General features: G+C 36.3%; 4 protein-coding genes and 1 pseudogene across 4 annotated transcripts in view; all 5 read right to left on the bottom strand.

The window, feature by feature from the left end:
* Window positions 1-7530: 7530 nt before the first annotated feature.
* Window positions 7531-8445, bottom strand: LOC118344554. Its single transcript, XM_035685568.1, has one exon. It carries the CDS (start codon window positions 8443-8445, stop codon window positions 7531-7533), a length of 915 nt encoding a protein of 304 aa, XP_035541461.1.
* Window positions 8446-33654: 25209 nt separating this feature from the next.
* Window positions 33655-34595, bottom strand: LOC108994110 (annotated as a pseudogene).
* A 5476-nt stretch (window positions 34596-40071) lies between these two features.
* LOC109017081 (probable L-type lectin-domain containing receptor kinase I.5) lies at window positions 40072-42211 on the bottom strand. Its single transcript, XM_018999399.2, has one exon. The coding sequence runs from the start codon at window positions 42209-42211 to the stop codon at window positions 40208-40210; it is 2004 nt and encodes a 667-aa protein (XP_018854944.2). The 3' UTR covers window positions 40072-40207.
* A 16523-nt stretch (window positions 42212-58734) lies between these two features.
* Window positions 58735-61039, bottom strand: LOC108989224 (putative L-type lectin-domain containing receptor kinase II.2). The gene has a single exon (XM_018962762.2). The coding sequence runs from the start codon at window positions 60918-60920 to the stop codon at window positions 58929-58931; it is 1992 nt and encodes a 663-aa protein (XP_018818307.2). The 5' UTR covers window positions 60921-61039; the 3' UTR covers window positions 58735-58928.
* An 8927-nt stretch (window positions 61040-69966) lies between these two features.
* LOC108989223 (probable L-type lectin-domain containing receptor kinase I.6) overlaps window positions 69967-72089 on the bottom strand; it is a 2146-nt gene continuing 23 nt past the window's right edge. The window contains exon 1 of the mRNA XM_018962761.2: window positions 69967-72089. This exon is cut by the window's right edge and continues 23 nt beyond it. Within this exon, the coding sequence (XP_018818306.2) occupies window positions 70085-72082 (1998 nt within the window). The 5' untranslated portion in view covers window positions 72083-72089 and the 3' untranslated portion in view covers window positions 69967-70084.

A 72089-nucleotide genomic window follows, 5' to 3' on the forward strand; every position in this document is an offset into this window, starting at 1 on the left:
GAACGCGTCACTTCCCCATCGACCACATAGCTTTACCCATACGAGATTGTCGACCAAAGTTGTCCCAGACGCCAACGCTTCTTCATGGCTGCCATAAGCCATGTACTTCTTATGCAACTCATGGTGGAAGGCGTTAAACCTCTTTCGCAGCTGTTTTGTAACTGCCAATCGATGATTATCCAGCTCCCAATCTAATTCGAAGTCACCCTACATATTTATAACAAAAAATGTAGTTATAAATCCAGACATATATGCTAAGTTCACTTTTAGCATTGTCAGCGAAGTTTTGAGAAAATTACCTGGACCCGTTCAATCAGCTCATCCTTCTCTGCCTTCGGTACGTCACTCCATCTAGCATATGACATGTCCAAATGATGTTTTAATATCCATGTTATCCGTGTCGTAAACATTGACGCGTTCTCACAACAAGGTGCGATTTCTCCATCATTAATCTTCAAGTGAATTTTCCCATGCTTTCGCAATTTTTCAAACTCTGTGCACTTCGCTGGCCCCCGCTTCCGTTTATTCTGAACTTGGTTTACAATAGGCACCATCGTTGCCTCCATGTCTGTATGAAAGTATAAAGTAATATATAAATCTCACAATAATAAATGTCTATTATTGCCTATTGTACTACTACATGATTAAACTACATGATTAAAACTGTTAATCAGCATTAATCCAGTTATCAACAGTAGTTAACCTTACCAATCTCTTCTCTAGTAGGTTGCGGTTGTGGGATTGGATTGGCAGGTGAAGTCTCCCAAACGTGTGAGGGAGGTTGTGTTGAGTCATCTGAGTTGGACTCAGATGACTCAACAGGGCTGTGGTATGACGCGATGTGAACACCGCGTGGTCGGCGGGCTCGAGTTGACCACGGTGGCAAACGTCTTCTAGGACGGATCACTTGTCCTCTTCCTCTAAAATGGGCACTTGTCTCCATATTAGCACCTAAAAATATCACTCATTAAATCTTGTCAATTGTAGTTATTTAACAATTTATTAAAAAATAACTCCCGGATGCATACACCATGCCAAAGTACATTTAAATATGCTGGAACATAAACTAATGTCAGAGCATAAGCAGCAGAATATTCATATATACTCGCCCTGCGAGTGATTGCAGTGAATTGGGGGGGGGGGTAATTGCGACGGAAACTGGCGCTGAGACATCCATCTTTTCTTGTAGTGCGCAAAGCAACAAATCCTTTAGTATCGTGCTACGAAATGAATATATAGTACTCGATCAGTCCCTGTCTCGGCCCCACTTAAAGCATGCACGCTAGTGTGCATGCTTTTGATCTTTTGAAGCCAGACCAAATTTTCTATTTCAATTTGAATCTGGACATTGAGGTTTTTCATCAGTTTTTCTATCCCAGCCTTCCTCCATGCATGCATCTAATTATTATAAGAACTTCACCTAATATCTGTATTCTTTTTGAAATTATAATTGATCTAATATTTCATCAGTATATACCGATGTTTAATTTTATATATATATATATATATATATATATACGTTTTACTACACACTAGCTATATTCCCCATAAGTATCATTATAAGAAAAATTCTGAGCAGATGGTCAATTATATACGATGACAATGACTATTTTCTATCAATATCAGAATGGAGTAACAAATAAATATGTAGAAATATAAATATTTATGTATCCAACATAATGATCATGTGCATATATATATATATATATCAACTTCCATCGACATTTTTTTGCCTAACAAAAGAACTAGTTTCACAACTTTTGGCCTGTGCTGCTGAAAATAGCTTCCAGATAGGCATATCTAATATATTATATAGAGAGTATGGAACTTGATCTTATTAACAGCAGAATATTCAAAATCAACCAGACTTCATATATATATATATATATAACACACACAAGAAAACAGACAAAAGGATCACTGGGTTCAACCATTGTATACTAACCTTCTGTTTTAGAGATTTGGCAAGTGGGTGCAATACCATATTGATGTCTGAAAACAAATCTGGTTCCCGTTACAGAGAACCAGTAAGTAAACATGATTTCTTTGGCTTTTTACATCAACTCCACATATTTTATTGGATATAACTATGTTGTAAATAGCTACCCCCTCCCTACATGTTATTTTAACCCAACAAACCACCCCCCCCCCAGGACAATACCCAGAAATTGCAAAACACTATAGCTAAAACATGTTTCGGGGAATCCTCACACTTTTATGGACAAAGTGTGCTTAAGGGTCTTTAACAATACGTATAACTAATTTAGTGGGTGAAGCCTACCACACTATACCAGCCACATCTCTATATGACTTGCGTAAAAATGGCTCCAATGCAACCACTTACCAGGAAACAGCTTCTGTTATGGAACCTTTGTGGAGTAGATCAGCACTGGTCCAGTGCAGCTTCCAGGTATGGACGTGTGTTGGTGAAAAGCTGAAGCTTTTCTTCAGGTTGCAGCAGGGCAGCCAGAGGTGCATAAAGGCAGGAACATCTATATTCTTCAAGTGTTTTCTGGTTCTGCCGTGTGAAGGTATGAAGAGGTGCATGACTTATGCTGTCTTACCTCTCAGTCTAATCATGATGTCAGCAGCATGAGATTACTATTTTGCCCTCAATCTGTCTCAGCTTTTTGTAAAACTCCCGCCCATCTGGTCTTGGATGTTAGCACCAACTTTTTGGGATTTATCCTGAGATACATAAGTTTCGGATATTAGTAGTAGATAGGGACATTCTAATTGGCTTGTAACTCCCACGGTGACAGCTGTATATATACTTAGAGCTTATTATAACTATCATTTTGAAATACAGAGTGTAAGGGAGTGTAGTTCATGCTAAAATTAACTACTACACGTGAAAATCCTTGGCACCTCTCTACTTGGCCAGATTTCTTTGTTATTATCCCCCAGTCTGTAACATATGTAGTTGACACCATTTATATAGTTGTTCTTTATGTATATATATTTATAGAACATACGGGAATCACATTTTACTGGCAGCAGTATGGCACCAGTAAATCTAAGTCTTTAGCTGAAATTTGAGAGCTCCATATAACATATCAGTTATAAATCTGGGTAATGTAAAGGCCACTTTTTCTTTTTGTGCAGGATGTTTATTCATCATTCGTACCTCACTTCTCTCTAGGCCTTGAAGAAATGTCTTCCTTTCATGGTTGGGGGATTTTATTGTCAACCTGCTTATTATCCAACATGCAGCAAGCATCAATCCAAAATAGAAATTAACTATGTTTTGCATATACGTTTTACATGCAACCAGTTTTTCCATCCCAATTATAAAGTTACACCATGTGAATTGACCATCTTGCATTATTGTCAACCTGCTTATTATCCAACATGCAATTCCTTCTTATCCAAAATAGAAATTAACTATGTTGGTCATATACGTTTTGCATGCAACCAGTTTTTCCATCCCAATTATAAAGTTACACCATGTGAATTGACCATCTTGCATTATTGTCTACCTGCTTATTATCCAACATGCAATTCCTTCTTATCCAAAATAGAAATTAACTATGTTGCTCATATACGTTTTACATGCAACCAGGTTTTCCATCCCAATTAGAAAGTTACACCTGCTGAATTGACCATCTTGCATTATTGCCAACCTGATTATTATCCAACATGCAATTCCTTAAATCCAAAATAGAAATTAACTATGTTGCTCATATACGTTTTACATGCAACCAGTTTTTCCATCCCAATTATAAAGTTACACCATGTGAATTGACCAGCAAAACACTATTGTCAACCTGCTTATTATCCAACATGCAATTCCTTCAATCCATTGTATACTAACTAACTATGTTGCTTTAATCCAGTTACATGCAACCAGTTTTTCCAACTAATTATTATAAATGAGGACCCCTGATGAATTGAACATTTTCATGCATTAGATTTCTAACATTACAACATAACATATTAATTTAACACTCTGATCACCATCTACACTCTATTTGGCAAATGTTGCACCAAAGGGTGATGTCATTTGTACTGTCATATTCCATTTGACATACTTTTCCAGATTTTAAACAAAATCTACGTGCTATTCCAACGATGTAATATTTTAGCATTCGAAGCACCAGATTAAGCAGTCCATTAATCTGGCAATACCAGCTTAATTCTGTAAAATTTCATTTAGGGGGTGGGAGGTATACTTACGAAATGCTGCAGATTTGTTTAAAGATTATCATGGTTTATATAGATTTGTTGTACAATTAATGGACTGCTTTCTTTAGATTTAAGATGCCGCTAATGGCCATGCATATTGCTGGATTTTGGGAATTAGCCTTTATTTACATCTATATTGTAGTAATATTCATTTGAAGATCTCCCATCTTATTTCCCATGCCACGTCTTGCGAACATGTACACCAACCTTGCACCTGCATTAACAACACATGTGTATCGAATAAATGAGGTAGGTGGCATCTAACTCTTATATATCTTAGTGGGTGAACAAAATGTGTTGGAAGAATTAGATTACCAGCAATTCAAGAAGTTAACTTTAATTATTGATGAAATGTTGTGAGTTGGGCATCTCGCATCAATAGGGAGCATACACCTGTTAACAAAACTACAACAGTTGGGTTAGCTCAATAAGGACATGTAATTATTGAAAAACTATGTTGTAGTTGACTTGGAAACAAGCCTATGTCCAACATCCCAGGCTTTAGAGGTTTCAGAAATACAGAGTATTTACCTTCCAAGAAATATTGCCCACAAATTGTGTAATTTTACATGGACTCCTCATCTGTGGATAGGTCTTCCTCATCGGAATATTCTCCATCCCCATACCCATCATCTGAACCAGATAGGGCGAGTGGATCTTCCATGCTTGCTCTTGTAACTAAATCTATGCCTGCTGGACCCATCATCGCCACTTCATGTGCATCAATTTGCCTAGGTTCTATATCAATCCGAGTTAGTGGAGTCACCACAGGAACTTCATCACATTGCATGGGTACGTATTCATATGCAGATTCATTTTCTTGATAAGCATCATCGTCACTACATTGACCATCCAAATCTTCTAACACCCTCATGATGGGTGGAATGTCATATACATTCCTATTATTGAACTTCTGCACAACACACCAATTTCCCCTCATTCTTAGATCTCTAATGTAAAAACACTACGAAGCCTGGCATGCCAACACATATGGGTCGTCCTTATACCAAGTCCTGTCCATATTGACACTAGTCATGTGGTGGTCTACTCGTACACCCCGTTTCTTATCGCCAACATCAAACAAATCACAAGAGAACAAGTACACTCGACGCCCTCCCATGTAGTGTAACTCCACGACATCATTGATAACACCATAGAAGTCCACATTATTAGACTCTTGGTCCCCAGTTACCACCACACCCGAATTTTGTGTTCGTCGCCGAAGTTCACGCTGCTTTGTATGGAACCTTTTCCCATTTATTATGCAAGCAGTGTACGATCCCACCCAATTGTCAGGACCACAAGCCAACGCATATAGATCGGCAGAGACCCCAAGTGGGTTGCTAGATCGCTGGTCTTGAACCTACAAAATAGTTACACGTCCACGAAATCTAAGTAAGTCACACAGGACGGATAGAATGGTCTTATTGGTCATTCTAAGTAGACATGCATCAGTCAAACTTACACGTTTCTTGAACCACGCTGGAAACTCATGTTGATGTGTTCGATCAATGGAATTTTGGTTGTTCACCTGACATTTCGCGTAGTGCTCCCTGCACACAGGACATAAAGGGAATCTACCATGTTAGTACTACCGCTTGATCGAACATGCAACAATTTTTGCCACAAATGGGAAGGACTGAAAAACGTCGTCTGTGGGTAAGAAGAAATTAATAATGGTACATGGTATATCAAGGATGCTTACTCCAAGTAGGGGCCAATTTCTTGGCAATTGTTAAGCACGTACCAACGAGCTACGATAAAGAGGTTGTCTTCTAATCGCACGTCAGAAGCAATACCCAACGGACGAACTTTTTGGTTAAAGATTGAAAATCCATCTGAACTCGGCTCTTCTTGAACATCAACGTTTCGGTCCGGTCGATTAAATCTCGTCTCAACATCATTAAGATACATCGAGCAAAATGTCAGGCATTCGGTGTGAATGTATGCTTCCGCTATTGAACCTTCTGGGCGTGCTTTATTTTTTACGTACCGCTTGAATTTGCCCAAATACCTCTCAAATGGGTACATCCACCGGTATTGTACTGGACCCCCAAGTATGGCCTCATGGGGTAAATGGATAGCTAGGTGAACCATGACATCAAAAAATGATGGCGGGAATATCATCTCCAATTTGCACACGATGTAGGCAACATCAATTTCAAGCTGGGACAGGCGATTGATATCTAGTGTTCTCGCACACAACTCTGTGAAGAAAGTGCTTAGTTCAGTCAACGCTAAGGCGATATCACTCCTTAAGTACCCGCCGACAGCAATAGGCAGTAAGCGCTGCAAGAAAACATGGCAGTCATGGCTTTTGAAGCCAGAGATTTTGCAATCATGTACAGAAACACAGCGGGAGATATTGGATGCGAACCCATCTGGAAATTTAACATTGGTCATCCAAGAACAAAATGTCTTCCTTTCATCTCCGTGTAACGTGTACAATGCATGAGGCATGGTAATTTTCTGCCCTTCAACCTTCAAATGCAATTCCTTTCTTAACCCTAACAACTCAAGATCACGTCTAGAGTTTATATTATCCTTTGTTTTCCCAGGAATATTCAATAAAGTGCCGAAGATGTTATCACATATATTCTTCTCAGTATGCATGACATCTAAATTATGCCGAAGTAGTAGTGTTGACCAATAAGGTAACTTGAAAAATATGTTGTGCTTCATCCAGTTCAACTCTACGGCAGTCCATTTTCTCTTCCTAATAGATTTTCCAAATGGTACATCCCCAAGCATCTGTAGCTAACTTAAAATATCTGCTCCCCCTAACAGTCTTGGTGGAATGCAATGATCTTCATTACCATTAAACAACAACTTTTTCTTCCTCCAAATGTGGTTTTGCGGGAGGAAACGCCGATGTCCCATATAACAGTGTTTCCGGCCATATTTCAACCAATGGGAATCTGTATTTTCATTGCAACATGGACATGCAAATTTTCCTTTTGTTGACCAACCAGAAAGATTCCCATAGGCAGGAAAGTCATTGATTGTCCACAATAAAGTGGCATGCAGCATGAACGTTTCCTTGGTGGAGGAATCATACGTAGGTACCCCATGTTCCCAAAGTTCAAGCAATTCATCGAGCAACGGCTGCAAATAAACATCGATGTCATTCCTCGGTGATTTTGGGCCAGGAATAATGAGGGATGTCATAAAGAATTGGTCTTTCATGCATAACCACGGTGGCAAGTTATATGGTACAAGGATCACTGGCCATATGCTGTAAGGCTTAGCCATATTGTTGAATGGATTGAAACCATCACTTGCCAAACCAAGCCTAACATTGCGAGGATCGTTAGCGAACCAACTATGTGCCTCGTCAAAAGCCTTTCAAGACTTAGAGTCAGCAGGATGACGCAGAAAATTATCATCTGTCACTCGCTTCTCTTTATGCCATCTCATTTCAGCTGCTATCTTTGTAGACAGGAAAAGCCGCTGTAATCTTGGCTTTAAAGGAAAATGCCGCAACACCTTATGCGGGATCACCTGGGTCCCATTTGTAGTTGACATCCACCTTGAGGCCTTACATATAGGGCATGAATTTAGTTCTGAATATTCCTTCCAATATAAGATGCAGTCATTGGGGCAGGCATGAATTTTGTTGTACTTGAAGCCCAAACCTCGCTCCAATGAACGAGCATCTTCATATGAGAGTGGCAATTCAGCATCCGGAAAAGCAGACTTCAACAAGTTAAGGAGCATATCAAATGACTTGATTGACCAGCCACCAAGGGTTTTTATGTGTAACAATTTCACAATGAACGAAAGTTTAGAGAATTTTGTACAACCGCCGAAAAGTGGACGTCGAGCATCCTCTAATAGCTCGTCAAACGATGACACTGGTAATGCTTCAGGAAATGAATCCCGGCTCGGCAATGGAGTGCTACTTTGGGGAACATCGACGTTTGTCCCAGCCAATATGTCATCTAACATATTGTCCATATCATCGATGAATTCATCTTCATCACTAACAGCAACTTCTTCATCGTCCACATCGAAATTTCGGGTTTCCTCCTCACCATGGAAAATCCATTCAGTGTAGTTCAGATCGATCCCATTTATGAACAAGTGACTCTCTACGGTAAGTAAAGGCAGGAAGAGATTATTAGAACATATTCGACATGGACACCGAATGCGATGACTTCCCCTAGCATGGTTTTGCGCCATCTCAAGAAAATTGTTAACGCCTGCAGCATAAGCAGGTGATCGAAGTCTATTGGGCTCAGTCATCCAGCTTTTGTCCATCACTACAATAATGATACAACATTATTAGTAGAGTATTAGAACATTGTCGTTTGGAAGATATTCAAAATGAGAATATGGCAATATTAGCTCTCTGTTCTGAACACCCAATGGCAATCAGAACAGAGAGCTAATAAGGGTGGATGACAAATGTTGGGGTCTTTCTAAATAATTAGAAAGACCCCAACTACGTCATTATGCCAATATAGTTAGTGCATCTCTGTGGGAGAGCTAAATTAACTTGGTCTGCCAACCTCCAACGCCAAAAATGGATATATTTCTGGTGATATATATGGTGATAGAGGGGAAGTTGGCGGGGCTAGTTGGTTGAGATGAAATTATGGGTTGAGAGCGAAGACACATTTAAAACCAAATCGCCTTGGTCTGTTGTGAGGTGGGTCTTGAGTTTAAAGAATGCCAATCTAATTCTTTGTTCTCAATAAGCAAAGGTTTATTGATGGCTGCAATAGCTTTAAATCTCACATACCAGTAGGGTATGCAGTCAGCCTTCAAATGCTCGAAATATAATCGTTCATATTCCGAGCATAGGCCCTATGGATGAGAGCACTAGTCTGGCTAAATACAATAACAATTACGTACAGTTGATGAGAGCACAACTTCTTCACAAATTATCTACAGAGAGAGAGAGAGAGTTTGGCGTGTGAAAAAACAAAGGGCCAGGAGAAGTGCATAAAAAGAAATGAAACATCTAGGATAAACATTATTAGATCATATTGTAGACCATTGAGAGAAGAAAACATAGAGTAACACCCACATTGGATATGCATATCAGGAATATATAGGGTTGCAAATACATGAGGAATATATCATGTATTTTCCCAATTTCTTATGCAATGATGTAGGTAGAGCTCCACATGGTTAGAATGGAGTTTTACAGCCAAAATCAGGTTATAACATAACCTGCTAATTGCATTAAATTCCATCAAACTTTGCACAGTAGGGAAAACTTTTGTAACGTGACATTTATGAGAAATGTATTACTTTTATATTCGAAGGAAGGAAAAGTGAGTAGTTGAGTATTATACAAGGTAGAACTAATATTGTAGTTCTAATCCATTCACAATTTACAAAACCAATTGAGTCCCCCTTAGATCCCAGTCATTCCCCAAGTATGCACAAAACCATCAAACGCCGAACTAATATTTTAAATAGCAGTGTTAGATAGTCATTTGCTGGTTTTTGGTATAAAATGATTTTAAGGCATACATGATTGGGTTAAGTAAAGAGAACAGATCCTAACGTCTAAAAAACTATAACACTTCAAATTTGTTATTTGAGTTGTTGCATGGTAAGCATTTCACATTCACAATTTTCCACAATGGTATTAGACGTTAGGATCAGATTTGAACTCTTACCAAAGATTATTCAACCTTTTATCGGTAGACAATAATGGCCTAGAGGTGAATCCAATGTGGTGAGTATTCCATACCATTCATGTATCGCACATGAACATTACTACTATCATTTACCAGCAATTAGGAATTGAAGATAGTTTTCCATCTTCAAATTCAATTGTGTGAACGCTGCCATAAAGTTAGTAGCATTTCAACTTATTGATGCCGGCATCACTTGATCTATATTTGTGGGCTTCACAGGGGTACCCTTCAGCTATGTTGTACGCAAGTAGATGTGAAGCCTGAAATGCACAGCTTGAAGTCTAAAGCTTTTATCCCAATTATTAGTGTACTATGGGAGTTCCTCAAGTGGCAATGGCAGTTGTTTTCCAAGTGGTAATTTATGGTGGGAACGAGTTTTCTGTTAAAACTCTGTTTCTGGCTCAGCTAGCCATATCTGGAAGTTATGCAAACGTCTAGAGTTAATGTCGTGATCAGCAAAATCAGTGTTATGATCCACTAACGAGTCATAACACTGAATTGGCGCACTAGAAAAATAGTCCAAATGCGCCAATTAAACAAACTAGAGGGCTAAACGACAACCTCACACTAACAGAAAAATTCAGGTTTTTATCCTCTCATTGCTGAAACTAAGTTATAGAGAAAGAGGGAACACGAGTTGATGCAATTGAATATATATTATTCGCGGGGACGACGAAATAGTAAAATGTGCAGATCTGAATTGACAGGTAACAATTCAGATCTGCACAATAGCATGCACCAAGATAGGGTACCAAAATAGGTAGAGAACAAAAACTCCCCTTCTTGATGACACTTGTACAATGACAAGTCAAGTTGTTGCGTACATACCCCAAAATAATAAGCATCTTGTAGTAATTAGTTTTCATGTAATGACCACTGTCATAAAACAGAGAAGATATTATGTAGTGGCAGTTAGGAATGATTAGCCCTTCCAAGTAGTGGGAGGGATTCAGTCAAGTAAGATCCATTAACTAGGTAGCATGAATGGCTGCCAGCTATGATTTACGATGGCTATAGGAAAAATAAATAAAACAGCAAGTCAAGAAACCAAATGGTGCAATTGGTTGCACAGTTGAATAGGGAGAGAAATCCTTAACCTAGAAATTTTCCCCAATTGAATGTAGTATATCAATTGGTTGTTCATGAGAAACAGGTGAATTTTATATATTCAACAAATGCAGATTCTCTGTCCTAAATGCCACGGGGAAATTACAAAACAGTTCGGGATCCGCTTAACATTACCCAACAAGACTCTATATACTTTATGTCTTAAGTGTCGCTATAAACTTAATAATAGCCTGAATAAATGCAGGATATTTATTGACTTTAACATTAATTAAATTTTCGTTTGTTGATGACATATACGTAGTAGCTACAGTGATGAACGAATATTTGGAGGATTTAACCATCTATTAAACAAGAAAACAGGACTTATGAGAATTTGGCACAATACATGAACTAATATAATTAATAAACTCAATATAAAGATCTAAAGATATTTAATGAGTTTAATTGTAAGAAAGATACAATTTAATTACACTCAATATATATCGAAGAACATGTAACTTAATGGGGATTCAGGTGGGAGGTGTCAACCATTCTTCGTCAGTTTGATGGAGGTCTAAAGACTCAGGTGCGAGATGGTCCAACATGCATATATACCTCATTTAAGTCACTTTTACAGACATGCACCATTCCAGTGCAAAATCAGTGCATATGTGCTGTGTCAACTGCAGAATACTACCCAAGGAAAAATTCACCAGAAACTAGTTACCACATCATAAGAATGGCACACAGCAGACAAAAGGCAGATACCTAGAGGAATTTGTAAGTATGTACTAACCACTAAAGATTAACTAAACCACAGCAAAATAATGAGTAATGGAATATGGCAATGCAATATCGAGAATAGAAAGTACTGAAGGGGAGCGGAAATCCATAGAGGTATAGAGTTACCTCTAGAGTTGTAAAAAGTGGGGAGGCAATTTATGATTATTCAAGACAATAAACCTCCGATGTGGGTTGCCCAACAATCACTCGACGGCGACTTAGTAGAGTCAATTCAGGTCGAAATTGGTGCCAAGAACAATTCGGGTCCCCTGTCACAGGGAACCAGAATTTCCACTTTGTGGAGGGATCTTCTCTGCAAATAATCAGTAGATTTGGGTGTGGTGGAAGACGTTGAATGAGGAGGAGCTATCAATTCGGCGGATTTGCGACTTGACCCAACCTTTGGCCGAAAATCTTCTGCGAGTCCAGTGGATTCGAAATGCTAGGGGCCCCTCATTGTGGATGCGAATGCAAGGAAAACAGGGAGAAGGTGACTGAAGATTGCGACAATGGAGTGGAGAAGGTTGCTATGGAGAAGGGATTTATGTGTGAGCACGGCGGATTTCGTGGTAAATGGAAGAGGAAATATGAGAAGGGGTTCGTGTTTTCGTGTGTTTTGTGTTTTGGGTTTCGAGGGTTTGCGGAAGGAAATTTGGTGCGTACAAGACTGGCGCCCAATTGATCTTATCTTACCGTTGGAGCACGGTTTTTGCCGACGGAAAAACCGACGCAACAAGTTATGAGGAAGTTGCGACGAAAATTTCTGCCGCAGTAGACTATAATATCGCTGCAACAAGTAAGGCCATACCCAATAAGTGAAAACAGTTGAAGTTGACATTTTGTCATTGATGCAAAAACGTCCAGCGGCTTGTGATCAGGTATATCTAGTGAATTTTCCTTCATGTGATTCATGAATGAAAGTAATGTTTTTGGATGTTTATTTTAATGGAAAAATGATCCAACTTGCTTGTGCTATGGGTGAAAAAAAAAATGGAAAATCGGTTGAGTCGGACCAGATCAGACTACCATTTTTAAGTAATCCAGTGCGGTATCGATTCTTAAAAATAAAGCTGGTCTTAAACTGATGCGGTACCGAATTTTAAAATATTTTCAATTTAAACCGAACAGGACCGGTATATATATTTATAATTTTTTATATTATATTATACATTATATACTAAATTACTAATTAATATAACATAAAATTCTAATTTTATTATTCAAGTCTAATATAACATGTGATATAACATAAAATTAATCTTATGTTGTTTAATATAACATGATATAGTATATAAATTTTAATCTTATAATATAAAATTAATATACCATAAAATTTAAATCTTAAACATAAACATTAATATAAACTTACTTTTGATATATATCAATGATAAATATATTTTTGAAATAATAAATTATAGTATATATATTCTTTTTTTAAATACATTTTTACACATTTGATCATATATGCTCATATAAAGAATCTAGAACTTATGTAGACTATAGTTAAATTTAATACTATACTAATATGTGTTAATTATTATAAAATAATATACTTATACTATAATATAAATAGACTAATAATTTAGTATATGTAAATATTATATCATTACTAATATAGATAAGCCATAAAATGAAAAAATCAGACCTAACTGAAATCGAAAAAATCGAAAGTTTCGATTTCAATAATGAATCAGTCTGATTACACCTCTAGCATGTGGATTTTTTCACTGTGCCTTAAATCTCAGGGTGACGTTGAAACAATCTTACTCCAACCTTGGTCATATCCTTTTGGTCATATAACTCTTCACCTAATTGATATGATAATCAATGTGAATGACCCAAAAAAATGTGTATGAGCTTTGCTGAATCCCAAGAATCTTCAAGCAAATGGTAATACCGTACGTAGTTTTAGGAGATTGTTGAAAAATGAGATAAGATGAGAATTTTATGAAAAATATTAAGATAGAATGATATTTAAGAAGGAAATGAGATGGAATGATATGAGATGAGATGAGATTTGTTTCCAAACATCCCGTAGCATATTTGAAGGTGAGTGGCAAAGAAAAAAAATATATTTACTTTTTCTTATTATAAATCATAGATAAATGATATTTATAATCATAGAATACATAAACGTTGAAGCTTTGCTATGCACTCCTTCTAAAAGAGAATAAATATGAAACTTACATAAAAAAAAGATTTTTTTAATAGTGAGTCTCACTCTTTTTTTTAAAAAATGCGCGATACTTGTATAATTCATGACTGTATCTAACATTACTGTAAAGCATATATACGTGGACCTTGTATTATCATTCTGGTAAAGATGTTCATCGGAGAGCAGGGTTCGGGAGTAATAATATTGCCACTTTGTTTTCATGATTTTCTTTAATGAGCAGCGTTTTGATTAAATTTTCTCTCTAATTGTATATGTATATATATATATATATATATATATATTAAGAAATAAACTCATGGCATCATCTTTTGATTTATTACTACAAGGAAGAGACATACCAGTTAAATTATAATTCAACCGATTGTAGTGTAGATTGTTGAATTCCTTTTTATGTTTCCTATTTTTTTTTTCTTTTGTCTGTACAAATTGATAAAGTAATATATATAAATTTGATTTATCAATACATTGTTATTGATAATATTTTTTAAAATTACTTACCCAGAGAAAATTTGTATCATATATTTTCAACAGATCGACCTTTGGTATGAGTCTATCTCAATTAAAAAACAGGTCTAGTTATATCAAAAAGAAAATAAAATAAATGAATAAATTTTTATTATTTAGACCTCTGGACTTGGAATTGTAGGATATTAAAAAATCTTTAATTCAGCTTTCGCTTACTCTTAGAGATCAGAAATGTACTCATTAGGGATTAGATTTGACTCTTATATATAATTTTGCATGAGAGACCATCCTCCAATTATTAGAAAATTTGACATATTACATTATTATTTTATTTTTATTGACTGTTATGAGGTTGCATTATTAATCAATTTTCGAATTTTTATTTTTTTTAAAAAAATAAGATAATCCAAGAGTAATAAAAAATGTCGTAAAATAGTAGTGTAATATATAATATTACTCCAAATAGCAGTGCCTATAGCTTCTCGGTATCTAAGCCGTTTCTATTCGATTTTTAACCGGTAAGATGCTATTTTTGTCACGTCTAAACTGAGAAGTCACGTATGTTCTCCCTTATTATTTAGCAAAAAAATAAAAAGATTTTTATAATTATTATTCAAAAAAGAAAAGAACTTTCCTATGTGTAATTTCCTATCTTCTACATCATAACATTTAGATTCCTTATTTAAACTTACTTAAAACAAAGGCCAGGGTAACCTTACTTTGTCACACAGTCATTAAGAAATAAACTCCATTGCTCAATATGGGATATACTCTTTATCCCAAGGGCTTTTTATTTCTCAAGGGCTTTGGGTGGCATAAGGGGTCTTTATCTATATGATTGGTTTACAAGGTCTAGAATGGGGCCCCAAGCCGTCACATGCAGTCTGCATTCAACTATCTAAGCCGTCATATGATTGGTTTACATGGTCTAGAATGGGGCAAGCTGCCACATCACTCAACTATCTAAGCCCATGAAGGATTGCTGGTGCCACTCGTTGTTTGATTCAACTGATCCACCCTCGACGAGAAGATTCAACTGATCCACCCTCGACGAGAAGTGTTATAATTATAAGGAGAATTTATAAAAATAAATTTATTTATTTATATAATTTTATATGATTTATTATAATTATTTTATAATAAAAATAATTTTATTTTTATAATTTAACATATCACATTAAATTATATCAATTTGTAAATTTATTTTTATATATATTACCTCATGTTACGGTTGAAACCTTTCACTTCTAATGATACGTGTCATTGAAATCTCTTGACTTCACTTTTAAAAATATAAATACAATAATAGGAAAGGCTCACATGTCGTTGCATTGATTTCGACATTTTTGAATTTACAGATCTGTAGAAACAGTTTATTGGTAAACATATACAACTTTTTCAAACAGTACTGGAAATGATTTATGCAAACTACTTTTGGATTCCTAAAATTACTACACAGAAAAATTTATTTATGTATTAACAGTTGCATTTCTCTCCACTACAAGAAATAGGCCTTATAGCAGCGATTTTCTATCTACTGCAAAATAAATCGCCGCTATATGTAATTTTTGCCAGCGATTAAAAACTCGCCGCACGTTTTAAAATCCAATCCTCATTAAAAATACCGGGCCGGGCCAAATGCAACAATTGCAGCGATTTAATAGATTCTAGCTGCGAAAACAATCGCCGGGATATAAAATCACATGTTGTAGCGACATGAAATCGACGGGATAGCTCTGGGCGCGAAATCTAATTTATTTCCCCCTTTCCCTCCCGTCCCGAGCCTTACCCATTTCTAAAATCATCTCCGTTCTTCCTCGCTGCTTCCACGTTCTTCCCCAGTTCGGCTACCTGCAATTAAATCCACCAACTTCACACACACGACTTCATCTCCATTTTCAAATACGCCCCAAAGCTTCTGCGCCTCTGACCTCCACTTCATTTTTCTTCCCCACAGAAGCGAGGGTCGTAATTTTTGGAGTAGTTCTTATGGAATCAAGTATCAGAGGGCAAGCATATTCCACCAAGACTCTTGGAGTGAATTCCTTTAGTGAACAGAGGTATTGCTTGGGGTAATTTCTCTCTCTCCACCTTCATATGTAGACTGGTTGCTTTACAACAATCGGTGCATTTTTCTTGTAGACTAATTTCCATCTGTTTGAGTCAGGAAGCTTGATGCTTTTTGCACGAAAATGCCACCTTTAAATTTGCATTTTGTGTAGGTGTTGATGTGGGGCGTTAATAGTTAGTAATTTTTGGGTGATATTTTTAATTTGCACACCATAGATACATATATATATATATATTATATACATGTCCAACCAGGAAATAAATTAAATTGATTTTTGTTGGTCTGATAATTACACCCTCTAGCTAGGCTGCTAGTGTTATAAAGTCATGCAAGTTATTTTGGTGTCCAAAATAAGCTATCTCACAGCCCTGAAGTTTCTGTCTGTTAAAATTGTGCATGATGATGATATATTAGAAAGACTTCCATAAATATGTATTTAGAAAGTGTATATATATATATATATATATATATATCATTATAAGAATATATTTGATTACCGATGGAATTAAACAATAGTTTAGCAGCTTGGACTTTTCTGGACAAGTAAGAATACTGTATATGTGTAGGATTTGAAATTAGTGATCTTTCTTGATTTTAGATATGCTTTTCGAGAAAGTGGATGTAATGCGAAGGGAATGAATATTTCATATTTTGAATGTTACATTGATGTTTTCTTGAGATTTTATATGATGCGAAAAAGAAGACTAAATGTGATAGATGCTAAAATATTCACCTCTGGTTTCTGTTTTGTTCAAAGGCTATTTTTGTCTACGAATCAAATGTTTTATCATTCATGTTCTAAATATTAAAAAAATTTTATCAGTTGTATTTTCTCAAGACTTGAATGATGTGGATTTGATTTTTAAAAAAAGTTTTTGAACCAAACTAGTGTTGAGGCTTTTATTGAAATTATCATGTGTATGTTTCCTATTCTCTTATTTTTGAAATTAGTGATCTTTCATGCTATTTGTAAGATCTGAAATTAGTGATCTTTCTTGCTATTTGTGTATGCTTTTCATCAAAGTAGAGATAATGAGAAGGAAATGAAGGTTTGGCAGTTTGAATGCTGCATTGCTGTTTTCTTGGGGTTTAGTGTGATGAAAGAAAGAAAAATAAATGTGCTAGATGCTAAAATATTGAGTTCTAGCTTGTTTTTTGTTCAAAAAGTATTTTTGTCTGGAAATCAAATGTGGCATTATTTATGCTGTATGAAATACCGAAAAGTTTTTATTGGTTTTATTCTCTCCGAACTTAAATGATGTGGATTTCTTTTTTTAAAAAAATTTTCTGAACCAAACTAATTTTGAGGCATTCATTCAAAAGGCTCACTCAAAATTCATATCATATTTGTTCTCTTGTTGGAAGTACAAACTTAGTTATGGTAGGTTGAATAACTTTTGATTTTAATCTCAATCATTGTTCATTAGAAGCAAACAGACCGTTGTGACTCATTAGCATTTTCATTGCCTTTTCCTGGTTATTTTGCATTTATAAAGATTCTCATTGTTTGTTTTTTCCCTTATATATTTTCGGAAATCGAAGTTGTTACTGGCCGACAGGTGAGCCTGAGTACATGATCGGTATATTAATTATGGTCCAAAACTGTACGTTTACATATATATAGCAGTAGTTTATAAAATCAGGAACACAAAGCTGAAAGCTATATATTTATATACATGATATATATATATATATATATAGGTACTTACCGAGATGAAACCATGTCTCAAAGTGAGATAATCAACTTTTGCTACGGAATGGAAGAATTGTCTGAAGAACATTTCTGCATGCATGGACCACATGAATCAATTATATCCAAACTAGCTAGCACGCACTCAGACACAGACTATATAAAAGGAGCTAGCTTATAATAGTTGGGTATGCAACAACTCACAATCCAGAGCTGAAACGGTGTTCCCGTACAAGAACTCATGTGCCGCCTTCCAAATGTGGTTTGCCTTGTAAATCTGAATCGATTGGGATCTGATTTATAATATTAATGATATTAGTCATGCAATTGCATGCACGTACCATCGAGTAGTAGTACTACTACTTATTAATATATATATATATATATATATATAATTAATTAAAACTATATATATTCATTTGATAACTTTTACTACATTTTTTTTATATGAATTGGCTTTTTTAATTTAATCTTATTAATTACTTGATCTGATGATCCGTAGCTAGCTAGCTAGCTCATACAGACATTAATATCAGAAGTTAAAAAATAAAAAATAAAGCTAGCATTAAGTAGCCGAACTTTCATGATATTTATATACTACTAATTAACTACATGATGACTAGGTAGCTAGAACGTATATTTTGCATTTATCAAGATTCTCATTGTTTGTTTTTTCCCTTCTTTCCTCACACATAATGCTCTAGTTCACTCTCGCAAAAATTGAATTTGGAATTTTCTTTAGTTTTTGTATTTAGTTTTTGTTTTTTGAATGTTTCTTATTCTCTTATTTTTGGGGTCTAATCTGGCTATAGGATTTGAAATTAGTGAGTGTTTCTTGGTCATTATGTATGCTTTTCAAAAGACATTTTTGTCTAGAAATCAAATGTTTTATACAGCTATGTTTTGAATAACAAAATTTTTTACTTAGTTGTATTTCCTCAGGACTTGAATCATGTGGATTTTTTTGGGGAAAAAAAGTTTCTAAACCAATCTAATTTCGATGCATTATTGAAAAAGGATCACCCACATGCATATCATGTGTGTGTTCTATTATTGGAAGATTTACACGAACATATATATATATCGCATATATATATATACATATTATATATATATTAGTTTCTTCTCTAAAGTTCTGCTTGATATATATATTCTCAACCAAGGCATTAACTAAACATCTTGCAGCTATATACAGACCAAGGCATTAATAATCAGGCCCATAATTATTTTGCTTTTTTCTGATGCTCTCAACTTTATATATAGACCTTAGATCGATCTGGGCATGCAGCATCGTAGACTTTGTTCAAGGAGTTTGGTCCCTATAAGTATCCTGAATTATACTAAAAGGTTTGTGTATGGTTCCCTGGTGATTATGCCCCATGTGGTTTCAGGATTTAAAGGATTAAAAATTTTAGTGGATCATGCAAGCATGAACATGATCTTATATATATAGGCATCTTAGCCAGAATTAGCTATATATTGGTTGATGGCAGCTTAAGTATAATGAACTACTCCTCTAGCTAGCTAGCTAGGCTCCATATGGTTATAGTCCATATATATCCTCCATTTAAAGAACAAATAACGTATGTACACAACCTCAACCCACGTATTTAATGCAGTTTTTTGTTAGAGGTAATTAATGAGGAATCTGATCCCTAGCTATTGGACTAGGGCTTCTCAAAACAGTGTCATCTTTTACTCATGCATAAAAGTTAAATGTAGGCTTATTGAATATTGATATTTATTTCTACTCTTTTTAATATTGAGAAGATCTTCTGTTTTAAATATTGAGTTTGAATCATTTTGTGACTATGTTTAACCCTTTATCACTATGTGTTAAACTAGTGGAGATGAGAATGTATTATTTTTAACACTTTTCTTCAAGATAATAGCCTATGTAAGCAATCGATGATTTTATTCAAACTAGTAGGTTCGATTAGAATTTTCTGGTTTGTCAAGAGCTACTCTTGTATGGGTGTTCTATGCTTTCACACAAAAATGATGTGAATTCTCAGGTTTTCTTCAAATCTAGTATGCTTGGGTTGTGTAGTTGAGATTGTGGTTAAATGAGGGATGTTTAAGAGCATGAATGTACTAAAGCTGCTAGCTGTCCATTCTTTTTAGCCGAAAATTCTGCACTGCACTCTGTTTTGCTTGCATGCTGTCCATTTCATTCCCATTTTTCATTTGCATCTTTTGCTCAACCAAAGTTATTTCTTTGTATGAAAAACTGTTGAAAACAAGGGACAAAAACCAGCCATTTTGTAATCTTTAAGCTTTAACTTTTCTGTACTAAGTATTGAGGCAAATATTATTTCCTTGGGGAACTCGATGAAGTTCTTTTTGCATATAGAGATTAATTTATCTTACAATTTAAAAAGCTGATCATTTCATTGAATGATCACAGCAAACTATATAAATTTATATTAAGGGTGTATATATAAGTAGGTATGTATTTCAGTTTCTATGCAAAAAGAACTATTTGTAATTTCTGTTTGTGATCAACCAAACATTTATCTTTCTATGTGATCTATAAACATATACTTTTATTTGCAAAATGAAGTTGTACTAGGCTATTTGTGTTATTACTTTTAAGAATGACACAAATATATGAATCTTTTATCCCAACATATTTGTGTTATTACTTCTAATATTTAGTCTATAAAGCCACCACCCGGCCAATTTTGTAACTACTAATTAAATGAAAACTAAATAATATATAGCAAAGAGTTAAATTTATCAACTAAAATATAATACATCAAACAGAAATAAATATCTTGTTTAAAGTTAAAATTTATTAAAGGAAAAAAAATTAAGAGGAGCGTGACATCATCTAAGTTATAATGATATATATATATATATATATTATATATTATCTTCCATATTGGAGCTAATTGTCAAACAATATTGTATTAATGTTACGGAGATCATGATGATGATGGGATCTCGCACTATGTTCAATTACTCACATTGGTACTACATTATTTACATAGTACTAAACTTATACATTATAATATATATATATATATATTTATATATATATATATAGTCCATGCATTACGTATTTTTTGCGCAACTTATTATATATATATATATATACACATATATATATGAAGCAGTACTACTAGCTTATAAACAGAATCAACTATCACTGATTGATCAACTAATACCTAAAATTTTCCATTTCCATATTCTGCCTTATGAGCACATACGTGCCATCCATAATGCTTTAGTTCTAATATATTTTTTTATTTGTTTGAACCATAATTTGAGTATCAAAGGAGCTACACTTGACTGGGGATCAGTAATTGTTAAATGAGTCCCACGACTCCCACCTAAATATGATTTCTTCCATAGAGAAATACTTTAAATACAAAGTAACTTTATGCCAGTTCTGTGACTTAATCATGTATTACGCCAACTTTACATAGTTTTATATAATCATTTTCCATTATGTTACTAGCTGGTTTTGTCCAGTTGGGAGTTTCAACACTGAACAGCCAGCAAATGAAATTGATTGATAATTTGATTTTAGTTTTTATATATATGGAGGAGTAGTCCTATTTATGCCAGTTCTTTCCAGGTTATAGTGCAGACGTGAGTACTGCCATATATCCTAATACTTTCTATATATATATATAGAAAGTATATACTAGAAGATTAAAAGCACTAAGCAGAACTTTATGTATTTGTCAAATAGCACAGTTGAGTGTAGCTTCCCCTTGCATATGATCTAATATATAAGACCAGATTCAAAGTCCCTATGTGAGATGAGACAATCATCACTAGTAACCATATCATTTCAGCCAATCAAGAAGTCCTTTAATGGAGTTAAAATATTGTGAACTTGGGTTCTTCATTGGTGCTTCATTAAAATTCCTGAACACTTAAACTTCTCAGTTACATTTGCATAGTAACTTGGGATATTTAGCCATTTAATTGTTGGCCAGAAAATGCACCAACCCCACTCTGTCCTTCTCTCTTTTCCTGCTAGGGTAGAAAACTGTAAATAAATATATTTTCCACTGTTTTAACGATATTACTTTCTTTAGGGGTATTCATCATACAACTTTTTTTTACTACTCTTATTCCAGGACCATACTTAGTATGCCCCTTTTGCCTTCAACACCAGCCTCCCTTCAGCTTATCCCATCCTACTTTTTTTAAACCTTCATATGCAAAAATTAAAAACATCAAGTTTCCTTCATTTTATTTATGTGGCTTTTGCTTGTCTTGATTTTGAGGGCTAAAATGCAGAGAGCAATCATTTTATAATTGTAAGAGCCATATAATGCATAATCTCTGTATGAAGTTCAAATAAAAATTCATTTCCAGATATGCTTCAAAATTCTTGACTCGAGTTGAACCCTAAAATGCAAATATTCATTAATGGAAATGAATAGATACCATGCCCCAATACCTACAACAATTAGCTTCCCCTTGCATATATATGCTATTCATGTTTCTAATACCAACAAAGTGTATATCGCATACTAAATTGAAAGCAGTTTGTTGCAATTTCAGGGTTACTTTTAGTGTCATGTAGTTGAGATTTGCTAAAAGTAATTTTATTAATTGGAGTGATTTAGATCGAACTCAAGTATTGATTTGGTATTTTATTCATTAATTGAATAAAATATTCATTAAGCATTGAATGGATTGTTTAGCCCGTGGTATTAATATGTACGTTGTCTGAGCCGATCTCAAGCTTATAACTAGCTTTCCTACTTTGTGCACTAGTATACGGGACATCCTATTTCAAATTGCTATTTTTTAAAAAATGAAACTACACTTACTTAAATATTGAAAGTACAATACCATATGAAATACTATTGAACTTATAGGAACTCAACCCAATTGTTGCTTCCATCCATTTATCTTTCATGTACAAAACCCAACGGCCTTTATTGGACAGCAAACATGCAATTTGAATGATGCTCTAGTTATTTATTTAGGATGCTTGGAATAAGGACTTTTAAAGTTTGGCTTAGTGCTAAGTATGGATAGAAGTCAAATAGTTTGATGTCGTGCTTGTTAGTTGATTTTCCCTAAGTTGACAGGATGTAAGGAACGTGCTTTCTAGTTGAAATTATATAGTTGGAAGATGCAGTTAAGCTTGTGATTAAAATCATTACTCTTATATTTGTTTGCTTTTATTTGTATATTTTTCTTTTGTTTATTGATTTCGTTTGTGTTAGGCTCTTCTATATATTAAGATTTAATCTGACACTTTATGTTACATTTTTGGGTGCAGATTGTAGGACGGATGTGCTGTCATTTTGATTGAAAAGCACTTGGTTGAGCCCGACGGCCTTATTGGTGAGCCATTTCACCTAGGGGTGAGCTGAAACAATTTGTATTGGGGATTGAAGGTAACGAATACCCATACACGTCCGTAGTTCCTTCTTCCTTTCATTTCATGAATTCTCAAAACATAGATGGATGTTTTGTTGTTAGTGTTATTATATATGCTAGACATAGCTTTGATTGGTTAATATATATGGTTTATTATTAGATAATCCATCTAATAATAATTGTATTCTACTTAACAAATTCCACATGCTGTTTGTTCTTTGTTTTGGGTGATGTTGTTTGCCGGTAAATGTATTTTTCCTTGTGTGGCTAATTAATTAATTTGAATTTGAGTTAGAGTCGGCAGTGCTATGATTTAGCATATCCTTTACTTAATAACACAGTTCGTAGATATAAAATAACAACAAAGTACTCAAGGATCCTTAAGCAAGACCATGCAAAAGATGTCAACTAAGAGTAATTCTGCATGCAAACCCAAAAACAATTATTACTATAATTGAATATAATCATTTAAGTACTGCTTAATGCATCTATGTTTCAATCCTATGATTAAACAATTATTTTCTTAGATTATGTATATCAGACAAGTATTATAAGGAATTGCCTAAAACAGTATGGAGTATATAAGGTAGATAAGTAGTTTCTTCCGACCAAACAAGAAAAAGTGGTCAGTGTTATGGCCTCACAAACGAACTCAAATTCCCAACTGAGATGATATCAAGAAAACCTGATATCTTCTTGAATCTTCTATCTTTTCTTATCTTCCATATATAATCTTCAACTATAATGTCGGACCAATTATAGTTGTTTGCTTACTTTTGTTAGGAAAATTGCTTTAACAATATTACATCATCTATCTACGATGAATTGTAATTTCCATAGATGAAAACATGTTTCCGAACTCACCCACCTCAAAGAATGAAATGGAAATTTTAGACAACATAATAAAGCTATGCTTCTGATTCAAGAAGTGTAATTTTTTTTTAATAATACAAGTAAATAGGCATTGCCCAAGTACATATGAGGTACTTGGGCAAACACCATATCTTTAGTTCAGTATTTGTTACATGATTCCAGTGGTGTATGCAAACACCATAGCTTAGACCACCTTCCTATATCCCAAGAAAGCAACTTATTTGTAAGTTGTAGGCACGAGTAAGCAACACAGTTCATTGCCTTGAAAAAATGAACTGTTACACACATATGCTCTTTAAATAAACTATATTACACTAACCTTTGGTATGCAATAACTGAACAGTGCCACACATATATGCTCTTTAAATAAGCTGGCAACCTCTATAACATCCTTCACAGTCTTGATTAGAGTTTCCTGAATTCCACGTAAAGGTTACTCCCATTACCTCCACGCTCTAAAAGCCTAGTGTCTCAACCACCTTCTAATATGCTTTTTATGAAGTGAACTAGGTGCCTCCAATTCTCTTCTTCAAACAACTTCTTATTCATTCTTCCAAACGTGAATGCGCACTATGGTGAGTTTTTCATCGAACTTAGTTGTTTACGGTCCATGCTTAACTAACTTTCTTCCTCTCCCATATCGTGCTTCAGATGGACAAAAGTTGGATGAATGATCCCGATAGGCTTGTATCACCTGCATACGCCGAAGGCGTTAAATATTTCCTCGCACAAGCACGAAACCATGCAAGTGGAAGGGATCGCATCCGGTGTCCATGTCGTTCATGCCTTAACAATCTGTGGCTGCCTATATTTGAGGTGGAAACTCATTTGTTTATGAAAGGGATCAACCCAAATTACACGCAGTGGATATTTCATGGGGAGGAGGATACAACATTCTACGTGAGTGATGAAGATATTGATGATGATATCAACCAAGAAGACGATTACATAGATGACATGCAGGATATGTTGGATGACATCCGGGCAGGCACCTTCGATGATGCGCCCCAAGATAGCACTCCTGCAGCAAACAGGCCACGAGAGACGGTAGATTCACCATCTTTCGAGCAACTACTAGAGGATGCCCGACGTCCGTTATTTGATGGGTGTACAAAATTTTCCAAACTGTCATTCGTTGTCAAGTTGTTACACATCAAATCAATCGGTGGGTGGTCTATTAAGTCATTTGACATGCTACTTGATTTGTTGAGGTCTGCCTTTCCTGATGCCCTATTGCCACAATCATATGAGGAGTCAAGGTCGTTGGAGCGCGGTTTGGGCTTCAAATACCACAAAATCCATGCGTGCCCCAACGACTGCATGTTATTTTGGAAGGAAAATGCAGCTCTTAATGAATGCCCTGTATGTAAGGCTTCGAGGTGGATACCAAATACACACGGACAGCGTGCGGTACCTCAAAAAGTGTTGCGTCACTTTCCTTTGAAACCGAGATTGCAGCGTCTCTTCATGTCTGCAAAGATAGCAGGTGATATGCGATGGCACAAAGAGCAGCAGACGAAAGAAGATACTTGTATGAGACATCCGGCCGACTCTGAGTGCTGGAAGAAATTTGATGAAGATCATGGCTGGTTCGCTTCGGATCCTCGCAATGTTAGGCTCGGTCTGGCAAGTGATGGCTTCACTCCATTCAACAACTTGGCTAAACCTCATAGCATTTGGCCAGTCATCCTTGTCCCCTATAACTTGCCGCCGTGGTCATGCATGAAAGACCAATTCTTCATGACATCTCTGATTATTCCTGGCCCAAGGTCACCAGGGAATGAGATTGATGTATACTTGCAGCCGTTGATCGATGAACTGCTTGAATTTTGGGAAGATGGGGTACCTACATATGATGCCTCAACCAAGGAGACGTTTATGTTGCATGCTGCCTTATTGTGGACAATCAACGATTTTCCTGCCTACGGGAATCTGTCTGGCTGGTCAACAAAGGGAAAATTGGCTTGTCCGTCTTGCAATGCAGACACAGACTCTAATTGGTTGAAATATGGCCGAAAACATTGTTACATGGGACATCGTCGTTTCTTACCCCCAGATCACATATGGAGAAGGAGGAAATGGTTGTTCAACGGTAGAGAAGATCATCGCATGCCACCAAGGGAATTTGGTCCTGAAGAGATTCAAAATCAATTGCAGATGATTGGGGATGTTCAGTTTGGCAAATCTCATAGGAAGAAAAAACGCACTGCTGAAGAGCTGAACTGGACAAAGTGTAGCATATTCTTCGTGTTACCTTATTGGTCAACAGTTCGACTTCGGCATAATTTAGATGTTATGCATATTGAGAAGAATATTGCCGACAACATCTTATTCACTTTAATGAATAGTCCAGGGAAAAGTAAGGATAACATCAATTCAAGGCGTGACTTAGAGCTTTTGGGCTATAGAAAAGAATTACACTTGATATGGCATGGTGATCGTGTAACAATGCCACATGCACAGTACACATTAAACGTCGAGCAAAGGAATAAATTTTGTGAGTGGTTGTCTGATATCAAATTTCCAGATGGGTTCGCTTCCAATATCTCGAACTGTGTATCTCGACGTGACTGCAAAATCTCAGGGTTGAAAAGCCATGACAGTCACGTTTTCCTTCAAAGACTACTCCCTATTGCTGCTGGGGGGTATTTAAGAAGTGACATTGGCTTGGCTTTGACTGAACTTGGTACTTTCTTCAAAGAGTTGTGCGCTCGAACACTCGATGTCAACCGCCTGGCCCAACTCCAAACTGATGTTGTCACCATTCTATGCAAACTGGAGATGATATTCCCTCCTTCCTTTTTCGATGTTATGGTCCACCTAGCTGTCCATTTACCCCGTGAGGCCAGACTTGGGGGTCCAGTACAATATAGGTGGATGTACCCATTTGAGAGGTATCTCGGCAAATTCAAGCGGTATGTTAAGAATAAAGCCCGCCCAGAAGGTTCAATAGCCGAGGCTTACATTCACACCGAATGCTTGACATTCTGCTCCATGTATCTCAAAGATATTGAGACGAGGTTTAGTCGACCGGACCGCAACATTGATGCTGACGAAGAGGGCACGTTAGATGGGTTCAAAATTTTCAACCAGAAAGTTCGTCCCTTGGGTATGCCTTCGAACGTGCAATTAGAAGATAAACTATTTAGGGCAGCCATCTGGTACGTGCTCAATAATTGTGCGGAGATTGGACCTTATATAGAGTAAGCATTAACGAGTCTACTTAAAAATCCTCTTTCATTCTATACAATTTGTTATGAACCCAGTACCATCTAACTTCAATATGTTGCTTCGCCTCGATGCACCAAATGCAGGGAACACTACGATAAATGTAAGGTGCAACACCCAGATTGCATCGAGCGCACGCACCAAACTGAGTTCCCAACTTGGTTTAAGCAACGTGTAAGTTCTTATCCATTCCTATGTAAGATGTGCTGCTATAGCTTTCATTTTATATGATTTGGATCTAATCGAAAATAAACGTTATGAAATTTGCTTTTTTAAATATATAGATCCAGGAACATCGAACCTCGCATACACTTGATGTGTCCGCTGATCTGTACGCGTTAGCTTGCGGGCCTGACCGTTGGGTTGCAACATATGTTGCTTGCATAATAAATGGAAAAAGGTTTCATACGAAACAACGTGAACTTCGCCGTCGTACACAAAATTCTGGAGTGGTGGTAACTGGTGATGAGGCCACAAATAATTTGGACTTCTATGGAGTTATTAATAATATTGTAGAGTTACGCTACATGGAGTGGCGTCGGGTGTACCTGTTTGAATGCGATTGGTTTGATGTTGGTGATCGAAAACGAGGGGTGCGGGTGGATGACCATATGATTAGTGTCAACATGAACAGGACTTGGTATAAGGATGAACCATTCGTGTTGGCGAGCCAGGCTGATCAATGTTTCTACATAAGAGATTTAAGGGCGAAAGGGAATTGGGGTGTTGTGCAGAACTATGCAAATAGGAATGTATACAACATTCCGCCACTGCCGAGAGTTCTTGAAGTACTTGATGGGGAATCAAGTACTCCTGATGCCGATCAAGAAGATGAGCCATCATATTATTATGAACCAGTGCAGTGTGATAACACAGATCAAGTGGCAACTCAACTGAATAGGCCTGATATACTACCTAGCCATGTAGATGCACGAGAAATCATGGATCCGGTTGGTCAACGCATAGATTCAACAGGCTTTATCAATGATGACATGATCACTTCTGAGTCTGGAAATGCGGCCAGTGAGGGGGAATATTCAGATGAAGAGGACCTATCAACAAATGAGGGGGAACATTCAGATGAGGATGGGCACACAACATCTGATGAGTCTGGCGACCTATAAATATAACCCAGGAACTTCGTTCATTTAAGGTTGAGATATTAGAATTCTTGTTCGAAATTTCCATGTGTATATAGACATCTGACAATATGAGATTGACTTTGAAATTGGTATGTGTATATAGACAGTTCAATATGAGTTTGGGTGAAATATATGTTTTGATTTATTTTCTTACTACCATGAAGAAAATCATTTTACCTGGCTCGAACTACTTATTATGCAAACTCATATTTTCTTATTATGCAAGTAGCAAACAATCTTGAGAGTAGTATTCAAGTTTTACAACATCTATACCTAAATTAAATAGTATCTAACATGTGATTTAATTTGCTTCAGGTTACGTTCAATATTGGGAGGCTGTGTCAACTGGGATGCACTATGCCGTATCAAGGTATATATACGGCCGACTCTCAGTTATTCGTTTGTCTATTTAAAGTCTCATAGTGTAAGGGTTAGTCTACCTAAAAGTAACTGAAAATGGTAGATAAATTTGCTTGTTTACGAACTTGTCTGTGCATATTGCGATTATTTTGTATCAATTAGGGCATCAATTTTATCCCACTATGTTATTAACTTGTACTCGTGCAGGTAATCAGCCGGGACCCAGTTCAAGAGGTGGAGGCAGACTTCGAGGCCTTCGAGGTGGAAGGCGTTATATCCCATACTCAGGTCGTCACTGCCGACCACGCGGTGCGAAATTATCTTCATATCATAGCACGGAGGAGTGTAATCAATCCTCCTCGGATGACTCAACACAGCCCCCAAGTCCCCCACCATGCGTTGTGGCAACTCACGCGCCACAACCTATTCAAGAACCCCAACCAAATACTGCTGGGGAACAATCACCTACTGGAGAACAAACTGGTGCATGTTTTTCCAATACGCTAATTTTGAAAGCATTAGCATGTTTGAATGTGTTATTAAGTGTGAATATTCCACATTACACTTTAAAATACTAATATATTGTACCTTAAAATACAGCTGCAGATGCCCCAGTGGAGACCGAAGGAACGCAAGAACAGAGGAGACGAACTCGTGGGCCATCTAGATGCATTTTCTTTGACAAGCTAAGGAAGAACGGGAAAGTGATGCTGAAGATAAACGATGGTGAGACAGCCCCATGTTGTGAACACGCTTCTATGTTCACAACACGAGTATCGTGGATTGTGAAACAATACTGTGACATGAGTTACAAGCGTTGGTCGGATGTGCAACCAGCGATTAAAGAGGAGCTCATTGACCGTGTTCGGGTAAGTAAAAAATTTAATTGTCCTTGTTTGGGGTGTTGTTTATGTAGTATAATCATCGCCTAAATAACGAGATGACACATTGATTGTTTGCATGCTGCCTTATGTAGAGTGACTTTGTGTTGGACTGGGATCGCGAAAACCACCGATTGACGGTGACAAAGGCCTTACGTAAGCGCTTCAACTCCTTCCACCATGACTTGCACAAGATTTATGAATCCTATGGAAGCCACGCAGAAGCGTTGGCTAATGGAACTAGTCTGGTGGACCCCATTGTATGGGTGAAGTTGTGTGAAAGGTGGGGCAGCGATGCCTTCAAGGTACAGATAGTCTTTCTCACATACAACCATATAATATGTATATATTTAATATGTCTAAATATTGTGGTGGAAAATCTGTTTGTCTATTATAAGTAATTGTTCCCTATTGTGTATGACAGAAAATTTCAGCTCAAAATCGGGAGAACCGAAACAAGCAGGCCATTAATCACACATCAGGACGAAAATCATTCGTCCGATTACTTGAGCAAAAGGTATGTCTAAGGGAAAACAATCTTTTAATTTTAAATAGAATAGTAAAAATGCACTTTACTTGGAGATTTTAGTGACAATATTACTTTACTATCACTAAAGGTGGTTACTCATAGCTTTGTTGTTCAAATGTCACATGGTTCATACAAATGACAGCGCAATGAGAATGGGAATTTGGTCGACTTCTACAAAGAGACGCGTTGGTCGAAGAAAAAGAATGCATTTGTCACCGATGCTACAGAAAGTACTTATGTGAGTAGTGCAGAAACAGCCGTTGGGATCTATGTTTCTTTCTATACTGTCGTGCATGCCTTAATATAGCACTAGCTGATTATTTGTTAATAATCGCTGCTTTCTCAATGTGCAGAAGGAGATGCAAGGTAGGTTGGATGGCCTAGGACCAGAGCAACGTAGTGATGAGGCAGCAGCGACTGTCTTTAGGGAGGTTCTTGGCCATCGACCTGGATATGCACGGGGACTTGGGGAAATGGTCATCCCCGAGTCAAGTAGACAACGTGACAAAGTTGAAATGCAACAATACATGTCTGAGGCTGAAAAGCACAAGAAAGATGCTGAACAATATAAGAAGGATGCTGAGCAATATAAGAAGGATGCTGAAGCTTACAAGAGTCAGCTGGATGCAATGAGGACAGAGATGCGGGAGCTGAGGGAGCATCAGATAGAAAATGACAAAGTGATGCAGTCTTTCTTTAGGGCTTTCCCGTCGTTCACTGAGTCAGTTCGACAGACTCAGTGTAACGATTCCCCCCGCCCATAAGGGGCTTCTCATAAAAGGGCACATTTTTTGGGTGGTTTTTTGTGATACCGGGGAGGCATGAGGTTTTTGTACTTACTCTATAAAAGGGCACAAAGGGGCTTCTCAAGGGTGTCGATGTGTTGTGCCTTTGGGTGGTTTTTGTACTTACTCTATACGACACTGGGCTATATATATATAAATATATATATAGTATTATATATATTTATATAAATCTTGGATCTATGTCTACACCGGGGATCTCTTGGATCTCTCATGGCCCCAATGAGGTTAGTATCATTTGGAGTTATCCACCATAAAATGTACTTGTACAAGTGAAGTGTTAAATATATTTCTAGCAACTTTGTTTTCCAAACCCGATGAATAATTCATTGATAGTTTTATACATAATTCCTTTTATTTTTTTTGATATATTTGAATCACAGAAGGCTGACATTCTGAGAAGCTTCCTTGAGATGAAGGAGAAGGAATTACTTGTGTTGGAAGAGAAGCTTAAGGCTAGAGAGAGAGAGTAAGTTCCGACACCTTTTCCCTGCTCTGTAAAAGTTTACTTACAACTTGTGTTTTATTTTTTTCCCGTGTAAAATGACATTGATCCTCTACACTTATGTATGTAGTTTAACTAGCTTTGTCGCTTTGGAAATTCTAGTAAATATGACTACTTTTGCACTGATCTCTCTCTCTCTCTCTCTCATTGAGCTGACCATTTGTGTAATAACATAATGGAATCTGTATAGCTTAAAAGGCTTTGAGGGTTGGACCACATTGTGGTGTATTGATGCTATGGTTTGGGTGTATAGAGAATTATTGGATTAGAATATGCATTGATTGGAAACGCAATCATGGTAATCTATAATTTTATGTACAATTTGTTATGGTTTGCTAAGTAGGAGTGTTACTGTGACGTAATTTGTAAGGCGTTGCAATTTCCCTTTAATATTTCTCACATTAATGCATATTCTACTATTTTTCATTTTTAAGAGGAAGGGGGTGCCATTGGGCCTCTTCCTTGACAAATTATCATATTTGAGCAGCCTCTTGCAGCTGCTCAAATATCTCTTCCGCTTTCGCAGAAAGTCCTTCCCTAGCAAATGCATTTACCAAAGCAGTATATGTGCAGATATTAGGTTTAATTATCAGATTGATTGAATGCATGGTCAATATCAGCTCATATATATATATATATATATATATATAAGCTAGCAGGTATGATCTATAATATCATATAAAGATATACAGAATGATATATATTATTAATCATTTTGCATCTAATCATAGTAGAAGCACTAGTGCCCCGTATTTCCTTCCATGGAAAAATTTTGCCTTTGGGGACTGGCATGGACCTAACTCATCCTCCCCAGCTCAACTCTCATGTCCGAATTAATCATGCAAGTCTTTGCTTTATTAGTCGTTTGGAAGTGTAACAAATGTAAAAAAAGATTATGTCTTCAGTTCATCCTACATGTTTTGCAACATAGCATCCATATTTCTCTTCTATGTTAAAAATATCAGAACATCATGCAGAAGCTTCACCTTACTAACATTTCTCATTATTTTAAGGATATGGCTTGTGAACCTCACCCTCGTTGTAGGGATAGATACTCATCCATGATGTCTAAGTTTCTCACCCTTTACAATGCCATATTTTATCCCAGCTACCAGAGCCTAATCGTTTTTTCTTTTCCATATATCTGACAAACTCTGTTTATAAAACCCCAAGAAACCACCAATTTAGAGGCCTGTGCACACTTCGCTGCACTTAAGTATATGATACCTAAACTCATCCCGAGCCACCCCATAGGTATCCCTTTGAAGCCTATAAATCTAGTGCATTAGCCATTAAGCTAAGCAGAAATTTGTCTTTCAGAGTATTTGATTGCCCCTTGAATCTCTTCACTACTTTTGACAAGAATATTTGGAATCCTCAAAATTTTCAATTTTTTTATTTTTGAGTGGCATTGATGGACCATTTGTTTAGAATTCATTGACATACTCTATTGTACATGTGATTGCAGCCTCTTTTTTAAGCAAGAAATGGAGCTATCTTTGATAGGCCTTCAGAATGCTGGAAGGACTTCACTTGTAAATGTTGTTGCAGTAAGTAGATCACCATGTTGAGCTTCTACTGTTGTTATTTTCTTTTTGTCCCTGTGGGTTGGTGCGCTGAAAACTTGTTTGTTTGTTTCTACTTTCTAGACTGGTGGATATAGTGAAGATATGATCCCTACGGTGAGTAATATTTTAGAAAGGGTTGTGCCTGATTTTAGTTTTACAAGTGAAGTATATACTTTTGCCAAAATCTTGGTTAATGATGATAACACTACTAATTAATTATGAAATGCAACATGCATTGGGATTCTCATCGCTGAAGAGCTGAGGGGGTGGGATTCGTTCCATCACATAGACTGGCTCGTAATAGTACATCATTCTCTTCATACCCTACCCTCCTCATGATCAACGACGTATATATATAGTGCCTATCATTTTGAGTATCTTCCTCTTAAGTTGTTCAGCACAGGCCTCACAGTGGAACTCATTAATAACAATGAGTTCCACTGTTATTAATCCAGAAACCTAGAGCACAAAACCACATACATGATGCGAGTTAAGAATATTGGCAAAAAAGTGAACTTCCATTGTTTATTTTTTTACTTTTTTCTTCAGTTCTAAGTAAAGATACTGCATTAGACCTGGGAAGCTCCAACTTCTGGGATGGGTTCACCCTCAGATGCTGGCAATGGGGATAGGACTTTGGTTCTTCTTTTTGGGAGTTTCATGATTTTCATGCACACAGCTTGAGGCTCCACTATTCCCTTTATGGTCACTTTTTTCTTTTTAGCCATGTCTACCTCAACCCCCTCCACTCCTGATACCATCCATAAACAGGATTAAATATACAAATAAAATTAGGGGGGGGGGGAGAAAGAGAGAGAGAGAGAGAGAGAGAGGAACCTCTAATTCCCATTATAAAGTCTCAATCTTCTTGGCACATCCAACACAATGCAAGTCCACGTACAAGACAAAAAAATTAGATGGTGGTTTTGCCTCTTCCTTCTCCTATGGCTTCTCTTGATCCTTCTTCTCCTCTGTTTTCTGATCTTCTTCTCCTATGGCTGAGCCTCTGCCTTAGCTTGTTCCTACCATATACAAATAAAAAACAATCAACCAATATTAGAACAAATTAAATGCAGCCCGAAAATAGTCAAAACGCATGGGAATGAATTAGAAACACTTGAAAAATACAAAAATATCACCTGTTTAGCTTCTTCCCCCATATCTCTCAATCAAGAATGAGATATCAAACTCAAGTTGTTTAAAATATAGGGAAGAATTTGAAGGACGAGAAAGCTGGAAAGGAGAAGGAGGGAGAGGATCAGGGTAACAATGAAATGAGAGTGATTATATCTATCTATATAGATATATAGATATATAGATATATAGATATGTATGCAGATCAAGGCGAAAGCATATATATATATATATATAAAAGACTTTATATATCTATATATATATAGATATATAGGTTTTTTTGTTCCTGGTTTCTTTCCCTGTCCAAAACTGGATGTGTTGCTTAGATATTGTAAATCTAACCCACTTATAAAAAAAATACTCCAATCCAGCCACGTATTTTGGTCAAGTCTGGAATCCTGATCCTCCACATGTTTTGAGGTGTCAAACATAAGTCTGGAGTGGATAGTGGATACTCCACTCATTTTGTCGAACATATTGATAAAAGCTATCTTCTACCTGCTTCTCGAGCAGCTTATCCAACATCATACTACTTATTTTGAAAAATTGATAGGCGTAATGCTCATGATTTTTTATATATTCTTACCATTTGTACAGATGGACAATAGAGGAACTGCTCGACGTGGGCTTAATGAAGGCTCTTTAAAATACAAGGCTGGCCAGATTTATGCTGATGATGAGCTGACTGGAGCCGCACCCCACATTTAAACGAGGGCTTGCTAAAGTTGGCCATATTGGGTTGTATGGGTGGAGTTATGGTGGATATCTTTGAGCTATGACCTTGGCCAGGTTTCCTAATGTCTTCTGTTGTGCTGTGTCTGGTGCCCATGTAACGGGCTGATTGTGATGCTTATTTATTATTAAGGATAAAAGCTCAGTTTGTATATGAGAATACATTAATACACCACCCCATTGTAATATATATGAGTTTGGATTTTATTGATGGGCTTGGATGGAACTTTATGTATTTATTTTGCATGTTATATTGATTAGCAACTTGAATGAATGAGTTTGGATTATGAATGGTGCATTTAGGAACAACTAAAAACCAGGCTTAGAAAGAAAATAAAGCTCAGGAAATTTAAACACGAATTGAGTTTTAGCGGCGAACTAAGCGCATTTTGCGGCGAATTTTCACTCGCCGCTATAAACATACTCATAAATTCACCTAAACCAGCGATGCACAAATCGCTACTATATTGCAATACCGGTGATTATTTATTCGCCGCAAATACCTTTATGTAGCAGAATGTGCATTACGGCGATCTTGGAAACTCGCTGGCTTTAATTATATGCCGGCGATTTAATATATCGCCGCCATATAATTACCTGTTTGAAAACAAATTCGCAGCGAGTGAAACATCGCCGTCTAATATTATTTGGCAGCGATATAATATTCGCTGCTATATACCATGAAGAATATAGCGGCGATATAATTTTCGCCGTTATATTGATATAGCAGCGATATTTAATCGCTGCATCATGATAATATACGTCGCTTTTTCTATTGCGGTGATTTTGTGGAGTGGCTGGCAAATATATTTGGCAGCGATATTTGGCATTTTTAGCGGCGAGTAGTAAACGCTGCTAATAATCTATCGTAGCGTTTAATGACAGAATCCTATTTTGAATTAGCGGCGATTAATTTGTGATCAGCAGCGAAAATAAATTCGCCGGGATATGTTTATATGGCAGCGAGTTTTGGTGTCCGTTGCAGTAGATCTAAAGTGGGGCGTTAATACCGGCAAAGTTCCAGCGATTAAAAAATCGCTGGCATATATGTACGCCAGCGATTTGTTGTGTTTTGCCAGCGATTATGTATCGCTGGCAAAATTGGTGAACCTTGTAGTGCTCTCAATTGGCTTGGAGCATTCTTCCTCGATTTTCTTCTTCCCCAACTGCAATAGAGAAAAAAGACTCATGAGATATGGATTATTTCGCTATAAAGAAAAGAGGGCTACATCCATGAAGAGAGGTCGTAAAAGTAAATTCATTATAAACTAATGTGACTTAATGTGATATGTTTGATTGTAAAATTCTTTTTCCTATAAAGTAGATCTGATATATCACATCAATTTATATCAATTTATGAATTTATTTTTATGAGATCTCATTCTAAATGAATCATTTTTCAGAAGAAAAATCACACCATTTATATGATGGAGTCCATAACAAGATGATATCCTCCTACAAAGCACATATATCCATTGCACCAAGTTACTCCTTACCACCAAATATTGTATGGATCTAGCATTGTATGAGTAAGGGGGGTTTTTTCCCCCTATCAGCCCACAGGGCAAGCCCACGAGGGGCCACCAGGAAGTAAGTTAGAAAGCTCGGCTGAGACTAACGACCCTCCTCTAAAAGGAGTCAGTGGACTTCTACAAAGTACTCGACCTATGAGCGAAACTCATCCACGAAGTAACCCATGCATCGAGAAAGTAGACAGTACGGGCCAATGAGACTCGTCACCCTGACACCTTCTCGATGACACCTTGCCCTTGTGAACCTGCACAGGCAGGTGGACGAAAAGTATGAAGAACCCTTGATCTCTTTACAGCAGGCATGGAGGGGCTTAACAGAGAACGTCCGCAGGGTAAAATGAGTCAGCGAGTCACGCCGCATTAATGACACCACTACCCAGACTCCGCGCAGCATTAATGATGCCGCCCTAAAAACAACGTCGCATTAAAGGATTCTAACAAATGAACAGAAGAAATGACATAAGTTCCTCAAAGTGAGACTCGGACCTATAGCTCAAAGTAGATGATTGTCTTAGTGGTGTAGAATGCTTGAAATGAACAATTGGAAAGAGGTTCAAAACCTCATGGACGCATAGAGTGTATTTTTATGCTTTATGCGGGTGGGCTACACGGCCTAGGGGTGCGACTTGGGACTTTAACCTTGGGCAAGCTGGTTGGATGTTAGTTAAACAACAAGTCATAACTTTTCATTTACATCATTTGGTTATCTATAAATAGACTGATGGAGAGTGAAGAATGAAAGAGAAACATGACGGCGGCTAGGGTTTCGTGGTTAGGGTTTCGCGTGAGAGAGAAATAGTGGTTGGGGAAGTGAAGAATTGAAGTCTGAAGTGAGATTGTTTTCTTTTTTATACAAACCCAGCTACCAGGCTTTTAATACGGAACCCGGGTTTCATACCCGAATCCGGGCCTACTATGTTCGGTTTTCACAATGCGCGTGTCGGTCCGGGTTTGACCTGGGTCGAAAACCATAACCCGAACCCGAATAATTGGGTTTCGGCTCGGTTGAATAGTCTTACCAACATCCCAAAGCTAGGTGAAGATGTTGGCGACCACTTAGAACTTTCACCTCTTGTGCATCTTACACTTAGTTAGAACTAATGGGAATTCATGCTTACGTGGTCAAGGCATGGAATTTCCAAAACAGAGATGCTATTTATCAATGTTCTCTCGAGGATCCTGATGAAATTATCAAATATATGTTACGAACTTGGAATGATACAAAAAGGATGAATTCAATTACTTAAAGCAATACCTCGGAAAAAATGTTCTAAAGTGGGGCTGCTGGGAGCTAAGTTAGGAAAATTTGTAATTTAAAAAAATAGAAATTGTTGGTTAAGAAATTTTGTAAGGAAAACTCTTTCAAATTAGAATTTCCTTCGGGAAACAATGATATGGTTATAAAGGAAAGTATAATATGTTAAGGCCTAACTTTCCCTCCTAATATTTTTGTTTACGATTGCTTTGAGTGTAAAGGGCATAAGTTTGAAAAGTTTTGGGCATTTTTTATTTCGCTCATTAGAATAATTTTTTTTTTTTACGAATCTTTGGTTTTAGGCTTTTTTATGAAAATTTTAAATTATAATAATATTCTTATTAAAATGATATTTTTTTTTCCTTTTATTCTCGTTTATCAATGAGACTGCACACGCAATCCCGCACTTAGAACTGCAAATAAAATTTCTATTATCAAATATATGCCACATACGGCGAGTTCCGATTGAAGAAAGTTGCAGTCGACTTCTTCGAATCCAAATTGACATTGCCAGCATACGCTGGCTCCCGCTCTGCCAATCTTGACATGGGCTTGGAGAAAAATTTTGTTGAGGTTTTTGATCATACCTTTGTCAATTTAACTTAGAAAAATATTTTTTTTTTGGCCGTAACCAACCAAGGTGTCCTCCTCTGGTGTTGTCGTTTCTCTTCTTTTTCTATTTTTGTTGGGAGAGGGACAGGGGCTTTGTGATCATCAACATGTTCTCTTTGGCTGGTTACTGTAATTATGGAAGGCTGCAGAGTTATAATCAATTTGCAAATATGAAAGTAGCTACATATTCACGCATTGCTTGCTCATTCATCAACCCAGTTGCAAGTTTAAATTGGCCAACTAAGATGGTGTCAATTTTCCAAGAAGCAAACAAGGGATTTGGTGAATTCAAGAAGTTGAAGGCAAGAACAACATATAATGTGACTGTTAGCCCAGTTCCTGGAAATTTCATTTTTGCTGTCAATCTTGGGATCCATGGCTGGAGGAGGAAGAAGTTTGAATTCATGTTACTCTGTTGAAGCACAATACCTTGGATGTTTTATGATTTAAGAAGAGAGATTTACATCATTTGTGTCATCAGATCAGACAATTACATTTGAAAGTATCATAAGCCTTGTCTATGTGTTTTATAGTTAGAACTCTCTCAATCTTTAGTCTTTTGGGTTTATTGGAGGAAAACCATTATCCTTGATCTACTCACCCATTTTCAAGTGTAGAATCCACAATAGAGAAGGAATAACTATTGCAGCTCGGTTTCAGTTTTTTAAAAATTGGAGGTCCGAGCCGACCTGAATGGTTCGGGTTCGCTCGGTTCAAGTTGGCGTGTTCCTGGTAACCTCTAAACTCTTTGTAAAAAATACTCATAGGTTAAAAATATGGATTTATGATTTAAATTTTTTCTTTTAAGAAAATATATTCCAAATTATCTATCAGTTCTATTAGTATTGGGAACAATGGGCTCATCTATCAATTGTGATAAGTTTGCAATTCACATAACCAAAACTTTATGACCCTGACATGCTTGAATATTTGAAGTATTTCAGAATTTTGAGAATAGAAGTAAAATAGTTTAAATTAAGATATTTTATTGGGCTTTTAAAAATGAGAGATAAAAAGTTGAATTAAAATATTATAAAGTTAAAAATTATTTGAATATAATTTTTTAATATAATTATTGTTTTGATATTTGAAAAAGTTATATTATTTTTTATTTTTTGTTTTGAATTTTTTAAAAGTTATAATAACTAGGTAATGATTAATTGAAAAAGTTAAAAAATAAAATTAAAAAGTATTTTGTGATCAGGTGATGTTCGGAAAGAAAATTATGAGAAATTTAAAGAATTTATCATCTTATCTCATCACCCAAACGTATAAGACCTAAGTCTCTTGGATGGTTGAATAGAACAATGATCCTCTAGGTGTGGCATAGCGTAATGATTAGGTTCGGACTTGAAATATGCAAGTTTAAATTACCAAGATTTGGTGAGCCTCTAACCTGGTTTCTGCAAACACTACCAAAATGACAAATCTATAAAGATCTCAAGTAGAGTACTAACATGAGTTTCGGAAATGTATATTTATTAAAAGAAACTGTATACATCTACATCATGGTTCTTCTTCCCCTCTCCACCACCAAGTTATCTGTAAGCTTTATGTGTGCCATGGGTTGACTTGGTCCAAAGTATAGATCCATGATCTAGTTTACTCATGAGATGCGGCAGCTAATTCAACAACCACTTTTAAGAATGGAAACGGTGCTAGACATGGAAGTATCAGAAGACTGGACAAATGATGACGGAGGTGACCATAAGAAATCTAATGTTCCACTACTTGTGAATGTACCAAAAGAAGCACTGTCATATGGAATATTCGGCAAATCAGCATCGCCATTCAAAAATTGCATCACTCGCCTCATGCTAGGCCTAGCAACTGGATTTACATGTGAGCACAGGAGTCCTATTTTCAAAACCAATACCATTTCCACCACCACATAATTACCTTCCAATCTAGGATCACTAGCACGGAGGATATCTCCTTTGCTCCAGCACTCGAAGACCCAATCAACCAAAACTAATTCCTCAGGCATCCCCATTCGCTCTATTGGCTTCCTTCCACAAGCGACCTCTAGCATGAAAGCCCCAAAAGCATACACATCAGTGTAAGTGGTTGCCCTCCCCGTTCTAGTAAGCTCCGGAGCCAAATAACCGATAGTCCCAGCCACAAGCGTAGTTTGTGAATTTGTGTCATGGTCATATAATCTGGCAAGGCCAAAATCACCTAGCCTTCCATTCATTTCAGCATCTAATAGGACATTGCCTGCTTTTATATCTCTGTGTATAACAATCTGTTCCCACCCTTCATGGAGGTAAAGAAGGCCAGATGCTACTCCTTTGAGGATTTGAAATCTTTGAAGCCAGTTAAGGTGTCTTCTTCCATTGCTGTATAAGAACCTGTCAAGGCTTCCATGGGGCATATAATCATAGATCAAGAGGAGTTCTCCCTTGCGCCGACAATAGCCCAAGAGCCGCACCAAGTTCCTATGTCTCAATCTTCCCATGCTAATGATCTCAGCCACAAATTCCTTCATCCCCTGTTGGGAATCATGGGAGACTCTCTTGACTGCAATTTGCTCATTAGAAGGAAGTGTTCCTCTATAAACCTTTCCAAAACCTCCTTCTCCAATAATCTCTTTTGCTTTGAAACCTTTGGTTGCCTTGTAGAGACTCTTATAGCTGAACCTGTGTGTACCATACTGACTTTCCCAATCTTCACGTACTTCTTCGTATTTCTTCCTCCTAAAATAGTAAGCAGCTCCAGTTATCGTTATCAGCAGAACCACTGCTACTATGAGAAGAGCTCGGATCACTACTATTCTTTTCTCTTTTCGTTTCCTGCGTGGGGGAAGTGTAGGGAGTCTCGAAATGTCGAGGCTTTGTGCTTGCCCACTTTTATTGAAGCTCCATCCAAGAATGTAATGGTCACTTGCAAGTGTACCTGTGGAAGCTGAGAAACCAACATACATGGATTCCAACACGATCTCAGACAGATTAATCGGCCTCGACAAGAGAGGCCAGTTTGGTTTTGGGGTTCTAATTGGGGCCAGTGTTACATTCAACAACTTTTCTACTTCGTCATAGTCTATCCAAAGTTGCATTGGATTCCCACTTATGAGCTCCAAGCTTATATCCCGCCTTTCTTCATTGGAATAATATGTTGCAGGAGCTGATTCAAGTGATCTCAGGTCATTCACATCAATTCCCACATGGTTGTTGTCAATATCTTCAAATTCAGGACTCTTAACAGAATCGAGCTCGATGGCCAATGTGTGGTTGGAAGTAAGGCCGTTATTTGAAGAATTGAAGAGTCCCAAGTATGCAGCCGTTGTAGCATTAAAGCTCCTCCAGGGACTGATGGCGAAGGCTATGCCATGTCCACCGAGTTCTGGTTCTCGAGGAACCATGGCAAACACAAAGTTTGTAGAAAATGAAAGAGACGAAATCGTGCTGAAATTTATAGGAAGTTGGCAAAAAGCATGACCAAGTTTCTGGTTGGAACTGTTGGTTAGCTGCAATAGACCATTAGGGAGAATTTCTGCGGTTCCATCAAGAGATAGATTGGCTTGATTGAAGCCATTGTAGATGAATTGGCTTTCATCTTGAGCGAAGTTCAAGGGACTAATGGAAATATAGAGAATCATCAGAAGATGAAGTGATCTAAGAACTGTAGCCATTAGGAAAAGTGGGAAGATGGTGCCTTTCTGTGAAAGAGGTATTTCACTTGTTCAAATGTTTCAAACTCCTGAGAAATGAAATGAGTTTTTTTTTTTGCCAATGTGCCATGATATAGCCAGCATCTGTGTTCTCCATTGGTAACCAATCAATTATAATTATTTTGATATGAATAGTAGTTTTGACAACTTCTCAATTTGATTCCCTAAATGTCATTTCGATCATCCTAATATTTTTCTCAATACTAATTACTATGATTGAATGAATGATTCTTGGGTCAAAAATGGGGAGCGTATTAGGTCCGGTGTTTCTTTCTCTGTTTTACATCCATTTGCTTAACTCGGTAATGTTATTCATTATCTACACACATGCTCAAGACTTTGGATGACGATTCCTGGTTTATTTATTCTGGGTTTCCACGTGCCGCCATGACTTTCACTTCCTTGGAGGGCAGGTGTAAAACAAAGAACCCCACCAGATGAATGTACGCTTGATTTAGCGGTTGAGATAGAGATTATTTGTTTTCAAACGGTCTTTTCAAAAATATCTGAGTTGCCATTCCCATAGTCACGAGTGACGTCCAGACCAACTACCCTCCAAAGAGTATAGAGATTAGAGGATCAACTAGAATCTTCGATTAGTAAAACCATTGCTTTCTATGGCAAAAACAAAAACAGTCTCAACTTTGGTCATATCATTTTGGTCAATAACCTAAAAAGTTGTGTATGACCTTTGCTGAATCCCCAGAACCTCCAAGCAAGTGGTAATATCATATGTAGTTTTTGCATGCCTGAAGGTCAATGGCGGAGAAAAAAAAGCACTGACTTTTGTTTTGTCATTACCAATTGATTATTTTTTAAGGTGCAAAATTTTCATCTTTAATTCAGCTTCCGCTTACTCTCAGATATCAGAAATGTACTCATCAAAAGCTTACTTGGATGAGATTTGACTCTTATAATTTTGCATGAGCGATCATCCTCCAATAATTAAAAAATTTGACATATCACACTATTATTTTGTTTTTATTTCACTTTATGATGTGGCATTATTAATGGAAAGTGTCATGAATAGTAGTGTAATACATAACATTCATCTAAGGTTCCGTTTGGAACTTGATTGATTCAGTCTAATTTTAAACTGAATCTAACATTCAAATACTAAATTTTCAAATTATTAAATTTATCTCAATTTAAAATCTCTTTACACATAGGATACACAATATTTTTCAACTCAATACCTCTATACACGCGGGACTAATAACATTTTTTAACTTCTCCTACATACGTCTAAATTTATCTTAACATCAAAATACATCTAAATTCATCTTTGGTAGATCTCATAAAACTTACTTTACTATCTCAACTTATTACTATTTATAAAGACCTCAACTCAACATCCAAATGAAACCTAAATAGCATTATCTGTGGCTTCTCGCTATCTAGGCTGTTCCTATCCGATTTTCAGCGGGTAAAATGTCATTTTGGTCGCATCCAATCTGTGGTTTCTCGCTATCTAGGCTGTTCCTACAGGGAAGCCGCCTCTATCCTTAGACTTTCCTGCTTATTATTTAAAACAAAAAAAGAAAAAGAAAAAAAGAGCTTTCCTATGTCTAATTTAAGACGCAACATATACAATTAAATCTTCTACATCATTACATTCAGATTCCTTATTTAAACTTACTTAGAACAAAGGCCACGGTAGCATTACTTTGTCACAGAGTCACAAAAAAAAAAAAACTCCAATGCTTAATTGAAGAGGGCTCAACAGTGAGATTGAGGCATGGGATACTGTAAGAAAAAAAACTTAGAATTTTAAATTTTATATATTTTTTTCAATCTGATATGTGAACTGTTCTACCGATGATGTGTAAATATAAAATTACCTTTTATTTACGAAGAAATAAACTCGCGCTTAATGGATGTACTTTCTATTATATTCTTTTAAGGGCTTTTACGAGCGCTATTTTTTAGGGGTCTTTCTATTTTTAAGGGCTTTGGGTGGCATATATAAGAGGCTTTTAATCATATGATTGGTTTACATGGTCTAGAATGGGGCAAGCTGCCACAACACTCAACTATCTAAGCCCATGAAGGATTGCTGGTGCCACTCGTTGTTTGATTTAACTGATCCACACTCAACTAGAAGTGTTATAATTATAAAGAAAATTTATAAAAATAAATTTATCTATTTATATAACTTTATATGATATAATAGATTTATTTTATAATAAAATTAATTTTATTTTTATAATTTAACATATCACATCAAATCACGTCAATTTATAAATTTATTTTTATATATATTATCTCATGTTACGGTTGAAACCTTTCTCTTCTAATGATACGTGTCATTGAAATCTCCTGACTTCACTTTTAAAAATATAAATTCAATAACAGGAAAGGCTCACATGTCGTTGCATTGATTTCGACATTTTTGAATTTACAGATCTGTAGAAACAGTTTATTGGTAAACATATACAACTTTTTCAAACATTACTGGAAATGATTTATGCAAACTACTTTTGGATTCCTAAAATTACTACACATAAAAATTTGTTTCTGTATTAACAATTGCATTTCTCTCTCAATTGGCTTGGAGCATTCTTCCTCATTTTCTTCTTCCCCAACTGCAATAGAGAAAAAAGACTCATGAGATATGGATTATTTCGCTATAAAGAAAAGAGGGCTACATCATGAAGAGGGGTCGTAAAAGTAAATTCATTATAAACTAATGTGACTTAATATGATATGTTTGATTGTAAAATTCTTTTTCCTATAAAGTAGATCTGATATATCACATCAATTTATATCAATTTGTAAATTTATTTTTATGAGATCTCATTCTAAATGAATCATTTTTCAGAAGAAAAATCACACCATTTATATGATGGAATCCATAACAAGATCATATCCTCCTACAAAGCACATATATCCATTGCACCAAGTTACTCCTTACCACCAAATATTGTATGGATCTAGCATTGTATGAGTAAGGGTTTTTTTTTCCCCCTATTGGCCCACAGGGGGCCACTAGGAAGTAAGTCAGAAAGCTCGACTGAGACTAACGACCCTCCTCCAAAAGGAGTCAGTGGATTTCTACAAAGTATTCGGCCCATGAGCGAAACTCATCCACGAAGTAACCCACGCGTCTGGAAAGCAAACAGTAGGGGTCAATGAGACTCGCCGCCCTGACACCTTCTCGATGACACCTTCTCGATGACACCTTGCCCCTATGAACTTGTGCAGACAGGTGGACGAAAAGTATAGAGAACCCTTGATCTCCTTACAGCAGGCATAGAGGGGCTTAACAGAGAACTTCCGCAGAGTAAAGTGAGTCAGAGAGTCATGCCGTATTAATGGCACTACTACCCGAACTCCGCGCCGCATTAATGATGCTGCTCCAAAAGCAACGCCGCATTAATGATGCCGCCCCAAAAGCAACGCCGCATTAAATGATTCTAACAAATGAACAGTGGAAAGGACATAAGTTCCTCAAAGTCAAGGATGGGTTATCCTCACCCAAAACCTAGTATAAAAGCCAACCCCCAGGTACAAAGAACTCTCTGTGAGTCTTCTAAACTTACGCACAAACTACTAAGGAGATATACTGACTTTAGCATTGGAGACTCTTTGGCCACCACCAAGGCCCTCATCCTCCGTGTTTGCTTAAAGTGTGTAGGTGACAGCCCGAAGGCCCGAGTTTCTAGAACCCAATCCAAAAGCGTGCGAAACACTACGTTAACAGTATGGATCTAGTATATGTATGATCTTAAAATCACTTAAGCGAGACCATGTCAAATAATTTCTTATTTCAAAAGGTTAAAGTTATAAGAAGAAATTAAATTTAAACATATAATTTATATTCTAACATTAACGACAAATAGTGAATAATTTATGTTAAGAAAAGATTACCAGCTTCCTGTAAACTGGCGGAAGTTGTGCTGGTGAGCTTTTAGCCGAATGTGCATGGGTGGAAATTGACATGTGTAATGTTGAATCTTTAGTAGAACTATCAATTGTAGGTGACTCCTCATTCTACAACAAAGAAGTTACAGTTTCTCTCACCTTCTCCACCACACCTATATCCCTAGGAGTGGTACTTTTCCTTGGATTCACTGCATTAGATGTCACTTGGGAATTAAGGGCTCTCTAATCTTCCTCAAGCTCAAGTTTATGTTTCAAATACTCCTTCACTGAAACACCCTTATCCCATATTTGATGATCACCGGTACTCATGATGGCATTATTTCTACTTTGTGCAGCAGCCGATGCTGACTGAACTCTTGGAGATGTTGCTCCTGAAAAGGTTTGGGTGCTGCTAGGGTTGTAACACTGATGCCTTGAAGTTTTGAAGCAATAGCATGAGTTGCATCCGATACTACAGCATATGCTGGTGCATGCTAATGTCTCTGTCACAGTTTCAGTTATTGTCTTGTTTGGAATGCTGCTAGGGTCCTCCTTATCTGCTTCATCACCATGATTGACACTGCTTGCCAAAACATGCTTCTCAAAAACCATGCACGTGAAATGATCTAGGATGGTGCCTAGTTGTTTCTTTGTACTTGTCAAGAGCAAGCTCCGACTCGTACACTGAAAATAAAACAACTCAGTGAAAAGTAAACATTGGAAGCTAATGTGGCTTAATATAATATTTTAGATATATTTTACAACAAACAAAAACTTTTACATTCTAATCCATTACAATAAATTACCATGTCATTTCGTGAACTTCAGTTTTATAAAATCGTGAGTCAAACATTTGTTGAAAAGAAAATGTGAGAGCGGATGACTTATATATATATATATATATATATATATATATATGTATGTATATAAAAGAGAAGGGTGTGATGCCATTACTTGGGGCTCCAAGGTATTTAGCATCTTCTTCTAGGTCTTCTTCGTTGTCTAAGCTGACATCCCAAGAGGGTGTAGAATTACCGTCCTCACTCTGCTTCTTTAATTCTTGCTAAGACTATATATGTCGCAACTTCTTAGCCCTCTCCTTCATTTTTGTCAAAACTGATGGTTTCTTGTGATGGTGGGAATGATCTTCTTCATAGTCAAGGAGGTTCCTTGGAAATATTTTCACAATAATATATATTATATTTATTATTAATAATATTTTGTGGATTTTTTTTTGAAAGTTATGAATTATTTTGGAAAGAGAGAAATTATAAAAGTTTATGAACTATGGCTTATAGTTATAATAAAATAGGTCTATAATATAAGTCGAAGAAGATGATTGTCTTAGTGGTGTCGAATGCTTGAATTGAACAACTGGAAAGAGGTTCAAAACCTCATGGACACATGGAGTGCATTTATTTTTATGCTTTATGCAGGTGGTGGGCTACACGGCCTGAGCGTACTTGAACCTTGGGCAAGCCGGTTGGATGTTAGTGAAGCAAAAATTCATAACTTTTCATTTACATCCTTTAGATATCTATAATTAGAATGGTGGAGAGTGAAGAATGTATCAAACTTTCTAATTTACAATATAAGAGATTCATTGTTGTAACACCCCCTCCCCGTAGGCTAGGTGTGTCACGTATTTTTTTTATGAAAAATAAACCCGGCAAGCGATTCTCTAATTTCACAATTGAAAAATAAACTGAAATAATTTATTGAAATAAAAAGGTCTAATAAAATGTCTTCCCAAAAACATTTAAGAAATAACTGGATAAATTCGTCATAAGAGACACATTTTATTTTAAAAGTCTGAACAAAACTAAAATGCTCCTTCTACTCCTGGCCTGCATGCTCGTAATCATCATCTTCACCTGGGTAATTAAAAACATGAAAATAAACTAAAATGAGTCGATGACTCAGTAAGAAATCTATCATAACGAAAACGTAATAAACATAAAATTTTCATAAGAACTTTCATGCTGAACTTAAAATTTATGACTGTTCATGCTAATGCTTATGCTATGTATGACTGAATTATCTGAACTAACTGACTGATTTATCTTACTTATCTGACTGGCCAACACACTTAACCCTGTGTGTAAGGTTGTGCACCAGCCCCACATCCCGCTGCAGCAAGGGGAACTGCTGATAGTATTCTAGCATACTATGGTGGACCACGACTGAGTTCGTGGCTTGCACACCACCCTGAAACTGGACTGCATTGGTACCATGCATCTGAATGGCCATCTTATTAACTGATCTGATTTTTATCTTACACTTGAATTTAAGATGGCTTATGTGTCTTATACACATGAGATGCATGACATAATACATACATAACTATAATTTCTGAAACTGAAACATGATGCGGAATGACATGATCATATGCTATGCTGGATGACATGCTTGTACATGAGCGGTTCATAAATAATGGCTATCAAAGAACTGGCTTGAATAATACATACATATAAGCTAACTGTGATGATCCTAATTTATGATCAAATTTACTTACCTCGATGCGTTTCTCTTGAATAATACTTCGTAACTTGAGACCTATATTCAATAAATAACTATCACTAAATTGTTTGGAACTAAAATAAATGCTAATATCTTACTTAACTAAATTCGGAATTCTAAAACATAGTCAAACCAATATTTGTTTAACACTAAAATCAATAATTCCTAGTATTTAAATTACTTAAAATACTAATTTATAATTTAGTAGACATACTCGAGCTATTTTTAAATAATTCACAAAAACTTAAATTCTTAAACTAAGTTTCATTTCTTAACGTAATTATTAAATCTTATAAGAAACTTAATAAATTCCATTAAATTCTTAACATAGAAATTTTATTAAAATCTTTACTAGATTGACAAAAGAAATATTAACTCAAATATTAGACTTAAAAATTATACTTTAAAACATCTTTCCAATTCTTTAAACATTTATTAAAAAGAACCTTTAACTAAATATATTTATTTAATAAACTCAACTAGTAATATTAAACTCAATATAAATCACTAAAGCAATTATTGAAGTAAAAATGAGATCAAGTCTAACTTAAAATATAAGTTCGAATAAATATCACTATAATCTGTAAAAAGGGTTAAAAACTCTGGCCCATGAAAATAACATTATTACAGGAGCCCAAACCAAATAAATAAACCCATCCCAACCTCATACGGGCCTAAGGCCCAAGGCCCAACAAAAGAAACTCACGGGTTCTTCAAGAACCCGAGTACTCGGCAACCAAAACAGAGAGTTCGGGAGAGAGGGTTCTACGATGGAAGAGCTTACCGAGAGGGGCTGAGGGCGACGGCGGCGCTGGGTTGCAGGGAGCGACCGGCGACGCGACAGGAGGGTCTCTACGGTGGTGCGACGCCGTGACACAGAGAGAGAGAGAACCGTTAGTCCGAAAACATCCCGAAAACTACCGAGAAAGAAAGAGAGCTGATGGCGGTCGAGGCCTTACCGGAAAAGAGGTGGCTGAGCTAGGGCTGGGCTGGTCGGCACCGTCTGTGACGCCGGAAGGGAGTCCCGCGCCTCTGAGTGGCGTGGAGTTACTGCGAGAAGAAATGGGTGGCTGCGGGTCAGAGAAGAGAACTCCAACACAAGTGAGTTTTCTTTGTATTTTTCTTGTGTTTGAAACGGATATTCTTAGATGGATTTATAAAGACGATAGAAAGGCTATCTGATAGGGTTTTTCTAATGAGAGTTAGACTCCTACTAGGACTCGAATTTACATACTACGGCAGGGTTTCAAATTTGAAACAAAGTGGATGAACTTACGGATTGGTGATTTGAATTTGTCAAACAGCGGCTAACAAAGTGATGAGGTTCGGAGACTAGAAAATTTAAACTTTAATTTCAAAACACACATCGCAGTGAACGTAATCTGAAACACTTTAAAAATCCTTATTAAAACAAAACTCTAACAAATCATAAATAGCAACTATAATAGAAAATATAGAGATAAAATAAATACAAATTCTGAAAAAACTATACTCATAAAAGTATAAATTCTAAAATAAAAGTTTACTAGGAAATATTACTAATATACCCTAACACCAAAACTGGTATGTCACAATTGTATTCACCAACTTTAACTAAAGAATAAAATAAACATAAACGTGTAAAGAATCTAACAGAATGAAAGAAAAACACGATGGCGGCTAAGGTTTTGCCTGTGAGAGAGAGAGAGAGAGAGTGGTTGGGGGAGTGAAGAATTGAAGTTTGAAGTGAGATTATTTATTTTTTATACAAACCCAGGTACCGGGCTTTTAATACGGAACTCGGGTTTCATACTCGGATCCAGGCCTACTATGTCCGGTTTCCACAATGCGAGTTTCAGCCCGGGTTTGACCCTGGCCGAAAATCATAACCCGAATCCAGATAATCGGGTTCCAGACCGGGCCGAAAAAAAATTCGGCCCAGATGAACATTCTTACCAACATCCCAAAGCTAGTTGAAGATGTTGGCAACCACTTAGAACTTTCGCCTCCTGTGCATCTTAAACTTAGTTAGAACTATGGGAATTCATGCTTGCGTGATCAAGGCATGGAATTTCCAAAAAAGAGATGCTATTTATCAATGTTCTCTCGAGGATCCTGATGAAATTATCAAATAAATGCTACGAACTTGGAATGATACAAAAAGGATGAATTCAATTACTTAAAGCAATACCTCGGAAAAAATGTTCTAAAGTGGGGCTGCTGGGAGCTGATTTAGGAAAATTTGTAATTTAAAAAAATAGTAATTGTTGGTTAAGAAATTTTGTAAGGAAAACTCTTTCAAATTAGAATTTCCTTTGGGAAACAATGATATGGTTATAAAGGAAAGTATAATATGTTTTTTTTTTTTTTTTAATAAACCTCATAACTTTCATATATTAACTTCCTGCATACATCTTCTATCATATTCCAGACTATTTACAATAAAATCTGAAACAAATTCTATCCAAACTTTTTCCTCCACTATGTGTAAGGCAGATTTTGCCAAGTTGTGTGCCACTGTATTTTTTTTCCTGTAATCAAATTGTAAAAGCCAATCCTTTCTAAAACTCAATATATTCCTAATATCATCAATTAAAGAACCTAAGTAAGAAAAAATTTCTTCATCACCTTTAACTGCCATTATGACAGCTTTGGCATCTCCTTCAAATATAGCATTTTGGATATTGAGATCATTACACAGCTGCATAGCCTTCCAAAGAGCATGACACTCTGCAATATCTGGTTTCAAGACATTTCTTCTGCTGTCACATGCTGCAAGCAAGGCCTCTCCGTTTTCATCTCTGATTATCACCCCCATTCCCATTCTCCTCTCCTTTACATCCAAAGATGCATCCCAATTAACCTTAACAAAGTTTGCTGCTGGTGGAATCCACCTAGTCTTGTTTATTGCCACTATCCTCTGTTGAACTGCATTGTTACTATTAGTCAACCTGTTAGTTTGTTTGAAAGCCTCCAGTGACTCAATGGATGTTGTTATCAACGTTTTTGGGCATGTAAGTCTTTTTTCAAACACTACAGTGTTCCTTCTCAGCCACACTTTCCTTAGCTGGACAACTATCTCCTCTAGTTTAGAGTTATCCAAACCTCCCATCAACCTCTCCTACAAAGCCAGAAAATCTCCACCTTCCCTTTTCCACTTTGAGACTCCACTCAAGTCATTTGCCCAAACATCGTTAGCTGCTGGACATTCTCACAAACTATGTATGACTAACTCTTCTTCTTTAAAACACACTGGACAGAAAGGATCCTTAACTACCTTTCTCAGGAAAAGGTTCTTTTTTGTTGGAAGTAGCTCATTTGCTGCCTTCGAAAGGAACAACTTCACCATGTTAGGAACTTCTAGCCCCCAAATGCTCTTCTATCTGCTATCACTCTGAAGTTCTATGGATGATTCATCTTTCAAACTTTTCCTATTCTCGAGTAAAAGATAGTATGCACTCCTCACAGTAAGCATCCCTTTCTTTGTTGGCCCCCAAACTGCCTTGTCTTCGCTTGATCCTCTACTAATTGGTATGCTCAAAATCTGTTCTGCCTCTTCTTTCTCAAAAATGACATTAATCAATGCCTCATTCCACTCTCTTTTGTTCTCTACCATAAGCTCTGCAACCTTTGAGTCTATATTGAGCTTTGTGATAGGAGACTGCACTGTAAAAGAAAATGGTGAGTTCAACCATTTATGGCCCCAGATTCGGATCTTCTTACCATCTCCAACTCTCCACCTTATACCTTCCTTGATTACCTCCCTAGCACTGCATAAACTTCTCCAGATCAAAGAAGGCTTGGGCCCAAGCTTCACCTCCAGAAAATTAGTATTCTTAAAATACTTTTCTCTAAAAATTACTACAACCAAAGAGTTAGGGGATTGAAAAATCCTCCAACCTTGTTTGGCTAGGAGAGCTAGATTAAAGCATTCCAAATCCCTAAAACTCAGTCCCCCTTTCAATTTCTATCCAGCCATTTTATCACACTTCCACCATTGAATTCCCCCCTCCTTTTGATATTTACCCCACTAGAATTTAGAAAACATGGTGTTGATTTCACTACATAACTTCATAGGCAACTTAAAGACACTCATGGTGTACGTTGGTATGGCCTGCAGCACAACTTTCATCATCACTTCTTTCCCAGCTTGGGATAAAAAAATGTTCTTCCAACTTGAAATATTTTTCCATATCTTTTCTTTCAGTACTCTAAAAGTATTGTATTTAGATCTTCCTACAATAGTTGGAAGACCTAAATATTTCTCAAAACTTTCACATGCTATTGAGTTTCCAGCCTCCAGAATTCTTTTTTTAGCATCTATCGAGGTATTACTACTGAAAAATTTGGATGTTTTATCCTTGTTGAGAAACTGTCCCGATGCCTCCTCGTACTTCTTCAAAATCACTTGCAACTTGTTCCACTCCTCAAGTGAAGCTCTTCCAAACAATATGCAGTCATCTGCAAATAGTAGATGATTTATGGAGATCCCACCTCTAACCACTTGTATCCCTTTTGTAATTCCCCTTCTTTCTGACTGATTAAGTAAACAACTCAGCCCCTCAGCACATAAAATAAACAGAAAATGGGATAGAGGATCTTCCTGCCTCAGACCTCTTGATGGACTTATAACTGCTCCTGGCTTCCCATTAATCAACACTGAGTAAGTTACAGTTGAAACACACTTCATTATAAGAGACACCCACCTATCACAGAAACCTAGTTTCTTCATCACAGCTTCTAAATAAACCCATTCAATTCGGTCATAAGCCTTTGACATGTCTAGTTTAACTGCCATGCTCCCCAATCTTCCTTTTTTCCTGGTCTTCATTGAATGTATCAACTCATATGCTACCATGATGTTGTCTGATATTAATCTACCAGGTAAGAAGGCACTCTAAGTAGGAGAAATTATTTCAGATAATACTTTCTTGAGTCTATTGGTAATGGTTTTTGCAATTAGTTTGTACAAGACATTGCACAAACTAATTGGCCTGTAATCACTCACCAAAACAGGTTCCTTTACCTTTGGTATTAGAGCTACAAAAGTATAATTCAAAGAAAGGATCCATGAGTTACCATTAAGAGCAGATAAAGCAGCCTCACAAACCTCCTCAGCAATTACATTCCAGTGACTTTGATAGAAGCAAGCTACAAAGCCATCTGGTCTGGGTGCCTTCAATGGGGACATTTGCTTCAAAGCTTCCTCAACTTCGGATCTATTGAAGTTCTTGGATAGAAAATCATTCATTCCCCCTGTCACTCTTGGTTCTAACCCATTTAAACACTCTTCCAAATCTTCACTTGAAGGATCTGTAGTTCTAAACAGATTTTCAAAATAATGACTGAAAATTCTTTCAATCTCAGAACTTCCACCTACCCTTCTGTTCTGCTCATTTGTGACCTTCCTAATTGTGTTTTTCTTTCTTCTTTGGTTGGCACAAGCATGGAAAAATTGTGTTTTTATCTCCAAGCTTGTACCAATTAACCTTGGCCTTTTGTCTCCACCTTAAATCCTCCTTCTCCAATAATAAATTCAGCTCCTTTCTTACTTTTTTTTTTTTTTTATCTCATTTACATTAGTGATACCGTCCACAGCCTGAAGCTGTTGAAGTACTTCTGTTTTTTCCTCTATTTCCCTTTGACCCCCATTCCTTCTCTGTCTACTCCACTTTAAGAAAGCTTCGTTACTCTTTTTTAGAAAAAAACCCACTTTCTCTAAAGGAAAAACAGATCCCTCTACCTTATTCCACACCTCCCTCACCACCCCTTCACAATCTTCCTCTAGAGCCCAATTGGCTTCATATTTGAAACCCTGATTTTTAACCCAACTCCTCTTTCTTCCTTTTAGCACATGTATTAGAATAGGCTTATGATCTGAAGTTCTTGTAGCAAGGACTTCTACCCATACCTCATTAAAAACTTCAATCCAACCTGAATTTGCAACTGCTCGATCTAATCTTTCCTTGGTGAAGGTCTCATCCTCATGCAAGTTGCTCCAAGTAAACTTCTCTCCCTTCCACCCTAAATCATGTAGATTTCTTTTAGCTAAAACTTCCTTAAAACCTTCCATTTGTTTCTCAGCTCTTGGTCTTCCTCCCTCTTTCTCATCATTAGAAATTATTTCATTGAAATCACCAGCTATGCACCAGCCCCTTAATCCCTCTGGTTTTAGAGCAGCTAATAACTCTCATGATTCCTTCCTTTTACCCACCTCAGGATGCCCATAGAAGCCTGTAAAAAGCCATTTCTCTTTTGTTTCATCATCCCTCACCCAAGCGTTTATATGTCTTTGTGAATAATTTTTTATTTCAACATTCACCTTATCATTCCAAAGTAACAATAATCCTCCCCCTTTACCTACTGATTTCACATTAAAAATGCCCTCACACCTTAGCCTTCTCCTCAACCACTCAAAATTATCCCTTCCACTTTTCGTTTCCATAATAAAAATTATACTGGGTTTCTTAACCTCTGCCATACAACAGAGGTCCTGAACTGTCCGAGGGTTCCCCAACCCTCGGCAGTTCCAACTTAGGATTTTCATAATGTTTGGCGGGGCTGACTTCCAGCCACCGCCACTATCTTTGTACTCGCTTCTTTCATCTCCACTTCCCCCCCTCTTGCTTTTTTCCCTCCTTGGTTTCTCAACTTCCCCTCCAATGCATCATAATTTCTTTTTAAACTACTCAAGGTGACTTCCTCATTCTCCCCTCTCATCCTTTTTTCCCTTGCTTTTCTCTTCCATACTCCTCCCTTTCTCAGACTAATATCTATTTCAGGTTTTTTTCCATCCCCCACCTTATCTATCAGCACATTCTCTCCCGTCTCTCCTTCCTTTTCACCTTCACTCCTTACACCTAAAACATCCCCTTCCTTCGCATTCTCTCTTTTCCCTTCACCTTCTTTTCTCTCCAAACTTACCATTGTTCCCACCATATCCTCTTCTCTACTAGTAACCTCAATATTTTCTTTATGCCCATTCTCTTCCCTTTCCTCTCGACTCTCAAAGTTTCCCTCTAAACCATTAGTTTCAGACTCCTTATCGTTTTTTCCACCCCCTCCCATACCCATTTTTCCCTTCTGTTCTTCTTTCCCCCCATTTGTGTTTTGATAATAGCTCCTCCCCCTATAACCTTGATTGTCCCTCAACCATACCCCATATTGTTCCCCCCCATCTTCATCTCCTTCTTGTTTTAAGCATCCTGATTCTCCATGTACTATGCATCCACATAAGACACAGAACCTTGGTAATTTTTCGTAACTAAAAGGTATCCATAGGCTTTCACCTTTCACCTTTATTGTTCTGCCTCTAGGCAAAGGCAGCTTTATATTCATCTTAATTTGTACTCGCAGAACTTTTCCCCACCCAACACCATCTGCCTGAGTATCCACCTCCTCTATTTGACCCACAGTTCCTCCTATTTGCTCTCCTCGAGCTTTAGTCATGCACATTAAGGGCAGGTTGTGCATCCTTACCCAGAAACTCTCCGTCTCAAAACTCATCCTCTGAGGAGGAGTAAGTCCATCAAAATTCTTCATCGCTAACAACTGATAGTCAAACAGCCATGGTCTCCCAACCCATACCCTCTCCTTATCAGCTTTGGTTTCAAAAGTAATGACAAAAGTATTAGTGCATACCTCCATAAATATTGTTGCATTGCTATTCCTCCACACCTTGCCCATGGTTGAACCGAGAATTTCCTTGCTTATCACTCTCGATGAACAAACCTTCCCCACCAATCTTCTGTCCTCTTTGTATCTCAGAGCTTCATCCTCTTCTTCATCGAAAGTTATGTCTGCAGCCTCCCTTTCAGATAGTCGAAACTTGCACCATTTTTCCTCCAGTTCCTTCAGCTTCTCCATCTTTCACCACCGTATAACCCCCTCTAACCAGCACTTTTGCCGCCCTACGCTGCTGTCCTCCTCCACTAACAAAACTATCTCAACCGAATATTCCTCACCTTATGACGTACCTTTCCATTATAACTACCTCCTTCTGACACCTCGTGCCCGAAATCGCACACTCACTCACTCCACCTCCACCTTTTCAGAGAGAAAAGAGAGAGAGAAGAATTTTTCCCCTTTAAGGAGCGGAAAGTATAATATGTTAGTCCTAACTTTCCCTCCCTATATTTTTTTTTACGATTGCTTTGAGTGTTAAGGGCACAAGTCTGAAAAGTTTTGGGCATTTTTTATTTCTCTCATTAGAATAATTTTTTTTTTTTTTACGAATCTTTGGTTTTAGGCTTTTTTATGAAATTTTAAAATTATAATAATATTCTAATTAAAATGATATTTTTTTTCATTTTATCCTCGTTTATCAATGGGACTGCACACGCAATCCCACACTTAAAACTGCAAATAAAATTTCTATTATCAAATATATGCCACATTCGGCGAGTTCCGATTGAAGAAAGTTGCAGCCGACTTCTTCGAATCCAAATTGACATTGCCAGCATACTCTAGCTCCCGCTCCGCCAATCTTGACTTGGGCTTTGTTGAGATTTTTGATCATACCTTTGTCAATTTAACTTAGAAAACTATTTTTTTTTTGGCCGTACCCAACCAAGGTCTCCTCTGGTGTTGTCGTTTCTTTTCTTTTTCTATTTTTGTTGGGAGAGGGACGGGGGCTTTGTGATCATCAACATGTTCTCTTTGGCTGGTTACTGTAATTATGGAAGGCTGCAGAGTTATAATCAATTTGCAAATATGAAAGTAGCTACATATTCATGCATTGCTTGCTCATTCATCGACCTAGTTGCAAGTTTAAATTGGCCAACTAAGATGGTGTCAATTTTCCCAGAAGCAAACAAGGGATTTGGTGAATTCAAGAAGTTGAAGGCAAGAACAGCATATAATGTGACTGTTAGCCTAGTTCCTGGAAATTTCATTTTTGCTGTCAATCTTGGGATCCATGGCTGGAGGAGGAAGAAGTTTGAATTCATGTTACTCTGTTGAAGCACAATACCTTGGATGTTTTATGATTTAAGAAGAGAGATTTACATCATTTGTGTCATCAGATCAGACAATTACATTTGAACGTATCATAAGCCTTGTCTATGTGTTTAATGGTTAGAACTCTCTCAATCTTTAGTCTTTTGGGTTTATTGGAGGAAAACCATTATCCTTGATCTACTCACCCCATTTCAAGTAGAATCCACAGTAGAGAAGGAATAACTATTGCAACTCGATTTCAGTTTTTTAAAAATTGGAGGTCCGACCCGACCTGAATGGTTTGGGTTCGCTCGGTTCAAGTTGGCGTGTTCCTAGTAACGGGTCTGGTCGGGTCGGAACCTGACTTGATGGTCAGGTTGCAAGCCTTGTTAAGGGCATAAGTCTGAAAATTCTTAGGCATTTTTTATTTCCCTCATTAGAGTAAAGGATTTTTTATGAGTCTTTGGTTTTCGGCTTTTTGTAACCTCTAAACTCTTTGTAAAAAATATTCATATGTTAAAAATATGGATTTATGATTTAAATTTTTTCTTTTAAGAAAATATATTCCAAATTATCTATCAGTTCTATTAGTATTGGGAACAATGGGCTCATCTATCAATTGTGATAAGTTTGCAATTCACATAACCAAAACTTTATGACCCTGACATGCTTGAATATTTGAAGTATTTCAGAATTTTGTGAATGGTAGTAAAATAGTTTTAATTAAGATGTTTTATTGGGCTTTAAAAAATGAGAGATAAAAAGTTGAATTAAAATATTATAAAGTTAAAAATTATTTGAATATAATTTTTTAATATAATTCTTGTTTTGATATTTGAAAAAGTTATATTATTTTTTATTTTTTGTTTTGAATTTTTTAAAAGTTATAATAATTAGGTAATAATTAATTGAAAAAGTTAAAAAATAAAATTGAAAAGTATTTTGTGATTAGGTGATGTTCGGAAAGAAAATTATGAGAAATTTAAAGAATTTATCATCTTATCTCATCACCCAAACGTATAAGACCTAAGTCTCTTGGATGGTTGAATAGAACAATGATCCTCTAGGTGTGGCATAGCGTAATGATTAGGTTCGGACTTGAAATATGCAAGTTTAAATTACCAAGATTTGGTGAGCCTCTAACCTGGTTTCTGCAAACACTGCCTAAATGACAAATCTATAAAGATCTCAAGTAGAGTACTAACATGAGTTTAGGAAATGTATATTTATTAAAAGAAACTGTATACATCTACATCATGGTTCTTCTTCCCCTCTCCACCACCAAGTTATCTGTAAGCTTTATGTGTGCCATGGGTTGACTTGGTCCAAAGTATACATCCATGATCTAGTAGTTTACTCGTGGGATGAGGCAGCTGATTCAACCACTTTTAAGGATGGAAACGGTGCTAGACATGGAAGGGTCAGAAGACTGGACAAATGATGACGGAGGTGACCATAAGAAATCGAATGTTTCACTACTTGTGAATGTACCAAAAGAAGCACTGTCATATGGAATATTCGGCAAATCAGCATCGCCATTCAAAAACTGCATCACTCGCCTCATGCTAGGCCTAGCAACTGGATTTACATGTGAGCACAGGAGTCCTATTTTCAAAACCAATACCATTTCCTCCACCACATAATTACCTTCCAATCTAGGATCACTAGCACGGAGGATATCTCCTTTGCTCCAGCACTCGAAGACCCAATCAACCAAAACTAATTCTTCAGGCATCCCCATTCGCTCTATTGGCTTCCTTCCACAAGCGACCTCTAGCATGAAAGCCCCAAAAGCATACACATCAGTGTAAGTGGTTGCCCTCCCCGTTCTAGTAAGCTCCGGAGCCAAATAACCGACAGTCCCAGCCACAAGCGTAGTTTGTGAATTTGTGTCATGGTCATATAATCTAGCAAGGCCAAAATCACCTAGCCTTCCATTCATTTCAGCATCTAATAGGACATTGCCTGCTTTTATATCTCTGTGTATAACAGTCTGTTCCCACCCTTCGTGGAGGTAAAGAAGGCCAGATGCTACTCCTCTGAGGATTCGAAATCTTTGAAGCCAGTTAAGGTGTTTTCTTCCATTGCTGTATAAGAATCTGTCAAGGCTTCCATGAGGCATATAATCATAGATCAAGAGGAGTTCTCCCCTGCGCCGGCAATAGCCCAAGAGCCGCACCAAGTTCCTATGTCTCAATCTTCCCATGCTAATGATCTCAGCCACAAATTCCTTCATCCCCTGTTGGGAATCATGGGAGACTCTTTTGACTGCAATTTGCTCATTAGAAGGAAGTGTTCCTCTATAAACCTTTCCAAAACCTCCTTCTCCAATAATCTCTTTGGCTTTGAAACCTTTGGTTGCCTTGTAGAGACTCTTATAGCTGAACCTGTGAGTACCATACTCACTTTCCCAATCTTCACGTACTTCCTCGTATTTCTTCCTCCAAAAATAGTAAGCAGCTCCAGTTATCGTTATCAGCAGAACCACTGCTACTATGAGAAGAGCCCGGATCAATACTATTTGTTTCCTGCGTGGGGGAAGTGTAGGGAGTCTCGAAATGTCGAGGCTTTGTGCTTGCCCACTTTTATTAAAGCTCCATCCAAGAATGTAGTGGTGACTTGAAACTGATCCTGTGGAAGCAGAGAAACCAACATACATAGATTCCAACACGATCTTAGACAGATTGATCGGCGTTGACAAGAGAGGGCAGTCTGGTTTTGGGGTTCTAATTGGGGCCAGTGTTACATTCAACAACTTTTCTGCTTCGTCATAGTCTATCCAAAGTTGCATTCGATTCCCACTTTGGAGCTCCAAGCTTATATTCCTCCTTTCTTCATTGGAATAGTATGCTGCAGGAGCCGATTCAAGTGATCTTAGGTCATTCACATCAATTCCCACATGGTTATCAATATCTTCAAATTCAGGACTCTTAACAGGATCGAGCTCGACGGCCAATATGTGGTTGGAAGTAAGGCCGTTATTTGAATAATTGAAGAGTCCTAGGTATTGACTTTCTAAACCATTAAAGCTCCTCGAGGGACTGATGGTGAAGGCTATGCCATGTCCACCGAGTTCTGGTTCCTGTTCTTGAGGAACCATGGCAAACACAAAGTTTGTAGAAAATGAAAGAGAAGAAATCGTGCTGAAATTTATAGGAAGTTGGTAAAAAGCATGACCAAGTTTCTGGTTTGAACTATCGGTTAGCTGCAACAGACCATTAGGGAGAATTTCTGCGATTCCGTCAAGATGCAGATTGGCTTGACTAAAGCCATTGTAGATGAATTGGCTTTTATCTTGAGCAAAGTTCAAGGGAATACTGGAAATATAGAGAATCATCAGAAGATGAAGTGATCTAAGAACTGTAGCCATTGGAAAAAGTGGGAAGATGGTGCCTTTCTGTGATAATGTGATTTCACTTGTTCAAATGTCTCAAACTCCTAAGAAATTAATTGAGTTTTTATTCTGTGCCATGGTATAGTCAGCACATGTGTTCCAACTTCCCACTTGTAACCAATCAATTATTTTGAGTTGAAGTGTAGTTTTGACAATTTCTCAATTTGATACTCCAAATGTCATTTCGATCATCCTAATGTTTTCCTCAATACCATGAAGGAATGATTCTCTGGTCAAAAATGGGGAGCGTATTAGTTTTGACAACCTCTGGATATGCCAGCAAAAATATCGGAGTTTATAGTCCAGTCGTCTTTAAATCAGAGTTTTCGAACGGGGGTCTAGTCTTCATTGTGAACTGGGGTCCAGTCCAGTCGCTTTTAAAGCTGGTGGCTTTTGCAGACATTGGTCACGAAAGTTAAAATCGGTAGTGATATGCTTTTTGTGAAATTGTTTGATTCAAATGTCAAATGTTTACGAGGTTTTGAGAATAAACATAGAAAAAGTTAAAATTAAAATATTATAAAATTAAAATATTATTTTATTTTTAGATTTGAAAAAATTGAGTTATTTTTTATATTTTATTTAGAAATTTTAAAAAATTTATAATAACTAGATAATATTTAAATAAAAAAATTGAAAAGTTGATAACTTAAAATTAAAAAATATTTATGTTTTAATAATACTTAAATATTGAGATGAAATGAATTCAAACTATCTATGAAACGGGATCATAGTAAATTTGCCCTCACGAAAGTGATGTTTTTGGATGTTTATTTCAACGCAAAAAATATCCAACTTGCTTCTGCCTTCTTTCATTCTGATCAATGTGTATGACATATCATTTTGGTCATATCATTGGTCATATCATTTTGTTCATATAATTCTTCACCAAATTTACATAATAATCAATGTGTATGACCTTTGCGGCTTTGCTGAATCCCAAGAACCTCCAAGCAAGTGGTAATACCATATGTGGTTTTAGCATGCCTGATGGTCAATGTCAGAGAAAAAAAAGCACTGACTTTTTCTCATGATAGAACATTCATATGGAACTTTTTAGAACACTCTCGTTGAATTAGTCAAAGTTAAATGATAGTTTTGATGAATGTAAGATAAATTTAACTTTTGACTATTTCATTCACATAAATCTCTACATTAGAAATTAAAATAACTATTTTTTCATTATATAATAATAAAATAATATAAGATAAATTTAGTTTTGATTATTCATATTAAATCTCCACATTAGATTATACATTTATTCATTATATGATAATGAATAATTACTAATTTCAAAAATATTTAATTTTTTTAATTATTAATTTTTTTAATTTTATCATATTTTATTATTCTACTTATTATATGTTAATTAATAATCATGTTCTTATTATATTAATATATCACTAAGTCAAATTAATATATTAATTGTGATAAAATATGTGATAGAAAGAAAATGAGAGAGAAATAATTAATAAAATATGTATTTGATGTATGTACAGTAACCTTCAAATTTGGAAAAACTTTTGAAAGTCACTGAGCTAAATTTCAAATATTTGGAATTTGACTAATCTAATGTGAGCATATTTTACTCTTTAATAGCTAAATACACATTGGATTTAGTTTTTAGCTAATCCAATGAGAGTGCTCTTAGGCTCTGCTCATGATCTTTGGATGGAAACAATCAAATAAATACTGCTCATGATCTAAGGGCTTGTTTGAAAGATGAGATGTATCCTATCTCATCCATCTTATCTTATTTTCTTTTCAAATATCACTTAAGTAAAAATACTTTTTAATTACAATTTTTTATTTTTTTTTATCTAATAATTACCTAATCATTACAACTTTTCTAAGTCTCAAAATAAAAATCATATTAAAAAATTATATTCTAACAATATTATAATTTTATAATATTTTTATTCAATTTTTTCCTTTCATTTCTCAAAACTCCATAAAACATCATAACTCAAATTATTTCATTATTATTTATAAATTATTTTACTATTATTCACATATATCTCATTCCCCAAGCATTTCAAGTCTTTACAAAATTGTTTAAAAATCCCTCACATCTCATTATCTATTTTAGAGACAAAGTTTATAATTGTTACAGTTGCCCTACATTTGGGGAGCAACAATAGCAACCCCAAATATATATACTCCTAGTAACATGCTAACTTCTCCAACACCTACACGTCACCGTGATGATTATTTCTACGGCCTCTCTTTATTTTTTTTTATATATACTTTTAAGAAAAAAACTATAACGCCCCGATCCTGCTGGGGTTAGAGAGTTATTTCTTACTACTTAAACTCACATTTCAATAATATAATAATAGATTCCAAATTTCTAATATTATATAGAAAATTAGATTTAAATTAATTTTTTCAATATAACCAATTTTCCAAAATGCCAAATCATCGTAACACAATTAAAATTTCTTAATAAAAATCGTCATACTCATATGAATTTTATATGCTTAATCCACTATACTTAAATCATCTCATCCAATGCCTCATAATCTTGATCCTCAGCTGAACCATCAAAATATCTGAAAAATATTGTGGAGATAAGGGATGAGTTATCAACAACTCAATAAGCAGAGAACTTATACTAGCATGTAAATATGAGTATTTATAAAGTTGGGTATGCAAAACAAAACATTTACTTTCAGAATGTATAACTAACATATTTACTTTCAGAATGTATAAACAAAACTTGTTACAAAACATCAAAGCGAAACTTTCATAAAAACATTCTTATTAAAAAATCCTTCGACATATCATAAACTGAGACATCATCTTCATATCATATCGAAGCATTGCATCGGGACAAATATCATGTTTAACCCCTTTGGTAGGGTCATAAACAACCATTATACCCGTGACTGGGTCGTATACTATGTTTCACCCCCCATGGTAGGGTCATAAACCACCATTATACCCGTGGCTAGACCGTATACCATGTTTCACCCCGTGGTAGAGTTATAAACCACCATTATACCCGTGGTTGGACCTTAACAGAAACAAAATAGAACAACATCGGAAACAGATCATTCAGATACAAAATCAGAAATTCATACCAAGGTTTTTCAGATGTCACATCATATTAAAATCGAAAACTGAATAGCTTCAGATCATTTCACATGTTCGAAATAAACAGAGTCAAAACATTTTCATTTATTCATAGCAAAAACTTTTAGATTTCTATATTTGCTCTTTTTGTAGAGTTTAGAAAATATAATGCACAAAATTAGCTCATGTCTACACTAGTCATAACAGAAAATATTTTTTCTTATATAGAATTTATACATATATAGAGCAAACATTTGAGGTCGTTTTTGGATTTTTTTTTCGAAAACAAACATGCTTATTTTCAAAATCAACCTCATTTCATTTCTTTTGTACAAAACTAGTATATGAACCCCGCTTACTTGGACTTTTTAGCTTTTCAGAAATTTTCCACAACAGTGCTGAACAATTGTCAATCGTCACCTATAAAAATTCATGTAATTTAAATAAATCTCCAATGAACAGATAATATCATATTACAGTTGAAGTACTTATTTTAATTCCTCAAAAACCTAAAATTTCTCTTAATTCTAAAATACCATCACGTCCTAAATTCCTCAATATCCACATAACTATTAAACTCAGAATATTTCTAAAATTACATAATAATATTAGTAATAAATACAATTATGCCATAAAATACATTTCTAGTTTAAAGACTCATTAAAACAAAACTGATTAAAGTATGAGATCAAATATTTCATTTAATAAAAATAAACTAATTATTTTCTCTTTAAAGAGTTCAAAATAAAATCTTGCACTACTATGTACTTCTAAAAAATATATTAATACTAATAATATATTTCAAATATTTATTTAATCTGTATTTAAAATAAAACTCATACAAAGTGAGTTTAATATATAAAAATTAAAACATGATTAACTTATAATTACTCTGTTAAAAGCATCAGTAATATACTGACTTAATACTATAAGTCCATACGTCTACGTCCAAATAAAAATATAACTTGCGTGTAATATAAAACTCATGATTTCAAACCCAATATACCTAATCAACTCATTAAAATATAAATCCATTAACCTAAACATCTAAAATATTACATTCGGAAACATCATACTAAGGGGCAAAATGGTAATAGTACATCTCATCTATTAGGTTAATCGAGACACAAAAATATTTATTTTTAAGTAAACTACCACAAAAACAGAGGACCAAGACATGAGCGGAGGCAGCAGCACTTACCCAAGGAAAACTAAGAGGCAGCGGCACCGTGGGGGAAGGAGGTCGCGGCGGAGTTGGGTTGCGGTGGACGGTGGCTGCCTCGGCGGCGAACTGAGAGAAAGAGAGCGAGATGAGGGAGAGAAAGAGAGAACAATGAGAGTGAGAGAGAGAGAGCACGGAGGCAGAGCTCGACAGTGGGGGAATTCGGTGTGGGCTTACCTAGGGGTGGTCGCGACGGACCTGGGCGTGCGACCAGCTTCTTCTGGTTGTTCCCGCTTGAGGCTTAGCAGTTGGGCGGCTGTGCTGGAGTTCACTATGGAGGAAGGCAGGTGCTCTGCTTTTCAGTCTTGCAAAACAGAGGAGGGCTTGTGGGTTTGGCACGCGGAGGAGCTGGGAGGGGCTTCCGTGGTGGTCAGGTGAGGGGTGGTGGCGTCTATTTTACGTGGAGATGGAGGCTGGGCAGCTTTCACACAGTGGCTAACGAGGTGTTGCCATGCATGGGTTGAGGCCGTGGGTTGAGGGGAGCTCGTGAGGGTGCATTTTACGGTGGAAGGAGCCTATGGTGAACGGTGGCTATGTTTGAATGTGGAACACAACCGTGGGTAGATTCACTTCCTTTGGTCCGTCCAAGGGTAGCAACGGAGGAGTATGGGCTGGTCAATGAACCACCTTCAGTGATGGTGGTGGAGGGATGGCACCAAGAGAGGTTTGGTTTGGAGAGTGCTGACGGTAGCAAGGAGCCTTGAGTAGTTTCTCTAAGCAAAAGAAGAAGAAAAAAAAAAAACTTATGCTTCTATATCTATGGGTTAGGGGGTTGAAAACTAGGAGAGAAAAAAAAAACGAGAGGGAGAAACTGCATGGGAGACGTGCATGGATGCAGAGACGTGCGTGGCGTGGAAACTGATCTGAATCTTATCCTAGGTTATTCATGGGCTTGGATTTTGGGGAGATTGGACTATTTTCGTGAGTTATGGGCCCGACTCAGCCACTGAAAAAAAAAATTAAAACCACTAGTATTATAAATCTCTAGGCATTCTCACCTGTTCCAATTATCAATTCCAATAAAAAAAATCTCGTATACCGACAAAATAATTTTTATAGTACTCGTTGTTTGGTTTTGGCTTGGTGGTAGATCCGGGTGTTACAAAAGCTCATGACCTCATCTTTTGATTTATTACTACAAGGAAAAGAAATACCAGTTGAATTATAATTCAACGGGTTTTAGTCTAGATTTTTCAAGTCCTTTTTATATTTTCTTTATTTACTTTTTTGGTTTTGTCATTATCAATTAATTATTTTTTAAGGTGCAAAATTTTCATCTTTAATTCAGCTTTCGCTTACTCTCAGAGATCAGAAATGTACTCATCAAAAGCTTACTTGGATGAGATTTGACTCTTATAATTTTGTATGAGCGATCATCCTCCAATAATTAAAAAATTTGACATCCCACACTATTATTTTATTTTAATTTCACTGTTATTATGTGGAATTATTAATGGAAAGTGTCCTGAATAGTAGTGTAATATATAACATTTATCTAAGGTCTCGTTTGAAACTTAGACTGAACTTGAACTCAATTCAATTCAGTCTAATTTTAAATTAAGTATAACATCTAAACATTCAGTTTTTAAATCATTAAATTTATCTCAACTCAAAATCTCTTTACACATATCCACAACTTTTTTCAACTCAATACCTCTTTACACGTAGAATCAATAATCTTTTTTAATTTCTCATAAATATATCTAAACTCATATTTAATAAGTCTTACAAAATTCATTATATTATCTCAACTCACTATAATTTATAAAAAATTAAATTCATCTCAACTCAATATCTAAATGTGACCTAAATAGCATTATCTGTGGCTTCTTGTTATCTAGGCTGTTCCTATCCGGTTTTCAGCGAGTAAAGGGTCATTTTGGTCGCATCCAAGTAGGGAAGCCAACTACTTATTATTTAAAACAAAAAAAAAACAAAACAAAAAAAAAGAAAAGAAAAGAAAAGAAAAGAAAAAAGAACTTTCCTATGTGTAATTTAAGACGCAATATATACAATTAAATCTTCTACATCATATGATCATAACATTCAGTCACAAAAAAATAAACTCATTGCTCAATTGAAGAGGGCTCAACAGTGAGATTGAGGCATGAGATACTGTAAGAAAAAAACTTAAAACTTAAAAATTTAAATTTTATATGTTTTTTTCAATCTGCTATGTGAGCTGTTCTACCGATGATTTGTAAATATAAAATTTTCTTTTATTTATAAAGAAATAAACTCGCACTCAATGGATGTACTTTCCATTATATTCTTTTAAGGGCTTTCATGAGTGCTATTTTTTAGGGTCTTTCTATTAAGTTCTTCTATATAGCATCTACGGTAGCGGTGCACATAATGACACGCTACATGGATGCTTATGATCCATGTTTTTTTTTTTTTTGTCTTGCACGAGACGGCTTCTCCCATCTCCTCTCTCTCGTCGTTTCTCTCTCATCTCGACTCTCTCTCTCTCTCTCCTTGACTCTCTCTCTCTTCGACTCTCTCACTCATCTTGGTCTCTCTCATCGTCACTCTATCTCATCTCCGCTCTCTCTCTCATCTTGGTTCTCTCTCTCATCTCCGCTCTGTCTCTCATCGTCGATCTCTCCCTCTCATTTCACTAGTAAAATGAAAAATAAAATAAAAATTTTCAACAGTAACACCGACCTGTAAGAACCAGTGGTGAGAATATCATTTTTTTAATTTTTAGGGCAGCACTGCAGCCACCGCTGGTTCCCACTAGTTATTTTGATATGTTTTTTTTTTACATCTATTTTTTTAGCACTTTTAAATATATTTTAAAAAAAAATACACAACATCATTAAAATTTTTTTTCTTAATCTCGAAGTAAAAAACAAAAAATACAAAAAGAATGCCAGCAATAGCTCCCAACGGGAGCGGGAGGACTAGCATTATCCTCGAAATAGATGTTAGTAAAATAAAAAATCATAACTTTTCATTCACATCCGTTATCTATAAATAGACTCATTGGCCTACGAATTTAACATGGACATAAGGCAATTTCGAAAATTCTCTCTCTACCAAAAGTTTTCATTTCTTCAAAACTTATTCTTAGGATTTGTTTATTCTGCAGATAACATATTTCTAATTTATTGGTTGAATAGGAAAATCTGAAGGTATTCAGGGTCTAATTTCACGTGTGCATAACGTAGTTAGACAAACAGATTTGTTCTGTGCCACATTGCATTTTAGAAGCAAATTCGCTTGTAATTCCTGTGCATACCACTATTGGTGGAAATGAATATTATCTTAAAGAAAGCGATATTATAACGCACCTTAAAACAAATTTTTCTCTCACTATTTTTTATTTTGTAGCCCCATCTGCACCAACAGTCCAAAGCTTGGTGAAGATGTTAGCGACCACTTTGAACTTTCGCCTCTTGTGCATCTTAAACTTATTTATCAATGGGAATTGGCGCTTACGTGATCAAGGCATGGAATTTCCAAAACAGATGTTATTTATCAATGTTCTCTCGAGGAAATTTAAAAAACAATAATTGTTGGTTAAGAAATTTTGTAACTCTTTCGAATTAGAATTTCCTTTGGGAAACAATGATATGGTTATAAAGGAAAGTATAATATGTCAGTCCTAACTTTCCCTCCCTATATTTCCTTTTACCATTTCTTTGGATGTTAAGCACATTAGTCTGAAAATTTTTGGGCATTTTTTATTTCGCTCATTAGAATAAAAAAAAAATTTTTTCGACTGGGCTTTTTGTAACCTCGTATAAACTCTTTGTAAAAATTATTCATCCGTTAATGAGGATTTATTATTTAAATTTTTTCTTTTAAGAAAAGATATTCCACATTATTTTTCAGTTCTATTAGTATTGGGAACAATGGACTCATCTATCAATTGTGATAAGTTTGCAATTCACATCACCAAAACTTTATGACCCCGAGAGGCATGCTTTGATATTTGAAGTATTTCATAATTCTGTAAATAATAGTGAAATAATTTGAGTTAAGTTGTTTTATTTAATTTTGAAAAATATGAGAAAAAATTGAATAAAAATATTATAGAGCTAAAAATTATTTGAATATTATTTTTTAATATAATTTTTATTTTGAAATTTGAAAATTTTTTTTTTTTAATTTTTTAGTTTGAAATTTTTAAAAGTTGTAATGATTAGATAATGATTAGATGAGAACTTAAAAAATTCAAATTGAAAAATATTTTATATTTAAATGATATTTAAAAAAGAAATTATGAAAAGTTTTAATTATCCAAAAATATAAGACCCAAGTCTTTTCCATGGTTGAATAGAGCAATGATCCTCTAGGTGTTGCATGGTTTAATGAATAGGTTCGGACCAGAAATATGCAAGCATAAAGCACTGAGATTTGGTGAGCCTGTAAACCTGGTTTTTGGAGACATGATAAATCTTCTCCAAGTTATCTCATATAATCTAATCATTATAATATTTTTAAATTCTCACATAAAAATAAAATAAATAATTCAATTTTTTTAAATTTAAAAAAATAATAATATTAAAAAAATATTCTAATAATATTTTATCTAATTTTTAATTTTCATCTCAATTCATCCTATTTCATCTAAGAAAACAAACAATGGTAAATATTTTAACAACATAGTTAAATCTTTAGTAATACAAACATCTCAAGTAGAGCACTAACATCAGTTTTGTAAACGCATATTTATTTATTATGGAAAGAAACTGTATACATATACATCATATTATTCACATGTTTTAATTCCCCTATGCACCACCAAGTTATCTGTAAGCTTTGTGTGTGCCATGGGTTGACTTGGTCCAAAGTATACATCCATGATCTAGTTGTTTACTCGTGGGCAGCTAATTCAACCACCTTTAAAGATGGAAACGGTGCAAGACATGGAAGGATCAGAAGACTGGACAAATGATGACGGAGGTGACCATAAGAAATCGAAAGTTTCACTACTTGTGAATGTACCAAAAGAAGCACTGTCATTAGGAATATTTGGCAAATCAGCATCGCCATTCAAAAACTGCATCACTCTCCTCATGCTAGGCCTAGCAGCTGGATTTACATGTAAGCAGAGGAGTCCTAGTTTCAAAATCAATACCATTTCCTCCACCACATAATTACCTTCCAATCTAGGATCACTAGCATGGAGGATAGCTCCTTTGCTCCAGCACTCGAAGACCCAATCAACCAAAACTAATTCTTCAGGCATCCCCATTCGCTCTATTGGCTTCCTTCCACAAGCGACCTCTAGCATGAAAGCCCCAAAAGCATACACATCAGTGTAAGTGGTTGCCCTCCCCGTTCTAGTAAGCTCCGGAGCCATATAACCGACAGTCCCAGCCACAAGGGTAGTTTGTGAATTTGTGTCATGGTCATATAATCTGGCAAGGCCAAAATCACCTAGCCTTCCATTCATTTCAGCATCTAATAGGATATTGCTTGCTTTTATATCTCTGTGTATAACAATTTGTTCCCACCCTTCATGGAGGTAAAGAAGGCTAGATGCTACTCCTTTGAGGATTTGAAATCTTTGAAGCCAGTTAAGGTGTCTTCTTCCTTTGCTGTATAAGAACCTGTCAAGGCTTCCATGGGGCATATAATCATAGATCAAGAGGAGTTCTCCCCTGCGCCGGCAGTAGCCCAATAGCCGCACCAAGTTCCTATGTCTCAATCTTCCCATGCTAATGATCTCAGCCACAAATTCCTTCATCCCCTGTTGGGAATCATGGGAGACTCTCTTGACTGCAATTTTCTCATTAGAAGGAAGTGTTCCTCTATAAACCTTTCCAAAACCTCCTTCTCCAATAATCTCTTTTGCTTTGAAACCATTGGTTGCCTTGTACAGACTCTTATAGCCGAACCTGTGAGTACCATACTCAATTTCCCAATTTTCACGTACTTCTTCGTATTTCTTCCTCCTAAAATAGTAAGCAGCTCCAGTTATCGTTATTAGCACAACCACTACTACTATGAGAAGAGCCCGGATCGCTACTACTCGTTTCTCTTTTCGCTTCCTGCCTGGCGGAAGTGTAGGGAGGCTCGAAATGTCGAGGCTTTGTGCTTGCCCACTTTTATTAAAGCTCCATCCAAGAATGTAGTTGTCACATGCTAATGATCCTGTGGAAGCAGAGAAACCAACATACATAGATTCCAACACGATCTGAGACAGACTGATCGGCGTTGACAAGAGAGGCCAATTTGGTTTTGTGGTTCTAATTGGGGCCAGTGTTACATTCAGCAACTTTTCTGCTTCGTCATAGTCTATCCAAAGTTGCATTGGATTCCCACTTATGAGCTCCAAGCTTATATTCCTCCTTTCTTCATTGGAATAATATGCTGCAGGAGCTGATTCAAGTGATTTCAGGTCATTCACATCAATTCCCACGTGGTTATCAATATCTTCAAATTCAGGACTTTTAACAAAATCGAGCTCGATGGCCAATATGTGGTTGGAAGTATGGCCGTTATTTGAACGATTGAAGAGTCCTAGGTATTGACTTGCTATACCATCTAAGCTCTTCGAGGGACTGATGGCGAAGGCCATGCCATGTCCACCAAGTTCTGGTTGTTGAGGAACCATGGCAAACACAAAGTTTGTAGAAAATGAATGTGACGAAATCGTGCTGAAATTTATAGGAAGTTGGTAAAAAGCATGACCAACCTTCTGGTTTGAAATGTTGGTTAGCCGCAACAGACCATTAGGGAGAATTTCTGCGATTCCATCAAGATACAGATTGGCTTGACTGAAGCCATTGTAGATGAATTGGCTTTCATCTTGAGCAAAGTTCAAGGGAATACTGGAAATATAGAGAATCATCAGAAGATGAAGTGATCTAAGAACTGTAGCCATTGGAAAA

This window comes from Juglans regia, chromosome 14 (genome assembly GCF_001411555.2).
Source record: "Juglans regia cultivar Chandler chromosome 14, Walnut 2.0, whole genome shotgun sequence".
Classification (NCBI taxonomy): domain Eukaryota; kingdom Viridiplantae; phylum Streptophyta; class Magnoliopsida; order Fagales; family Juglandaceae; genus Juglans; species Juglans regia.

What these genes read in the sequence shown, in the direction of transcription:
- LOC118344554 (XM_035685568.1), bottom strand. Translation starts at nt 8,445, where the DNA reads ATGGACAAAAGCTGGATGACTGAGCCCAATAGACTTCGATCACCTGCT.
- LOC108989224 (XM_018962762.2), bottom strand. Translation starts at nt 60,920, where the DNA reads ATGGCTACAGTTCTTAGATCACTTCATCTTCTGATGATTCTCTATATT.
- LOC109017081 (XM_018999399.2), bottom strand. Translation starts at nt 42,211, where the DNA reads ATGGCTACAGTTCTTAGATCACTTCATCTTCTGATGATTCTCTATATT.